This window comes from Triticum urartu, chromosome 5A (assembly GCF_056163025.1).
Source record: "Triticum urartu cultivar PI428250 chromosome 5A, HENAU_Tu73, whole genome shotgun sequence".
NCBI lineage: Eukaryota > Viridiplantae > Streptophyta > Magnoliopsida > Poales > Poaceae > Triticum > Triticum urartu.
This window is the reverse complement of record NC_141877.1, coordinates 656,025,311-656,097,399: the sequence shown is the minus strand read 5'-3', so window position 1 is coordinate 656,097,399 and position 72,089 is coordinate 656,025,311. Positions and strand designations below refer to the sequence as shown.

Sequence of the window (72,089 nt, the reverse complement as noted above, 5' to 3'; positions counted from 1 at the left end):
AAGGCCCCACGCCACCCGCGGAGGGCCTGGCTCCGTCTTTGGATTTGGCGGCGTGCAGCCCGTTACCAGGCACACGAACATCGCCGCCTCCCAAACTCCGGCTGCTGGGACGGTGTTCGTGTTCGCGAACGACGCCCCGGGTCCTTTCTGCGACCGGTCCGCTGCTCGCCCGCGTCGGGACGGGATGTCCGGCTTCTGACGGGCCAACCGCCACCGTCGTCTTCTTCTTGGGCGCCATGACGATGGAGACGCGTCAAACTAGCTGCTAAAGCCGATTCTCACAACTGCGCACCCCTACCTAGCGTGCCAAAGATGTCGGTGGGAACGACACCTATGGGATCACAAGAATTCCTACTACGGTTGCGGGGCGCGGGGTCGTGAGAAGAGCGGATCAAACAGATAGCACACGGTTCCTTTATCAAGGTTTGGGCCGCGGGGATGCGTAAAACCCTACTCCTACTTTGGTGGATTGTATATCTGTGTTCTTGAGCTAGCTATGGGGCGTGAGGAGCTCCAAAAAGCCGAATCCTCCTCCTGGTCGCCTCGGGCCTCCTTTTATAGGAAAGGGATTGCCACAGTAGCACCAGGAGGTGGAAAGGGAACAGTGACGTGAGGTTATCCCTAGCATTACATGACAAGGCGCATTTAATGCATCTTGCCCAGGTGTCCTTGCTTTATCGGGGACGGGGGAGAGCCATGTCTCGTCCGTCACCGCTCCCTCTCACGTCGAAATGCGCCCTGGCCAGCGGCGCCCGCGGTGCCATGTAGGCAGGCAGGTAGCTGAGGTGGCGCAGTGGTGGGTCTCCACGAAGATCTGCATGCCGCCACACAGGTGCCTGCCCAGCTGGTTGGGTTGGCAGTTGCATGCGAACGGCGGTGGAGGTTTGACTGGCGTGGGCCTAATGGTGGCCCAATGGGTGTTTTGGCAAGGGCCTTGCCGGGGCCCCGGCAAGGGTCCTGCCGTGGCGCCTGCTGTCATCCCCGGCAAGGCTCTTGCCGGGGGCCTTGTGGTCCTCCTTGGCTGGGATCCCGCCAAGGATCATCATCTTCTGAAGGGTTTATCTGATCTCGAATGTCTTCACAAAGATCTGCATGCCACCACGGGGATGTCTCCCGAATCCTTGCCCCATGGGGGCAGTTGACTCAAGGGTGACTCACTCCGCAGGTGTGGGGCGAGCTGCCACGGCAAGGGTCTTGCCGGGTTTGCTAAAACCGCCTCCCGGCAAGGATCTTGCCGGGGGGAGTCCGCTTCGTCCCCTTTGCTCTTTGTGGTCTTGGTCTTGGCGTCGTTCTGCTTCTCCTGAGCTTCGGCCTTACCTTGGCTCACCTCCCTTTCCTTGCTCAGTGTGGTGGTGCCCGTAGCTCAGACTGCCCGTGCATAGTTATAGGGGTACAAAAAGCGTACCCCTCTTTTTATACACCAACAACTAGCATATATGGTGGCTAACATACGCAAATGAGAGTGAGAAGAGAAGGCAAAGCACGGTCGAGAAACTATTATCAAGAAGTGATCCTAGAACAACCTATGTCAAACATAACTCCAACACCGTGTTCACTTCTCGGACACCGCCAGAAAGAGACCATCACGGCAACACACACGGTTGATGCATTTTAATTAAGGTCAACTTCAGGTTTTCTACAACCGGACATTAACAAATTCCCATCTGCCCATAACCGCGGGCACGGCTTTCGAAAGTTCAAATCCCTGCAGGGGTGTCCCAACTTAGCCCATCACAAGCTCTCACGGTCAACGTAGGATATTCCTTCTCCCAAGACATTCCGATCAGACTCGGCATCCAGGTTACAAGACATTTCGACAATGGTAAAACAAGTCCAGCAACACCGCCCGAATGTGCCGACAAATCCCGATAGGAGCTGCACATATCTCATTCTCAGGGCACACTCAGATGAGTGCTCCATACTGTTGGGGAATGTAGCAGAAATTCAAAATTTTCCTACGTGTCACCAAGATCTATCTATGGAGAAACCAGCAACGAGGGGAAGGAGAGTGCATCTACATACCCTTGTAGATCGCTAAGTGGAAGCGTTCAAGAGAACGGGGTTGAAGGAGTCGTACTCGTCGTGATCCAAATCACCGGAGATCCTAGTGCCGAACGGACGGCACCTCCGTGTTCAACACACGTACAGCCCGGTGATGTCTCCCATGCCTTGATCCAGCAAGGAGAGAGGGAGAGGTTGAGGATGACTCCATCCAGCAGCAGCACAACGGCGTGGTGGTGGTGGAGGAGCATGGTGATCCAGCAGGGCTTCGCCAAGCACCGCGAGATATAAGGAGAAAGAGAGGTAGGGCTGCGCCAACAAGAGAAGAAACTTCGTCTATGGGCTACTCCTTTGCCTCCACTATATATAGGGGGAGGGAGGGCGGCGCCCCCACCTAGGGTTCCACCCTAGGGGCGGCGGCCAGCCCAGATCCCATCTGGTGGGGCGGCCAAGGGGAGGGGGAGAGGGAGGCGCACCAGGCATGGGCCCTAAGGCCCATCTGCCCTTAGGGTTTGCCCCCTCCTCCCCTTAGGCGCCTTGGGCCCTTGTGGGGGGGGGGCGCACCAGCCCACCTGGGGCTGGTCCCCTCCCACACTTGGCCCATGCAGCCCTCCGGGGCCGGTGGCCCCACTTGGTGGACCCCCGGGACCCTCCTGGTGGTCCCGGTACGTTACCGATAAAACCCGAAACTTTTCCGGTGACCAAAACAGGACTTCCCATATATAAATCTTTACCTCCGGACCATTCCGGAACTCCTCGTGACGTCCGGGATCTCATGTGGGACTCCGAACAACACTCGGTAACCATATACAAACTTCCTTTATAACCCTAGCGTCATCGAACCTTAAGTGTGTAGACCCTACGGGTTCGGGAACCATGCAGACATGACCGAGACGTCCTCTGGTCAATAACCAATAGCGGGATCTGGATACCCATGTTGGTTCCCATATGTTCCATGATGATCTCATCGGATGAACCACGATGTCGAGGATTCGATCAATCCCGTATACAATTCCCTTTGTCTAGCGGTATTGTACTTGCCCGAGATTCGATCGTTGGTATTCCGATACCTTGTTCAATCTCGTTACCGGCAAGTCTCTTTACTCGTTCCGTAACACATCATCCCGTGATCAACTCCTTGATCACATTGTGCACATTATGATGATGTCCTACCGAGTGGGCCCAGAGATACCTCTCCGTCACACAGAGTGACAAATCCCAGTCTCGATTCGTGCCAACCCAACAGACACTTTCGGAGATACCCGTAGTGTACCTTTATAGCCACCCAGTTACGTTGTGACGTTTGGCACACCCAAAGTATTCCTACGGTATCCGGGAGTTGCACAATCTCATGGTCTAAGGAAATGATACTTGACATTAGAAAAGCTTTAGCATGTGAACTACACGATCTTGTGCTATGCTTAGGATTGGGTCTTGTCCATCAAATCATTCTTCTAATGATGCGATCCCGTTATCAATGACATCCAATGTCCATGGTCAGGAAACCGTAACCATCTATTGATCAACGAGCTAGTCAACTAGAGGCTTACTAGGGACATGGTGTTGTATATGTATCCACACATGTATCTGAGTTTCCTATCAATACAATTCTAGCATGGATAATAAATGATTATCATGAACAAGGAAATATAATAATAACTAATTTATTATTGCCTCTAGGGCATATTTCCAACAGTCTCCCACTTGCACTAGAGTCAATAATCCAGTTCACATCGCTATGTGATTAACACTCAAGGTCACATCCCCATGTGACTAACACCCAAAGAGTTTACTAGAGTCAATAATCTAGTTCACATTACCATGTGATTAACACTCGATGAGTTCTAGGTTTGATCATGTTATGCTTGTGAGAGATGTTATAGTCAACGGGTCTGAATCTTTCAGATCCGTGTGTGCTTTACAAATCTCTATGTCATCTCCCAGATGCAGCTACCACGTTCTATTTGGAGCTATTCCAAATAACTGTTCTACTATACGAATCCAATTTACTACTCAGAATAATCTGGATTAGTGTCAAAGTTTGCATCGGTGTAACCCTTTACGACGAACTCTTTTACCACCTCCATAATCGAGAAAATTCCTTAGTCCACTAGTTACTAAGGATAACTTTGACCGCTGTCCTGTGATCCATTCTTGGATCACTCTTGTACCCCTTGACTGACTCATGGCAAGGCACACTTCAGGTGCGGTACACAGCATAGCATACTGTAGAGCCTACGTCTAAAGCATAGGGGATGACCTTCATCCTTTCTCTCTATTCTGCCACGGTCAGGTTTCGAGTCTTACTCAATGTTCACACCTTATAACACAGCCAAGAACTCCTTCTTTGCCGATCCATTTTGAACTCCTTCAAAATCTTGTCACGGTATGTATTCATTTGAAAGTACTATTAAGTGTTTTGATCTATCCTTATAGATCTTAATGCTCAATACTCAAGTAGCCTAATCCAGGTTTTCCATTGAAAAACACTTTTCAAATAACTCTGCATGCTTTCCAGAAATTCTAAATCATTTCCGATCAACAATATGTTAACAACATATACTCATCGGAAATTCTATAGTGCTCCCACTCACTTCTTTGGAAATTCAAGTTTCTCATAAACTTTGTATACACCCAAAACTTTGATCATTTCATCAAAGCATACATTCCAACTCCGAGATGCTTACTCCAGTCCTTAGAAGGATTGCTGGAGCTTTGCATACTTGTTAGCATCTTTCAGGATTGACAAAACCTTCCGGTTGTATCACATACAACCTTTCCTCAAGAAAATCGTCGAGGAAACAATGGTTTTTGACATCCTATCTGCAAGATTTCATAAATAATGCAGTAATCGCTAATATAATTCCAACAGACTCTTAGCATCGCTACGAGTGAGAAAGTCTCATCGTAGTCAACTCCTTGAACTTGTCGGGAAACATCTTAACGACAAGTCGAGCTTTCTTAATGGTGACATTTACCATCATTGTCCGTCTTCCTTTTAAAATCCATCTGTACTCAACAGCCTTACGACCATCGAGCCGTTCTACCAAAGTCTACACTTTGTTTTCATACATGGATCCTCTCTCGGATTTTATGGCCTCGAGCCATTTATCGGAATCCGGGCCCACCATCGCTTCTCCATAGCTCGTAGGTTCATTGTTGTCTAGCAACATGACTTCCAAGACAGGATTACGTACCACTCTGAAGTAGTACGCGTCCTTGTCGTCCTACGAGGTTTGGTAGTGACTTGATCTGAAGTTTCATGATCACTATCATAAGCTTCCACTTCAATTGGAGTAGGTCGCACAGGCCCTATGCCCTGCCACACACTAGTTGAAGAGACGGTTCAATAACCTCATTAAGTCTCCACCATCCTCCCACTCAATTCTTTCGAGAGAAACTTTTCCTCGAGAAAGGACCCGATTTTAGAAACAATCCCTTATTGCTTTCGAATGTGAGACAGGAGGTATACCCAACTGTTTTGGGTGTCCTATGAAGATGCATTTATCCGCTTTGGGTTCGAGCTTATCAGCCTGAAACTTTTTCACATAAGCGTCGCAGCCCCAAACTTTTAAGAAATGACAGCTTAGGTTTCTCTAAACCATAGTTCATACGGTGTCATCTCATCGGAATTACATGGTGCCCTATTTAAAGTGAATGTGGTTGTCTCTAATGCCTAACCCATAAACTATCGTGGTAATTCGATAAGAGACATCATGGTATGCATCATATCCAATAGGGTGCAGTTATGATGTTCGGACACACCATCACACTATGGTGTTCCAGGCTGTATTAGTTGTGAAACAATTTCCACAATGTCTTAATTCTGTGCCAAACTCGTAATTCAGATATTCATCTCTATGATCATATCATAGATATTTTATCCTCTTGTCATGACGATCTTTCAACTTCTCCCTGAAATTACTTGAACCTTTCAATAATTCAGACTCGTGATTCATCAAGTAAATGTACTCAACATCTACTCAAATCATCTGTGAAGTAAGAACATAACGATATCCACTACACGCCTCAGCACTCATTGGTCTGCACACATCAAAATGTATTACTTCCAACAAGTTGCTTTCTAGTTCCATTTTACTGAAAACGAGGCTTTCAGTCATCTTGCCCATGTGGTATGATTTGCATGTCTCAAGTGATTCAAAATCAAGTGAGTCCAAACGGTCCATTTGCATGGAGTTTCTTCATGCATATACACCAATAGACATGGTTCGCATGTCTCAAAAATTTCAAAAAATGAGTGAGCCCAAAGATCCATCAACATGGAGCTTCTTCATGCGTTTTATACCGATATGACTTACATGGCAGTGCCACAAGTAGGTGGTACTATCATTACTATCTTATATCTTTTGGCATGAACATGTGTATCACTACGATCGAGATTCAATAAACCATTTATTTTAGGTGCAAGACCATTGAAGGTATTATTCAAATAAACAGAGTAACCATTATTCTCCTTAAATGAATAACTGTATTGCGATAGACATAATCCAATCATGTCTATGCTCAATGCAAACACCAATCTCGATGGTAGAGGGAGCGTGCGATGCTTGATCACATCAAGCTTGGGAAAAACTTCCAACACATATCGCCAGCTCACCTTTAGCTAGTCTCCGTTTACTCCGCAGCCTTTTATTTCGAGTTTACTAACACTTAGCAACCGAACCGGTATCTAATACCATGGTGCTACTAGGAGTACTAGTAAAGTACACATTAACACAATGTATATCCAATATACTTCTATCGACCTTGCCAGCCTTCTCATCTACCAAGTATCTAGGGTAATTCTGCTCCAGTGGCTGTTCCCCTTATTACAGAAGCACTTAGTCTCGGGTTTGGGTTCAACCTTGGGTTTCTTCACTAGAGCAGCAGCTGATTTTCCATTTCATGAAGTATCCCTTCTTGCCCTTGCCCTTCTTGAAACTAGTGGTTTCACCAACCATCAACAATTGATGCTCCTTCTTGATTTCTACTTTTGTGGTGTCAAACATCGCGAATATCTCAAGGATCATCATATATGTCCCTGATATATTATAGTTCATCACGAAGCTCTAGCAGCTTGGTGGTAATGAGTTCGGAGAAACATCACTATCTCATTTGGAAGATCAACTCCCACTCGATTCTATGATTGTTGTACTCACACAATCTGAGCACAAGCTCAACAATTGAGCTTTTCTCCCTTAGTTTGCAGGCTAAGAAAATCGTCGGAGGTCTTATACCTCTTGATGTGGGCACGAGCCTGAAATCCCAATTTCAGCCCTCGAAACATCTCATATGTTTCGCGACATTTCAAAACGTCTTCGGTGCCTCAACTCTAAACCGTTTAACTGAACTATCACGTAGTTATCAAAATGTGTATGTCAGATGTTCGCAACATCCACAGACGATGTTCGAGGTTCAGCACACTGAGCGGTGCATTAAGGACACAAGCCTTCTATGAAGCAATGAGGACAATCCTCAGTTTACGGACCTAGTCCGCATAATTGCTACTATCAACTTTCAACTAAATTTTCTCCAGGAACATATCTAAACAGTAGAACTTAAGCGCGAGCCACGACATAATTTGCAAAATCCTTTTGACTATGTTCAGGATAAACAAGTTCATCTTATGAACTCCTACTCAGATAGACATCCCTCTAGTCATCTAAGTTATTACATGATCCGAGTCAACTAAGCCATGTCCGATCATCACGTGAGACGGACTAGTCATCATCGGTGATCATCTTCATGTTGATCGTATCTACCATACGACTCATGCTCGACCTTTCGGTCTCTTGTGTGCCGAGCCCATGTCTGTACATGCTAGGCTCGTCAAGTTAACCTAAGTGTTTCGCATGTGTTCCGAGGCCATGTCTGTACATGCTAGGCTCGTCAACACCCGTTGTATTCGAACGTAAGGATCTATCACACCCGATCATCATGTGGTGCTTCGAAACGACGAACTTTCGCAACGGTGCACGGTTAGGGGGAACACTTTCTTGAAATTTTAATGAGGGATCATCTTATTTACTACCGTCGTTCTAAGCAAATAAGATGCAAAAACATGATACACATCACATGCAATCAAAAAGTGACATGATATGGCCAATATCATTTTGCTCCTTTTGATCTCCATCTTCAGGGCTCCATGATCATCGTTGTCACCGGCATGACACCATGATCTCCATCATCGTGTCTTCATGAAGTTGTCTCGCCAACTATTACTTCTACTACTACAGCTAACGGTTAGCAATAAAGTAAAGTAATTACATGACGTTTATATTGACAAGAGGGTCATAAATAAATTAAGACAACTCCTATGGCTCGTGCCGGTTGTCATACTCATCGACATGCAAGTCGTGATTCCTATTACAAGAACATGATCATCTCATACATCACATATATGATTCATCACATCCTTTGGCCATATCACATCACAAAACACTTGCTGCAAAAACAAGTTAGACGTCCTCTAAATTTTGTTGCAAGTTTTTTATGTGGCTGCTATGGGTTTCTAGAAAGAACGTTTCTTACCTACGCAAAAACCACAACGTGATATGCCAATTGCTATTTACCCTTCATAAGGACCCTTTTCATCGAATCCGATCCGACTAAAGTGGGAGAGACAAACACCCGCTAGCCACCTTATGCAACTAGTGCATGTCAGTCGGTGGAACCAGTCTCACGTAAGAGTACGTGTAAGGTCGGTCCGGGCCGCTTCATCCCACAATGCCGCCGAATCAAGATTGGACTAGTAACGGTAAGCATATTGAACAAAATCAATGCCCACAACTACTTTGTGTTCTACTCGTGCATAGAAACTACGCATAGACCTAGCTCATGATGCCACTGTTGGGGAACGTAGCAGAAATTCAAAATTTTCCTACGTGTCACCAAGATCTATCTATGGAGAAACCAGCAACGAGGGGAAGGAGAGTGCATCTACATAGCGTTCAAGAGAACGGGGTTGAAGGAGTCGTACTCGTCGTGATCCAAATCACCGGAGATCCTAGTGCCGAACGGACGGCACCTCCGCGTTCAACACACGTACAACCCGGTGACGTCTCCCATGCCTTGATCCAGCAAGGAGAGAGGGAGAGGTTGCGGAAGACTCCATCCAGCAGCAGCACAACGGCATGGTGGTGGTGGAGGAGCATGGTGATCCAGCAGGGCTTCACCAAGCACCGCGAGATATGAGGAGAAAGAGAGGTAGGGCTGCGCCAACAAGAGAAGAAACTTCATCTATGGGCTGATCCTTTGCCTCCACTATATATAGGGGGAGGCGGGGTTGTGCCCCCACCTAGGGTTCCACCCTAGGGGCGGCGGCTAGCCCAGATCCCATCTGGTGGGGCGGCCAAGGGGAGGGGGAGAGGGAGGCGCACCAGGCATGGGCCCTAAGGCCCATCCGCCCTTAGGGTTTGCCCCCTCCTCCCCTTAGGCGCCTTGGGCCCTTGTGGGGGGGGGCGCACCAGCCCACCTGGGGCTGGTCCCCTCCCACACTTGGCCCATGCAGCCCTCCGGGGCTGGTGGCCCCACTTGGTGGACCCTCGGGACCCTCCTGGTGGTCCCGGTACGTTACCGATAAAACCCGAAACTTTTCCGGTGACCAAAATAGGACTTCCCATATATAAATCTTTACCTCCGGACCATTCTGGAACTTCTCGTGACGTCCGGGATCTCATCCGGGACTTCGAACAACATTCGGTAACCACATACAAACTTCCTTTATAACCCTAGCGTCATCGAACCTTAAGTGTGTAGACCCTACGGGTTCGGGAACCATGCAGACATGACCAAGACGTCCTCCGATCAATAACCAACAGCGGGATCTGGATACCCATGTTGGTTTCCATATGTTCCATGATGATATCATCGGATGAACCACGATGTCGAGGATTCGATCAATCCCGTATACAATTCCCTTTGTCTAGCGGTATTGTACTTGCCCGAGATTCGATCGTCGGTATCCCGATACCTTGTTCAATCTCGTTACCGACAAGTCTCTTTACTCGTTCCGTAACACATCATCCCGTGATCAACTCCTTGATCACATTGTGCACATTATGATGATGTCCTACCGAGTGGGCCCAGAGATACCTCTCCGTCACACGGAGTGACAAATCCCAGTCTCGATTCGTGCCAACCTAACAGACACTTTCGGAGATACCCGTAGTGTACCTTTATAGCCACCCAGTTACGTTGTGACGTTTGGCACACCCAAAGTATTCCTACGGTATCCGGGAGTTGCACAATCTCATGGTCTAAGGAAATGATACTTGACATTAGAAAAGCTTTAGCATGCGAACTACACGATCTTGTGCTATTCTTAGGATTGGGTCTTGTCCATCACATCATTCTTCTAATGATGCGATCCCGTTATCAATGACATCCAATGTCCATGGTCAGGAAACCGTAACCATCTATTGATCAACGAGCTAGTCAACTAGAGGCTTACTAGGGACATGGTGTTGTCTATGTATCCACACATGTATCTGAGTTTCCTATCACTACAATTCTAGCATGGATAATAAACGATTATCATGAACAAGGAAATATAATAATAACTAATTTATTATTGCCTCTAGGGCATATTTCCAACACATACAACTAAAACCAAACCTCGAGTTTCCCCGAGGGGGCGCTGCACAGGGCTCTAGTTTGGACCAACACTCAGAGGAGGACTGGCCCGGGGAGGTAAAATAATGATGATCCTCAGGAGCGCGACTCCCAAGGGAAAAGAAAAGTCTAGGTGGCGAATGGTAAAACTAATGATGGGCATTGCTGGAGGAGTTTTATTCAAGGCGAACTATCAAGGGGTTCCCATTATGACCCAACCGCGTAAGGAACGCAAAATCCGGGAACATAACACCGCTATGACGGAAACTAGGGCGGCAGGAGTGGAACAAAACACCAGGCATAAGGCCGAGCCTTCCACCCTTTGCCAAGTATATAGATGCATTAATTAAATAATAGATATTGTGATATCCCAACAAAATATCCATGTTCCAACAAGGAACAAAACTCCAATCTTCACCTGCAACTAACAACGCTATAAGAGGGGCTGAGCAAAGCGGTAACATAGCCAAACAACGGTTTGCTAGGACAAGCTAGCTTAGAGGCTTGGTTCACAATATGGGAGGCATGATAAGCAAGTGGTAGGTATCGCAGCATAGGCATAGCAAAAGAGCGAGCAACTAGCAAGCAAAGATAGAAGTGATTTCGAGGGTATGGTCATCTTGCCTGAAATCCCGCAAGGAAGAAGAACGAGCCCACGAAGAAGACACACGGACGTAGACGAACGGGTCCTCACAAACGCGACAATACGGAACCAACCCGAAGAAGCAACACCGGAAACAAGCACACAACATAGTAAATAAACCACACATGAACATGGTATGATATGCGGGATGCGGTATGCGATGCATATGCATGATTTGCAAAGGAATGATTGGACCTGGCCTCAACTTGGAAATCCAAGAGTGCCACTGGAAATATGAGGTGATTTAGGTTGAAATCGATATAAAGATCACCGGAATCGGATGCACGGTTTGGAAATGGCAAGCAAAACAAATATGGCACCGGTCTGCGATAATCAGCAAGTAGTCATCTAAATGCATCAAGATAAATATGCTACGGCACTCAAACATGACAAACAAATACATGGCAGGGATCCACTAATGATGCTTGACAAAATATGAACACTGAGCTACGGCTAATTCATCCACTAACAGGCTCAAACAAGCATGGCAAAAGTGCAAATGATAACAGGTTTCAGACTTGGTGAAATTAACACAAGTCTGGGATTTATCATCAGGAAGCACACTTTAGAGCATGAAAACTACATGCTACTGGAACATATCATGGCAAAGTAAGGCATGGCATGAAGCTACTCAAAGCACTTAACAAAAGTCCCTTAGTGACCTTGAGCCAAAAGGGATCAGAAAATACAATTGCAAGCATGTGAACATGACAAAAACATAAACAGATTCAGACTTAGAGAAAAAACTGGAGCATGCAAAACAGTTAACGAGTAGGCATGTTTACGAGCTCGATGCACTCACTACAGAGCATGGCATGACAAACTAAGCATACACACATCAAGAATACATGGCATAGAAGCTATACATGGCAAGAACAACAACATAGCATGCACGGATCAATAGCAACATCCTCGGCAAAATCGCTAACAAGTCAACAATCTGCCAGGATTCACGAAATAGCAAAAGTAGAGCTCGATCGACTCAAGCTAGGGTGCTCCATAAGTGCAAACAAAGACATGGATGGATAAAGCACCACAATGTTAACAAAACATCCTTACTGATCATCCTCAAAAGAGGCACGGATCACTAGGAAACAACATGAACATATGGCATAACAACAAAATCAGGATAAGGACTTAGTGAAATTCTAAGTCCCTGAAATCAGCATTACCGATTACGCTACTTTGCAAGCTTGTGCTAGTCACCACACATATCACAAAAATACAAGGCAAGCACCCCTGTAAAGATGGCATGGCATCTAACGAAACACATGTAGAGCTCAGGGTCATAGCATGCACACAATAATCATGGCAAAAATGACAAAATGCCATTTCCTGAAGCAGATCTGACAAATATATCACATAGCCCTCTTCCAACAGCATTTCGGGCATCAAGATGAGCTCAAATGAAAATGATGCAATGGGATGAAATGATGTACTCGTTGAGACGAACATTTTGATATGCTACCCGCTCAAAACGGAACCACGGATGATGAGTTATGATGCGATGAAAATGCCCAAAAAATTACTGGAATCTAGGGGACTTGGTGGAATTTTACCCTGCAGGAAAAATCAACCCGGGACGAAGTGGTACGGGACAGAGGGATCCGGATCGGAGGGAGACGTTTGGATGGGGGATGGATGGATCTGATCCCACCCGGGTCCAGATCTGACCGGACCCGAACTCCGGCGAGGCGGCCGTCTCCGGCGAGGATCCAGCGAGGCGCGGGGCGGCGCTGGGCAACGGAGGAGGCGGTGGCCGGCGGCGACCCGTGACGAGGCGGTGGCCGGCTCGGGCGGCGAAGAGCGGCGGAGGCGGCGGTTCGGGCGAGGTCGGCGGCGAGGGTGGAGCTAGCGGCGCAGTGGCGCGCGGCGGCTGGCGGCGAAGGCGCGGGCGGGCGGCTCCGGCGCCCAGGCGGCGAGGGCGGATGGCGGCGAAGGCCGGGCGGCAGCGCGCAGATCCTGGCCCGGGCGGGCCTGCCTCGGGTCTGGCGGGCTGCGGGAGGAGGGGCGGTGAAGTGGCGCTGTGCTGGATGAGGTGGCGGCGTCCGATAGGAGGAGAGCGGCGGCAGCGAGACGTGGCAGCGCGTCATTGGTCGGGCGACGTGGCCGGATGGGGTGGACATGTCCGGCCGTCGGGCGGACGTGTCCGGCGGCGCAAAGGAGGACGAAGATAGGGTTAGATCTGCGCGGATTTTTTGGGGGAGGCCACATATTTATAGGTAGAGGGAGCTAGGAGAGTCCAAATGAGGTGCAGTTTTTGGCCACGCGATCGTGATCAAACGACCAAGATGATGGAGGAGGTTTAGGTGGGTTTTGGGCCACTTTGGAAGGGTGTTGGGCTGCAACACACACGAGGCCTTTTCGGTCCCTCGGTTAATAGTTGGAGTATCAAACGAAGTCCAAATGGCACGAAACTTGACAGGCGGTCTACGGGTAGTAAACCAAGGCCGCATGACAAGTCTCGGTCCAATCCGAAAACGTTTGACACCCGGACACGAAAAGAGGTAGAAAGGGGCACCGGGTGACATAGGAGCGCCGGATTGCAAAACGAACAACGGGGAAAATGCTCGGATGCATGAGACGAACATGTATGCAAATGAAATGCACATGATGACATGATATGAGATGCATGACACACAAGCAATGACAAGGCAACAACAGCGAATAACTAGAGGACACCTGGCACATCTGTCTCGGGGCGCTACACCTGGGTTGCGAGGCCCATTTTGATTTATGGAGAAGACTGTTCTGCCTCGTCCCTCGCAATCAAGGTGGATCAATTTTTGAAGTGGGAGGAGCCGAAGTGTGGCGCATTGCCGGGACCGGATACCTGTCCGGCACGCCGAAGAAAGCTCCTGAAGAGTGGCCTTCCGAATGGTTCTACATCGACGACATCGCTCTACCTGACCCTGTCCGTATAGGCCTCCCCGAGTTTTCAAATGCTCCACTGAAGAAGCGCCATAGTTGGCATCCTCGGAGCCTCGAGGAAGAGGATAGCGCGGAGATCAGCTTGCTACTGGGCCAGATTAAAACACTTGCCCAGTCCGGATTGTCAATAGTCGAGGTGATGGCGATTTCTATAACGCGGGGGTCCAGCCACTCCAATACCGAGGACTGCCCATGTGGCATTATAACGGAGAAGACGACGCCTCACGTGACAGCCGAAAGGGCCTGAAGACCCCTGCCGCCCTAGCCAAGATTCTGGCCGAGCTGTATAAAGGGGGGAAGGAGGAGTTCAACCGTCTCCAATATCAAGATGGACTTTCCATGTACAATCCTCCCAGCTGGGTAAGGTTCGGCCCCACTTATTTTATCCTGTCCTTGGATCATTCATTGACAGGTAGCATCTTATCTGCTCCTAATAGGAATGGTGAAAGGCTGTCGAGGGGATCCATGACCCTGCCCCTTAGCCAGAGAATCGCAACCGGGATCTTGACTCCGGATATGAAGAAGATCCGGACATATTCGTGGAGCTTGAGGAGGGAACATTCTATCAGATGAGCTACGACGGTACATATGTACCCATTATCGCTGATTACCCCGGCCTCCTTCCAGCTTCACACGTACGTAATCCAAAGACACCTTATCCAAAAGAGATCTCTCCTTCCTTCTCACCCACCGCACTATCCTGTGCTCAAAAGGGGAAGGGTTCGGCGCGCCGTATCACTCCAGGGGTATCTCCGAAGAGAGCGCCCCCCACACCAGGCGAGCCTTCCAAGAGGAAAGCAAACGAAGACACGGCCAGGCCTTCATCGAAGAGGTATGAATTTGCCAATGTGCACCTGGGCAGTCACGTCCAACCGTGACCTTCCCATTTTCCATGTGTTAGGAAAAAGGTGCGTCGGACTATATCCGGAGGTTCGAGCGGCCGTACTTCCCGCAGCCAGGATTCAAATCCTGCCGTGAAGACAGGGGCTGATGTAGGGGCGACGCCGGACTGTCCTCCAGCTGAGGACTCAGATGATGTATCCGTCACCAACTCGGAAGTGGAGAGTGCCATGAATCATCGGCGCCGCCGGGCCATTTTACAAGACCCTGGTTTTTCAGAAGAGTCGTTTAACGCCTTCAGCTCGGCCGATGCATACATCCGAGCTGCTCGAGATGGACTTAACAGGGCCACAAGATAGCATTTGAAAGATGTGCAGGTAAATTTGTTTTATATGACTATGATAACCATATGCCAGTAGCCCCCGAGACTTAAAGAAGTTGAAACAACTGATTTAAGGATCAATGTACAACCAGGTGCTTACGGAGAAGAACACCCTGCTAGCTCAGGAACTAGAAAAGTGTCAGCGTCGGCTGCTTGCTGCCAATGCCGAACTGGAGAAATACAAGGCATCTCCCGGTAATAGTTCCCTCTATCGAGAATTCATAATGATACACTGGTAGTGTGAATCTGGGTGCCTATCTTTGTGTTGGGTTGTTAGACCAATTACGAGAGCAGCTGGACGCCGCTCGAAGCGAAGAACACGGAGCCAAAAAGCTACTAGCAGTGGGCGAGCGTGTATTGACAAAAGTCGTTCAAGAGAAAAAGAAACTCCAGGATTCGAACACCAAACTAGGCGAAGAACTGAAAGATGTGCGAGCTCAGCTAGCAGACTCTGTGAAGGAGAACAAGAAGCTGCGAGGCGGCATATTCAGTATGTGGCCGCTTTTATCTTATAATAGTTTGGAGGTAACAGTAGCCGATATAGCTGTAATTGCAGGTGTATTGACGAACCGCCCCGAAAAGGAGGTGTCCGGATCATCAAGTGATCTTCTGCAAGGGCTGTCGCAGTTGCACGAGCAAGCTCGGCAGGCAATGCCGAGTGTAGCCAAGGCCTTATGGCCATCCGACTCCCCTCCAGGAAGTATGGAGAAGCTGGTAGAGCTGTTCAAGGGAGTGCGGCGGTGTATTCGACTGTGGAAGATATCAGCCTGCCGAGAGGGTGCGCGAGAGGCCTGGGCCATGGTGAAGACGCGATATACCAAGATGGATCCTAATCACATGGCTCGTGTCGGACCGCTAGGGCCGAATGGGGAAGAAATTCCCGTTAGTTTAGTATATGACCAAGTAGAGGTGGCCGCCAAATATTCCCAACGGGATTGTAAATTAGACCGCATTTTGGACCGTATAGAGGAGGAAGTGTTTGAGTCGTGAGTGACTATGTACTTTCCTTCTAGCTGGATAATAAAGACAATTGTCATCGCCGACCTTTTTGCTTCAACCTCTGGACCTGAAGGTGCGGAGTGTTTCTGAATACCCTAGCGGTAGAATATACCGGGTATGCATGGAAACCAGGCGTAGGGGTCATAATTTCTCGAACAAACAATGTGTATCCGGCTAGTTATGTTATATTACATTATGTAAGAAACATCTTCCAGAGAGAATAGTTCCGTTAAGGGTTCCTTTCCCTGGGTGTGCATGCATTTAATGTGCATGTCCGAACTGTGATTGAAAAAATCGTAGAGTAAGTAACATCTGGGGTTCACAATGGAGTGAATGCGGAAACACCTTTAATTCGCTGACCGAATATTCCCTTAAGAACGCTAGCTTTCAGCTTCACCCAGTCTGAGGTACACATCCGGATGACCCGGCAGTAACAATCGCAGAGGTGCTCCCTTTATGCCCTAGCCGAACTAACGGGAACGTAGGGCATAAGCACAGGAGCCAGGCAACCCGACTTGGCCAAAACTTAAGTCATATCGATGCATATAATGGCGAAGAAAAGGTACATATGAAAAAAACACATATGTGCTGAGCTTGATGCTCGAAGAATAGTCGCAAGCTTCTGTATGAGAAGCCCCCAGGTATAATGAACATACATATTTAGAGATGTACGCATCAGGTAGGGATAGTCTAGCCGTACTAAAGCCGTAGGGCTAAAGAAAAAGCAAAAAGAGGTAAAAAAACGAAAAGAGAGGAAAAACAAATGACGGTAATAACAGGAGGGAGGAAACGAACACAGAGTTTGGCGTTAGGCATAAAATCGTCATAGTCTGGCCGCATTCCCGGGGTTCGGCTCCAGGTGATTATCCGACGCATCACGTAGGCGATACGCTCCTCCGGTTAGAACTTCGTCAATGATGAAGGGACCCTCCCATTTGGGCTTGAGCTTGTCCTTTTTATTCTCCGGCAAGCGTATAACAAGTTCACCAACGTTATACGTCTTGGCCCGCACTTCTCTGCTTTGATACCTGCGAGCTTGCTGTTGATAAAATGCGGAACGGGCTTTTGCGACGTCGCGCTCCTCCTCCAAGGTATCTATGCTTTTTGGCCGATCAAGCTTGGCTTCTCTCTCTTCGTACATACGCACTCGAGGTGAATCATGAATAATATCGCAGGGTAACACTGCTTCCGCACCGTACACCATGAAGAAGGGTGTATATCTGGTAGTGCGGCTGGGCATGGTCCGCAGCCCCCAGAGTACGGTCAAGTTCCTCCACCCAGTGCTTGTCCGATTCCTTCGAAGACCGCACTAGTTTGGGTTTGATGCCACTCATAATAAGACCATTAGCCCGTTTGACTTGACCGTTTGTCTGCAGGTGATAGACAAAGGCGTAATCAAGCTTAATGCATAGATTAGCGCATCAGGTTTTCACCTCATCGGCTGTAAAATTGGAGCCATTATCAGTGATTATACTGTGCGGGACGACGTAATGGTGTACCACGCTGGATATGAAATCTATTACTGGCCCCGCTTCGGCCGTTTTGACTGGTTTGGCCTCTATCCACTTAGTGAATTTATCCACCATGACCAGCAGATACTTTCTCTTATGACTTCCTCCTTTAAGGGGTCCGACCATATCGAGCCCCCAGACCGCAAAAGGCCAAGTGATGGGGATTGTCTGTAAGGCAGTGGGGGCATATGGCTTTGGTTGGCAAAGAGTTGGCATCCGACACAACGTTGGACAAGGTCCTGTGCATCTGCTCGGGCCGTCGGCCAATAAAACCCTGTACGGAAGGCCTTGCTAACAAGGGCCCGAGCTGCGGCGTGGTGACCGCCGAGTCCGGCATGAATTTCAGCCAAGAGTTGCCGCCCCTCTTCCTCGGATATACAACGTTGGAGGACTCCGGTAGCGCTTTTCTTATAGAGCTCTCCATCATGAACCTTGTAGGCCTTTGAACGCCGGACAATGTAGCGGGCCTCATTCTGGTCCTCAGGAAGCTCCTTCCTATTATGGTAGGCCAGGAAGGGTTCGGTCCATGGGGCAATGACTGGCATGATGAGATGCGCTGATAGTGTTATTTCCGTGGATGAGCCCCCGACGACGTCGGTGTTTCCGGGATCTGGGGTTATGTTTGGATCCGGACTAGTATTGCCGTTTCCCCCGTGCCACAACACGGATGGCTTAAAAAGGCTTTCCAGGAAGATATTAGGTGGGACGGGGTCGCGCTTAGTGTCGATACGAGCAAGAACATCCGCCGCTTGATTACTTTCTCGAGCCACATGATGGAACTTGAGCCCCTCAAACCGGGCCGACATTTTTATGACTGCGTTGCGATACGCTGCCATCTTCGGATCTTTGGCGTTGAAGATATTGCCAGGTTTGAATCCCCGCGCACCTCTAGGCGATGTATGCCATGGAGACAGCCATCCGGAGACCATGTAATAAGGCCTCGTATTCGGCTGCATTATTGGAGTCTGTGTATAGTATTTGGAGGACGTATTGAACGACGTCTCCAGTAGGGGACGTTAAAACGACGCCCGCTCGTAACCCTGCCAGCATTTTGGAGCCGTCGAAATACATGACCCAATTGGAGTATGTGCCGTACTCTTTAGGGAGTTCAGCCTCTGTCCATTCGGCGACGAAGTCGGCCAGTACTTGGGATTTGATAGCTCAACGTGGTTTATATGAAATGTCAAATGGGAGGAGCTTGATGCCCATTTGGCAATCCGGCCCGTAGCATCGCGGTTGTTTACAATGTCATTGAGTGGTACTTCAGAGGCCACCGTGATCAAACACTCCTGAAAGTCGTGACGGAGCTTTCAGGATGCCATGAAGACCGCGTATGCTATCTTTTGATAATGAGGGTACCGGGATTTGCATGGTGTAAGGACAGTAGATACGTAGTATACTGGCTTCTAAAGCAGGAATTTATGCTTGTCCTGTTTTCGTTCAACGACGAGTACGGCGCTCACCACCTGATGTGTTGCCGATATGTATAATAACATCCGTTCGCCGGCGTTTGGTGCGGCCAGGATTGGATTGCTCGCAAGAAGGGCTTTTATTTCCTCCAGTCCGGCTATTGCCGCGTCCGTCCACTCGAAGTGGTCGGTTCGCTGTAGAAGGCGATAGAGTGGCAATGCCTTTTCTCCCAATCTGGAGATAAAGCGGCTTAGAGCTGCTATGCAACCAGCGAGCTTTTGAACTAGTTTAAGGTCTGTTGGCTTAGCCAATTGTGACAAAGCTTGGATTTTGGCTGGGTTTGCTTCAATTCCTCTACAGGAAATGATGAAGCCCAACAGTTTTCCAGCGAGAACGCCGAAAACGCATTTTCCGGATTGAGTTTAATGTCATACACGCGAAGGTTGTCGAATGTGAGATGTAAACCGTCTATTAGTGTTTCGACGTGCCTAGTTTTGATGACAACATCATCCACATAAGCTTCAACTGTTTTTCTGATCTGTTTCTCCAGGCATGTTTGAATCATGCATTGGTATGTGGCGCCAGCGTTCTTGAGCCCGAAGGGCATGGTGTTGAAGCAGAATGGCCCATATGGGGTCATGAATGTTGTTGCAGCTTGATCGGATTCCTTCATTTTGATTTGATGGTATCCGGAATATGCGTCAAGAAAACATAGTGAGTCGTGTCCTGCGGTGGCGTCAATGATTTGATCGATGCGGGGGAGGGGGAAGGGATCCTTGGGGCATGCCTTGTTGAGGTCTTTGAAATCAATGCACGGGCGCCAGGATTTGTCCTTCTTTGGTACCATCACCAAATTTGCTAGCCAGTCTGGATGTTTTATTTCTCTAATGAATCCGGCCTCGATTAACTTGGCTAGCTCTTCCCCCATAGCTTGGCATTTGGGTTCGGAAAAGCGCCGCAGTGTTTGCTTGACCGGCTTGTGTCCCTTCAATATATGAGGATGTGTTCGGCCAACTCGTGTGGGATTCCTGGCATATCGGAAGGGTGCCAGGTGAATATATCCCAATTCTCACACAGGAACTCTCGTAGAGCGGCGTCAACCATCGGGTCTAGTTGTGCTCCGATGGATACTATCTTCTTGGGGTCCGTTGGATGGACTTGGAATTTGACTATTTCTTCTGCCGGTTTGAATGAGGTGGATTTGGGTCGTTTGTCTAGGACCACATCATCTCTGTCCACCATGGAGCGCAGCGCGGTTAACTCTTCGGTCGCGAGGGATTCAGATAATGCCTCAAGGGCCAGGGACGTGGTTTTATTCTTGGCGCGGAGTGCTATGTATGTTTCACTAACTAGAGTGATTATACCGTTGGGCCTGGGCATCTTAAGCTTCTTGTACCCGTAATGGGGTATTGCTTGAAAGCGCGTAAATGCATCTCGCCCTAAGAGGGCGTGATATCCGCTGTTGAAGGGGGCCACCTGGAAGGTTATCTCTTCGGACCGATAGTTTTCCCGCGTGACGAATACCACGTCGAGTGTGATTTTTCCCGCACATCGTGCCTCCCAACTGGGAATGATTCTTCGGAAGGTCGTGCTGCTTTGCTCGATGCAGCTCCTGTCTATTTCCCTTTTTTGTATTGTATACTCATAGATGAGGTTCAGTCCGCTGCCGCCGTCCATGAGAACCTTGGTGAGCCGAAAGCCATCCACAATTGGGCTGAGGACCAAGGCGGCTGGTGTTCAGACTGTCCTGTGTTTTGGTTCGTCACCAGCGTTAAAGGTTATCGCTGTGTCGTTCCAAGGGTTTATTATTGCGATCTGGCAGACTTCGGCGAGTTCGCGGAGTGCCCTTTTGCGCCTATTGTTTGAAGTTAATGTCTCAAAGACTGTCAGGATTCTGGGTTTGTCGTCTTCTGGAGGGTGTTGCTCTGGGGTGTCTTTGGTGAGGATGTCCTCGCTGTTTTTGGCTACCTGCCGGAGTATCCAACATGCTCTAAGGCTATGGGTTGGTATGGTGTCCGGTGTGGTGTGTATTTTGCATGGGCCATTAAGCCATCCCTCCAGAACGGTTCCGCGCCGCGTAATGGGTTTGCATTTTTTGGCTATTGGTCTGGGCGCGTTATAGGGGTGCGCGCTTTTTGCCTGGACCAATGGTTGAGTTGGGACCGATAGCTCCCAAACTGTCTGATCTCTCCAAGCGCTCTCCATTGCGCTGTACTTTTGTATAATAGTTGCCAAGTCGGCGAAGTGTAGTATGCGGCGGTGATTAATGGCGTTGAGGAGTCCTTCGTTTGTGCAATTGTTGTGGAATGCTGATATTGCGTCCTCGTCGCGGCAATCTTTGACCTTGTCCTTGACAAGGAGGAATCTGGCCCAAAAGTGGTGGACTGTTTCCTGGGGCTGCTGTTGTATGCTTGTGAGAGCGCTTATGTTTCGGTGGGTGGGTGGTGTTGGATCTGAACCCTGACCCGATCGATGATCCGGGGTCTGAGGTTTTTCCGGACTGAACAATCCGGGCTCCGGAGTATCTTCTGATTTTTGATGCCCGCCGTCCGACTCTAAGTTCAGAGGATGAGGCGTGTCTTTCTGCCGGTAGGTGTCCGGCTTCTCGAGGTCAGAGATCCGAACGTAATTCGTCCTCAGTATAGAGGAAGGGTTATCTTGCTCCTCGACTACCGCTATCTAGGGGGTGATCGGTGGAGAATTAATCTCTCTCTGGTCGGGTTTAAGCCCAATCCAATCGTAGTCTGTAGCGACTCGCAAGGCGGTGATGCGATCTAGGAGTTCGTTCAAAGACGATAACTCCGTCGGATCCATCCGTTTGGCGTATTCAGAATCAACGCAGATACATTTTCTGATGACTCGGGAGGTCATCCTCGTCGGCTCAGAGGCCGAGCGGGCAATCATGGTAAAACCGCCCAGCCGGAGGGTTTGGCCCGAGGCCAGAGCTCCTCCTGAGGTGATATTTTCATTGATGATAAGTCGAGCCATCAACCTCTGCGACAACGGCACAATGGAACTCTCAATGAAAGCACCAATGTCGGTGTCAAAACCGGTGGATCTCGGGTAGGGGGTCCCGAACTATGCGTCTAAGGTTGATGGTAACAGGAGTCAGGGGACACGATGTTTACCCAGGTTCGGGCCCTCTCTATGGAGGTAATACCCTACTTCCTGCTTGATTGATCTTGATGAATATGAGTATTACAAGAGTTGATCTACCACGAGATTGTAATGGCTAAACCCTATAAGTCTAGCCTGTCTGACTAAGGTATTGAGTATATCCTATCCGGACTAAGTCCTCCGGTTTATATAGACACCGGGAGGATCTAGGGTTACACAAGGTCGGTTACAAAGAAGGGAATTTACATACTCCGTCGCCAAGCTTGCCTTCCACGCCAAGGAGAGTCCCATCCGGACACGGGTGTAGTCTTTGGTCTTCGTATCTTCACAACCCATCAGTCCGGCCCATAGATAACAGGCCGGACGCCCGAGGACACCTTACTCCAGGACTCCCTCAGGCACCCCATAGACACACAAGTTGATCATTGATCCCATAGCCATGTGCGGTGCCCCCCTCCACCATAATCCACCTCGGTCATATCATAGCGGTGCTTAGGCAAAGCCCTGTTCCGGTAGCATCATCATCACCGTCATCACGCCGTCGTGCTGACGAAGCTCTCCCTCGACACTCAGCTGGATCGAGAGTTCGTGGGACGTCACCGAGCTAAACATGTATAGATCGCGGAGGTGCCATACTTTTGGTACTAGGATCAGTCGAATCGTGAAGACGTACGACTACATCAACCGCGTTGTCATAACGCTTCCGTTTATGGTCTACGAGGGTACATGGACAACACTCTTCCTCTCGTTGCTATGCATCACCATGATCTTGCGTGTGCGTAGGAATTTTTTGAAATTACTGCGTTCCCCAACAATATTATTTTGAGAGTCTTTTAGAACAACATGGTAATTTGCTTTGGCTATAGAACTAGTCCTAATATGATAGGCATCCAAGATGGGTATAATAAAAACTTTCATATAAAGTGCATTGAATACTATGAGAAGTTTGATACTTGATGATTGTTTTGAGATATGAAGATGGTAATATTAGAGTCATGCTAGTTGAGTAGTTGTGAATTTGAGAGATTCTTGTGTTAAAGTTTGTGATTCCCGTAGCATGCACGTATGGTGAACCGTTATGTGATGAAGTCGGAGCATGATTTATTTATTGATTGTCTTCCTTATGAGTGGCGGTCGGGGACGAGCGATGGTTTTTTCCTACCAATCTATCCCCCTAGGAGCATGTGCGTAGTACTTTGTTTCGATAACTAATAGATTTTTTCAATAGGTATGTGAGTTCTTTATGACTAATGTTGAGTCCATGGATTATACGCACTCTCACCCTTCCACCATTGCTAGCCTCTCTAGTACCGCACAACTTTCGCTGGTGCCATAAACCCACCATATATCATACTCAAAACAGCCATCATACCTACTTATTATGGCATTTCCATAGCCATTCCGAGATATATTGCCATGCAACTTTCCACCGTTCCGTTTATTATGACACGCTTCATCATTGTCATATTGCTTAGCATGATCATGTAGTTGACATCGTATTTGTGGCAAAGCCATCATTCATAATTCTTTCATACATGTCACTCTTGATTCATCGCATATCACGGTATACCGGCAGAGGCAATCACATAGAGTCATATTTTTGTTCTAGTATCGAGTTGTAATTCTTGAGTTGTAAGTAAATAAAAGTGTGATGATCATCATTATTAGAGCATTGTCCCGATGAAGAAAGGATTATGGAGACTATGATTCCCCCACAAGCTAGGATGAGACTCCAGACGAAAAATGAAATAAAGAAAGAAAAAAAGAGGCCATAAAAAGGGGGAGAAAAGGCCCAAATAAAAAATGATGAGAGAAAAAGAGAGAAGGGGCAATGCTACTATCCTTTTACCACACTTGTGCTTCAAAGTAGCACCATGATCTTCATGACAGAGAGTCTCCTATTTTGTCACTTTCATATACTAGTGGGAATTTTTCATTATAGAACTTGGATTGTATATTCCAATGATGGGCTTCCTCAAAATGCCCTAGGTCTTCGTGAGCAAGCAAGTTGGATGCACACCCACTTAGTTTCTTTTTGAGCTTTCATACACTTATAGCTCTAGTGCATCCGTTGCATGGAAGTCCCTACTCACTCACATTGATATCTATTGATGGGCATCTCCATAGCCCGTTGATACGTCTAGTTGATGTGAGACTATCTTCTCCTTTTTTGTCTTCTCCACAACCACCATTCTATCCCACCTATAGTGCTATATCCATGGCTCACGCTCATGTATTGCGTGAAGATTGAAAAAGTTTGAGAACGTCAAAAGTATGAAACAATTGCTTGGCTTGTCATCGGGGTTGTGCATGACTTAAATATTTTGTGTGGTGAAGATAGAGCATAGCCAGACTATATGATTTTGTAAGGGTAACTTTCTTTGGCCATGTTATTTTGAGAAGACATAATTGCTTTATTAGTATGCTTGAAGTATTACTATTTTTATGTCAATATTAAACTTTTGTCTTGAATCTATCGGATCTGAACATTCATGCCACAATAAAGAAAATTATATTAAAAATTATGTTAGGTAGCATCCCACATCAAAAATTCTGTTTTTATCATTTACCTACTCGAGGACGAGCAGGAATTAAGCTTGGGGATGCTTGATACGTCTCCAATGTATCTATAATTTTTGATTGTTCCATGCTATTATATTATCTGTTTTGGATGTTTAATGGGATTTACTGTGCACTTTTATATTATTTTTGGGACTAACCTATTAACCGAAAGCCCAATGCAAATTGCTGTTTTTTTGCCTATTTTAGTGTTTCGTAGAAAAGGAATATCAAACGGAATCCAAACGGAATGAACCCTTCGCGAGAATCTTTTTTGGAACAAAAGTGATCGAGGAGACTTGGAGTGGACGTCAAGGAAGTAGCGAGGCGGCCACGAGGTAGGAGGGCGCGCCCCTACCCTCGTGGGCCCCTCGCAGCTCCACCGACCTACTTCTTTCACCTATATATACTCTCGTACCCTGAAACCTTCGGAGAGAGCAACGAAACACATTTTCCACCGCCGCAACCTTCTGTACCCGTGAGATCCCATCTTGGGGCCTTTTCCGGCAATCTGTCGGAGGGGGATTGAATCACGGAGGGCTTCTACATCAACACCATAGCCTCTCTGATGTTGTGTGAGTAGTTTACCACAGACCTTCGGGTCCATAGTTATTAGCTAGATGGCTTATTCTCTCTCTTTGGATCTCAATACAAAGTTCTCCTCGATCTTCTTGGAGATCTATTCGATGTAACTCTTTTTGCGGTGTGTCTGCCGAGATCCGATGAATTGTGGGTTTATGATTTGATTATCTATGAATATTATTTGATTCTCCTCTGAATTCTTATATGCATGATTTGATATCTTTGCAAGTCTCCTCGAATTATCTGTTTGGTTTGGCCTACTAGATTGATCTTTCTTGCAATGGGAGAAGTGCTTAGCTTTGGGTTCAATATTGTGGTGTCCATTCCCAGTGACAGCAGGGGCCGCACAGCACGTATTGTATTGTTGCCATCGAGGATAAAAAGATGGGGTTTATATCATATTGCTTGAGGTTATTCCTTTACATCATGTCATCTTGCCTAATGCGTTACTCTATTCTTATGAACTTAATACTCTAGATGCATGCTGGATAGAGGTCGATGTGTGGAGTAATAGTAGTAGTTGGAGAATTGTTTCGGTCTACTTGTCACGGACGTGATGCCTATATTCATGATCATTGCCTTAGATATCATCATAACTATGTGCTTTTCTATCAATTGCTTGGCAGTAATTTGTTCACCCACCGTAATACATGCTATCTTGAGAGAAGCCACTAGTGAAACCTATGGCCCCCGGGTCTACTTTATATTATATAAGTTTCCAATTTACAATTCTAGTTTACTATTTATTTTGCAATCTTTATTTTCCAATCTATATCACAAAAATACCAAAATATTTATCTTATTATCTCTATCAGATCTCACTCTCGTAAGTGACCGTAAGGGATTGACAACCCCTTTATCGTGTTGGTTGCGAGGTTCTTATTTGTTTATGCAGGTACTAGGGGATTTGCGTGGAGTCTCCTACTGGATTGATACCTTGGTTCTCAAAAACTGAGGGAAATACTTATGCTACTTTGCTGCATCACCCTTTCCTCTTCAAGTGAAAACCAATGCATGCTCAAGAGGTAGCAATGCGTATGTCATTAATGGCACCGTCCATTCCGAACATGACGTTCCTTCCCCCTCCAGCCGCCTCGTTGAGTGGGCTCAAGCCAGTCGGTGTTGTCTGGCAATGTGTGCGAGTGATATATCTCTCGAGGTAATAGCACCGCAGTCCTTAAACTTGTCCTCCATGTGATGGTTTGGTCCTAAAAGTTGCAAAAGCTGATTATTTGGTCCTAGAACTTGTGATGGAGGTGTAATTTCAGTCTTGGGCCAATCATAGCTCGCCAAGTGGAGCCGGGTCAGTTGGGCTGGTCAGTGCCGCACATTTTGCAATTTACCCCCTGCCTATAGCCCTTATCAACCCGCACTACACCTTGTTGGTGTCGAAGGAAATATCACTTGAATTGATTTTGTCCCCTCCCTACCTCAATCATTTGCATTCTTCCCGTCCACTTGTCCTCGTGTCTTCTTCGTTGCGGCAACCGATGGCGCTGGGTGCTGGCTGACTGACGCCAGCATCCATGGCGACGTCGCCGGACCTCATTGGCGGTCTGCAGCCGCTTCCTACCATGCACCAAGTTCGTCCACACGGTGTCTTCCCTCCCGATTATGGTGCGTCGTCCCCTCTCTGCTCCCTCCTCCTCTGGTTATGTCCTCCTTCATTGTCGTCTACAACATCGGCGAATCGTTCCGTTTGGCTAGCGTTTAAGGGGCGTACGGTGGATGGGTGCGGCTATAGTTGTTCCCGCAACCAAAAGCATGTTTTTGGGCGGTGATTTCAGTTTTGGGTTTTAGGCTGTGAAGTTGGGGAATTCGGCTAAAAGTTAGGGTTCATCTTTGGCTGGTTCTTCTGGCAAGAATGCACGCTTTTGGGCAGTGTTTTGCAAATGCGTGGTCAATTTGGCTTGGGTTCTGTTTTATGGTTCAGATTGTCTAGTAGAGCACATGTTTGTAGTTGTAAAAAACTAAACTTTGTAGTTGTAGCAGACAATGTAGGGTACAACTTCACATCAGTTTTGCAATACTACTGAGAATCATGTTTAGTAATGCGACCACAACAGTAGTTAACTGAATTTGTACAATTAACTTTGAAGATGCAGTTAATTGAAATCAATTAGGAAGATGTGTACTGTTGTACAATGAACTCTGCTTTACTGTATTTGTTCAGTTAAGTCTTATTGTGCAGTTCATTGGTCAGTATTCATTTGCCTATTGTTGTTGTTTGAGTTGTGTTCATGCTTGCTAAAAAATGATTCTTTGAAGATATAGTTAACTTAACAAATTCAGTTAACTGTTTAGTAGCTTGCAAAATGCAATTAACTAGGTCAATTCCATTATTTTGAAGATGCAGGTATCTGAATTTATTCAGTATACTGCATTATTCCAGTTAATTCAATTTGTTCACTGTACATCATTTATCTTGAAGATCCAAACTGAAATTATTCAGTTTACTTCCAAGATGCACTTAACTGAATTTTTAGTAAACTGAATTTATTCACTAAAATGAATTCACATTGTAAGATCAGTTTATTTTATTGTTGAGTTATGTACTATTGTTGTTTGAGTTTTGTTATGCTTTTGCTTACATTGTGCACTTTTTGGCTGCAGTTTGTGATTCAGCAATGGGAAAAATTGTGGACACCCATTTCTTTACACTAGAACTTGAGCATGGTGGACTTTTTTGTGGAGCAAGAAATAACATGGAATACTATAATCCTTTTGTGGAGGTGCTAGACTATGTTGATGCTGGCACATTCTCATATGCAACCATTGAAGAGCACCTGTTATGGTTGGGATATCCTGTGAATGAGCACATCCTTTATTGGTGCAGACCTGACAAAACAATTTTAGATGGTATGGTGAGAATTAGAGGTGATGAGGATGTGCATCACATGATCAGAGCTAGTAGTCTACATAAGGTGCTTGCAATAATGGTTGATCATACATATTTCATCAGTAATTTTAGGGGAGATTTGATATTGACAGTGCCAACAGTTCAGAGTTCTGTCATAATGGACAGGTCAAATGTTGTTCCATCCAGTGCAACATCTTCTCACAGCCTCATTTCAGTCATTGTTGAAGATCACATTTCAGAGGTGGCAGCAAATAACACAGAAGCAGAGAACTTGCTTGGTAATGGAACAGAAACAAAGAATTTGCTAACTGATGGTGCAACAGCAGATAACTTGTTGACAGATGGTGGAGCAGCAGAGAACTTGCTGACCGATGGTGCAGAGGATGTAGTGCTCTAAAATTCAAACTTCAGTAATAGTGATTATGACATAGATGATGGAGATGATGATTTATATGAAGACAACATTGAATTTGATGTTGATAAACAAGCTAAGCCAGTTGAGGAAGAGGTGGAGCCAGACTATGTACTTGAAGATGAAGATCTGAACCTCTCTGTTGAAGAGCAAGAGTAACTGAAATACAAGTTCAAAGTTTTGAATTCCAAGGTGGACATGAAATCCCCTGTATTTACAGTAGGGATGATATTTGCTGATGTGGTTGAGCTGAGGAAAGCTCTTACTGCATATTTATAAGGAACAGAGTGCAAATCAAGAAGTTAAAGAATGATAAGATTAGATTATATGTTGTTTGTCAGAGAGGTTGCACATGGCTGCTTAAAGCTGGCAATGACAACAGGACTGGAGGATTTGTCATCAAGTCCTACTATGGAGAGCATGTCTGCCAGAAAAAGTAAAAGTTGAAGGATTTGACAGCCAAGTTTCTGTGCAGGTTTTTCTTGGATGAGTTCAGAGATGACCAGAAGATGTCACTTGGATCATTTTCAAGGAAAATTACTAAGGAATTCAATGTTACTCCTAATAGATGGAAACTTGCTAGGGCTAGAAAGCAAGCACTTAATGATATCCATGGTGATGAGGAAGAGCAATTCAGTATGCTTTGGGACTATGGACATGAATTAAGGAGCAAAAACCCAGGGTCTACATTTCTGCTGACAACTGGACTGGCCAAGGATACAAAATTCCATTAGACTGGAATTGTTTGAAAACATTGTATTGGTCATATGATGCATGTAAGAGATGGTGGCTAAAGGGTTGCATGCCAATTATCTTCATAGATGGTTGTCACATGAAAACAAGGTTCAAAGGAGTGCTGCTGAGTGCTGTTGGTATTGATCCCAATGACTGCATACTCCCAATTGCAATGGGCTGGGTGGAAGTTGAATGCATAGGTTCATGGAGTGGTTTATGGCCACTCTCAGAGATGATTTGAACATCACTAACACTGCTCCTTTCACAATTATGAGTGACAAGCACAAAGGATTAATAAATGCAGTGCACAAAGTTTGCCCAGATTCAGAACACATGTTTTGTGTCAAGCATATTTACCAAAAATTTAATGAGAAGCACAAAGGAGAGGTTATGAAGCAAGACTTGTGGGAAATTGCAAGATCACCAAACAAAGTGAAGTGGAGTGAAAACCGTCATAAAATGGATGGTCACAGCTCAGCTGCTTTCCACTGGACTGAAAGACTAGAGTGGAAGACTTGGTGCAAAGCATTCTTCAGTGAATTTCCCAAGTGTGACATCATGCTTAAAAATAACTCTGAAGTTTTTAACAGGTAGTTTGGTGATCACTTTCCTAAGTTGCTTTGATTTTAACAATATCTTATCTTTACTGCAAATTATCATATCATACTAACTTGATTTGTTCCAATCTGCTTGCAGCTACATCCTTGAATATAGTTTCTATAAGATGATGAACATGATTGTTAGTAAACAAAGAGAAGCTATAGAAAAGTGGATAGGCCAGAGAATATGTCCCAATATCAAGAAGAAATTAGATAAGAACACAGAGTTTGCTGCAAACTGCTATGTAACAAATGTTGGCCAGCAAATCTTCAGAGTTCAATCCGGTAACAATAGCTACATTGTGGACCTTTGCTTGCACACTTGTGATTGCAGGAGATGGCAGTTATCTGGAGTACCATGTGGCCATTGCATAGCATGTTGTAGGGAGGAAACAATTGACCCAGAGACAATGGTTCATGACTGCTATACTGTTCAGACATATCTCAAAGCATACAAATACACTCTTGTCCCTCTTGTAGATACTATGTTGTGCCAAATCTACTAAAATTAGGTAAAATATTTTTCCCCCAAAATTGGTTTAGTTAACTAAATTTGAAGATGCGACAAACTAAAGATGCAGTTAACCGCATATGCAGTAAACTTAGTAGTATACTTAATTGAGATTGAACAATTTAAAAATACATAACAAATATGAGTGTTGAACACTGTGTTGTGCCACATATTCTAAAATCAGGTAAAATGTTTTTTTCAAAAATTGGTTCACCTGGGGCTCGAACCCAGGACCTGTTGTTACAATCAATGAGAACAATGCCAATAGAGTAGTAGTGGTGATTTTTTTTAAACGGTAGGAAACTACGAAGTTATTATGAGCCGTGGTTTCGTCTGCCCGTTCAGTTTCCATGTCTTTAAGACAATCCACTGTTGTACTGGCCCACTCTCCACTAGCTCCACTCCCCTGCCCAGTCCACCCATGTCGCTTCGGTCTCCCCGCTCCCCCAACTCCCACACCTCGTATTTAAACCCTCGCCGCCAAGCTCAACACCGCCGTCGACGACATGGACAACACCCCAGCGTGGCAGTGAGCGATCAAGGATCTGGCCGCCGATGACCAGGCGGCCCGCGCGGACCTCAGCGAGATCGCGTGCTTGTTCCCTAGCGTTGGCATGATGTGCCCCATGCCCGTGGCCTCATCAAGATCATGACGGACAACGAGAAGCGGTAGGCAATGCCCCCCGGGCCGGGGGTTCCGCCTCCATTGATCCTCCGCTTTGCAATGCTCGAGATGCGCTCCGATGACCCGAGGCAGCGCGCGAGGTGGTGGATGTACCGATCCGCCACCATGCCGTTGTTGCACCCGGATCCATTTCGCGCCGCGTCCAGAACACAGAGTGTGCATGATGTCGTCCTGTCCATCCCCACGCCGATGAACACCACCTACAGGGACAGATTCCAGCCCGAGCTCCTCGTCCACGACGATGTCTCCGACGCGGAGTCGTCTGACGATGATGACTCCAAGTACTGCAAGGTCGACTCCGACCACAACTCTGGCTATAGGGCGGACGCTGACACGTCTAATGAGGAGATAGAGATGGTCGTCCTGCCGGACGACGAGTTGGAGGAGGTCGAGATGGTGGCATCCGTCATTGATGCTAGGGAGGGTGACAAGGCTCTTCCAATTGACATGGAGCTGCTTCCAGATGTGCCAGACACAGTCAAGCGGGAGCTGGTGGAGGAGGCGGCAAGGGAGGAGCAGAGGACCGGCAAGAAGGCAGTGAAGAAGCCTTTTGCAGGGGAGGTGCGCTGCTCCGAGTGCCTCAAGCGCCTGAAGATGTGAAGATCTGAGGATTGAAGAAGAAGATGAAGTAGTTAGGTATGCTGACTAGCATCAAATTTCAGCATATAAGTTAGCAGTATTTTGCGTTTAGTTAAGTTAGGTGTGCTGCTGATAAGTTCAGCACATAAGTTATTTGTAATCTCAATGTTATGGTTGAACTTATGCTATGATGGCTAAACTTATGCTATGATGATGAAGTGCTGCTGTGTTATGGTTGAACTGCTGCAATGTTGCTATGTTGCTATGTTGTTTTGTTGCTTTCATTTGGTTGCAATGTTGTTGCTGTTGTGGTTGTCATTCTGCTATAGGCGTGTACTACTCTAGATAGCATGTGTTGTTCTGTCTACAAATAGCGGTGAATTCAGCACTCTAGATTCATCAGTGAACTTTATCTCTATTAAATAATTCAGTTTAACCCTGAACAATTCGGTACACTGGATAAATTCAGTTAACTGTGAGCTCCAGTTACCAGTATAGGTGAGACAAATTTAGTCCACAATTTGCCCCTCTCTTCCTTCATTTTGTCCCTTTCTTGCTTCATCTGATCCCTCTCTTTCTCTGCCTTAGCCCTCACCACCTGAGGAATGCTAGTGGTAGATTTATTAGACATCTTCTTCTTCTCAAGCTCTTGCTTTAGGTCAGAAAGAGTAGGCTGTGTGCTGCCCAATTGGGCAATTTCCTGCTCCTTGTCAGCCACCATCTTAGCAAAATCTAGCTTAAAAACCTCAGATATTTTTCCATCTTTTCCTTCTCTCCCAATATCTTAAAGTTTTCTTCAGCATTAACTACATTCTGCCTGAGCCTTAGCTTGTTCTCATCTTCATAAATGCCCCAAATCCTAGCTAGACTCATCTTCAGAGTGGCAGGCTATTCAGGGTCAACCCACTGAACATAGGTGCATTTAGGTATTTCCTACCAATTAAGAAAGAAACAATTTCAGATAAATGGAAAAATTTAGATAACTGAACAAATTGTAGTCAAAATGCAAAAAATCCAGACAACATAACTAGGGGCACTACTTAAATACATTAATTGCACTGTCAATTATTCAATATAGTTACAACACTATGGCACAACAACATAATATCAAAAATTCTGCAGAAAACAGATAAGAACAGATAGCATCCACAGTTACATGCCACATTCTAAGTTTGTACAGATCACATGTGCACTTTGATGGCACCACATAGTTAGATGACACATTCCAAATTTGCATTTAACTGTACATCTGAAAATCTACTCACCTTTTGTGCACAAGCAAGGAATCTCCTTCCACTCTCAACTGAATCAAAGGACACAAACTTCTCACAGACACATTGGTGTTCACATCTAGCTGCATGATCTGGAGCAAGGCCTCTCCATTCAGAGCAGAAAATGGTGGCAGGAGCAGGAGCCTAAAACATATTCTTTTTTTGAAACATGTGACAGTGGGAGAGGCTCCCACTGTGATGTATTACCTTTCAAATGTTACATTGTAAACTGTACATGGACTATACAGAAGACAGCCCTGGCCACTTTGTGGCCTTGGTGGTAAGACTAGGAAAGAAGTCTAGTCAGAAGGTAGGGAATCTAATAGTAGGAAAATAAAGTCCTTCATGTTATCTTTCACCCTATATTGTAGTAAACCAAAGTCTGTTTTAAATCTAACTAGCCAAGAGTTGTAAGAGGGGTTGATGTTAATGAAGAGTTTGTCATTCCTCTCCTTCCAGATACTCGAAGATGCTTGCAGAAAGGCCTCCATGAACATAGTTTTGTTCCAATTCTTCTTGGCCGTTTCCAACTAGGATAGCCGCGAAGTATGTTATTCAGGATTCATCCCAAGCTTGGACCAACAATATTTTTTGAATGTACAATTTAGGATCATGTGGTCAACATCTTCTTCTGCTTGGCGACAAAGAAGGCAGGTTAGGTCATCCCCAACGTTATAGTGTCTTCTCTTGAGCATGTCTCTTGTATTGAGGCGACCAGTGAGGAGAAGCCAACCAAAAACTTTTATCTTAATTGTAACTTTGGATTTCCACAACCAATGGTATGTTTTATGGGCTGTGACATCTCTGAAGCAGAATTTATAAAACCTTCGAGCAGTATATTCAGTGGTCCCCCAGGTGTAAGACCAAATGTCTCTTATGGTCTGTCCATTGTCTAATACAATGTGGGCCACAAGGCGCTGGATGTCTCGAACCTCTGCATGTGCCTCTATGGATAGGGGTAGGTGGAACACCTCTTCAAGGGAGGAGACACGTAGGAAATCTTGGACGGCGGCATCTTCATTTCTAGCAAAGGAAAAGGCCCTTGGGTGTGAGTCAGCTAGGGTGTCCTCAAGCCAGAGATCTTTCCACATGAGCACATTATCTCCATGGTTAACCACCACTTTGGAGATGCCACAATAGATTGGAGTTAGTTTGAGGACATGTCGCCACTAGAAGGATCCACAGGGGTCAGAAGCATGGGGTATCTTATCTGTGTAATATGTAGACCAAATGAGATCCACCCATGGGAGGTCATGTTGGTTATAGAATTTGTGTAAGTATTTGAGGAGGAGGGCGTCACTCTGAATCCTTAAGTTTGAAGGAAATATGCCCTAGAGGCAATAATAAAGTTATTATTTATTTCCTTATATCATGGTAAATGTTTATTATTCATGCTAGAATTGTATTAACCGGAAACATAATACATGTGTGAATACATAGACAAACAGTATGTCACTAGTATGCCTCTACTTGACTAGCTCGTTGAATCAAAGATGGTTAAGTTTCCTAGCCATAGACATGAGTTGTCATTTGATTAACGGGGTCACATCATTAGAGAATGATGTGATTGACTTGACCCATTCCGTTAGCATAGCACTTGATTGTTTAGTTTGTTGCTATTGCTTTCTTCATGACTTATACATGTTCCTATGACTATGAGATTATGCAACTCCCGTTTACCGGAGGAACACTTTGTGTGCTACCAAACGTCACAACGTAACTGGGTGATTATAAAGGTGCTCTACAGGTGTCTCCGAAGGTACTTGTTGGGTTGGCGTATTTCGAGATTAGGATTTGTCACCCGGATTGTCGGAGAGGTATCTCTGGGCCCACTCGGTAATGCACATCACTATAAGCATTGCAACTAATGATTTAGTTGCGGGATGATGTGTTACGGAACGAGTAAAGAGACTTGCCGGTAACGAGATTGAACTAGGTATTGAGATACCGACGATCGAATCTCGGGCAAGTAACATACCGATGACAAAGGGAACAACGTATGTTGTTATGCGGTTTGACCGATAAAGATCTTCATAGAATATGTAGGAGCCAATATGAGCATCCAGGTTCCGCTATTGGTTATTGACCGGAGACGTGTCTCGGTCATGTCTACATAGTTCTCGAACCCGTAGGGTCCGCACGCTTAAAGTTCGATGACGGTTATATTATGAGTTTATGTGTTTTGATGTACCGAAGGAGTTCGGAGTCCCGGATGAGATCGGGGACATGACGAGGAGTCTCGAAATGGTCAAGACGTAAAGATCGATATATTGGACGACTATATTCGGACATCGGAAAGGTTCCGAGTGATTCGGGTATTTTCGGGAGTACCAGGGAGTTACGGGAATCCGTATTGGGCCTTAATGGGCCATACGGGAAAGGAGAGAAAGGCCTCAAAGGGTGGCCGCACCCCTCCCCATGGGCTGGTCCGAATTGGACTAGGGAAGGGGGGCGCCCCCTTCCTTCCTTCTCCTTTTCCCTTCCCTTTCCTTCCCTCCTACTCCTACTACTTGGAAGGGCTCCTAGTTCTACTAGGAAAGGGGGAATCCTACTCCCGATGGGAGTAGGACTCCCCTAGGGCGCGCCATAGAGAGGGCCGGCCCTCCTCCTCCTCCACTCCTTTATATACGGGGGCAGGGGCACCCCAAAGAAATAACAATTGATCTCTTGATCTCTTAGCCGTGTGCGGTGCCCCCTTCCACCATAATCCACCTCGATCATATCGTAGCGGTGCTTAGGCGAAGCCCTGCGACGGTAGAACATCATCATCGTCACCACGCCGTCGTGCTGACGGAACTCTCCCATGAAGCTCTACTGGATTGGAGTTCGCGGGACGTCATCGAGCTGAACGTGTGCTGAAATCGGAGGTGTCGTGCGTTCGGTACTTGGATCGGTCGGATCGTGAAGATGTATGACTACATCAACCGCGTTGTGCTAACGCTTCCGCTTTCGGTCTATGAGGGTACGTAGACAATACTCTCCCCTCTCATTGCTATGCATCACCATGATCTTGCGTGTGCGTAGGAATATTTTTGAAATTACTACGTTCCCCAACAAAGTTGATGATCCCAAGGCCTCCACTATCTTTTGGGCGAAAAATCCTATCCCAGGCGACCAAGGAGTTGCATTTCTCCCCCTGTTCGGATTTCTTTGTCCAGAGGCATTTTCCACGAATCTTATCCAATAGCTACAAGATTTTCTGTGGAAATTTCAGTGTGCATAGGGAAAAAATGTAAGCGAGGTGATGACTGTATTTAACAAGGAGAGTTTAGCTCCATATGACATCATGGACAGAGTAGAAGTTAATCTTTGTTCAACAGAGCAGACCAACGACATTAGGTCTTGGATTGAGGGTTTATTAGTTCCCAGGGGGAGGCCAAGGTATGTGAAAGGCATGTTGCCAATCTTGCATTCGAAAATGTTGGCAAGCTCATTTGTAAGATCTTCCTCACAATTTATCGGTATAAGGGTCGACTTCTGAAAGTTTATCTTGAGTCCAATGGATGTGGCAAAGTCATTTAAGATTCCTTTCATTGTGTGTGCTTGCGCTGTACATGCTGGAATGATAATTATTGTGTCGTCAGCGTATTGGATAACTGGGTAGTCGTGTTGTCGCTGTCTATCAAAAGGTAGACGGATCTTCCCTTGTCGGAACGCATCACTAATGTCAGCTTGAAGGAGGTCGGCTGCAATGATGAAGATGAGGGGGGACAAGGGGTCTCCTTGCCGTACCCCACTTTTGCATAAAAATTGTTTGCCTGGGACGCCGTTAAGGAGCACTGAAGATTTACCAGAGGAGAAAATAGATTTGATCCAAGAAAGCCACTTGTCATTGAATCCCATATGTTTCATAATCTCAAGCATAGCACCATGTTCAATGGTATCAAAGGCTTTGGCAAAATCTAACTTGAGTAGAACAATTTTTTTGCTTAGAGACTTGGCACTGGTGGATATATTTGAAGGCCCAAGCAACACAGTCTTGTATAGTTCTTCGTTTTATGAAACCGTATTGGTTGCGATGGATAAGTGTGAGAATGATCTTTTGGAGGCGGTTAGCCAGGAGTTTGGTAATTATTTCGAGGCAGCAGTTTAGTAGTGTGATAGGCCGAAAATCATTAACTGTCTCCGGTGAAGAAACTTTAGGTATTAATGTGTTGAAGCCCTCATTGATACTTTCTAAGTTTAAAGTCCCTTCATGAAACTGGTCACAGAGTCTGTAAAAATCTTCTTTGATGATGTGCCAGCAAGATTTAATGAAATGTCCCGTGAAGCCATCCGAACCTGGAGCTCTATCAGCTGGCATTTCTTTGATGACATCGTCAATTTCTTGTTTGGAAAAGGGGGCTGTAAGATGGTCCAAATCTTCTCTTTTATTGATGATATTAGGAAGATCGAATTTCATTTGATAGTTACCAGAAGTTCCAAGCCTGTCCTTGTAGGTGTGGTAGACGAGGGCCTCTTTTCCAGCATGATCTTCCACATTTGCACCATTATCAAGCCGAAGTGTGGTTATGTTGTTTCTTCTGTATCTTTCAGAAGCTAGGGCTTTAAGAAATTTTGGATCCTCATCTCCAAATTGAACCCAGCGAATGGTGCATCTCTTCTTCTAGTACTGATTTTGATAATTTAATGACCGAAGTATGTGCTTTTTTTAAGATTATCCCGAAGTTGCATTCCGGCACTGATAAAGCCCTTCTATTTTCTCAAGCATCAAGATCTGCCAGTGTGGAGTTTGAGTTTTCTATTGCAATGGTAAGTTTTGATATCTTTTTACTCCAGTGCTTGAGTTCATATCTTAACATTTTAAGTTTTCGGCAGAGGATTGTGGCAGCATTTGGTGAATTGACTGATCTACTCCAAACTTCAGAAACAAGCTCCATAAACCCTGGATGTTGCACCCAGAAAGATTCAAACCTAAATAGATTGCTTTTTGGTATAGATGTTTCAATGGTGACCACACAAGGAATGTGGTCAGAAACTGGCTTCCCAAGGGGTTTTACCATGGTGTTTGGGTATGACAGTGTCCAATAGTGGAGGTTAGAAACCAATCTAGTTGTTCTAGCAAAAGCTCTTGCTGCATGTTACTCCAGGTATACGCTCTGCCTTTAATTGGTAATTACATGAGCCCTTGTGATCGAATAAAATCATTGAATGTAATCATGTCATTAATGTTACCACCTGGTTTATTGCGATTAGCAGGGCTTCGAATGTAATTAAAATCACCAATTAGGAGCCAATCTTCAGCAGTAGGGATGTTTAGGTGTAATAGCCAGTTTGTGTAATCCACTCTAGGGTCACCTTGACAGGGTCCATATATATTCACAAGAGTCCATTCTTCGGCCGATTGTGTGGATTTGAATTTGATTACCAGGGCGAACTCTTCTTCAATGAGTACCATGCCAGTGAAAATGGAGCTGTTCCAAATGGTTACAATACCTCCAGAGGATCCACGAGAAGGAATGTAAGAAAAATTATCAAATCTTTTAGGACAGCAAGATTTAATGAACATATTATCAATAATAGGCTTTTTGGTTTCTTGCAAGCAAATCACAGCACAACCACTAGAGGAAATAGTGTTCGATAGAGCCAAAAGTTTAGGGTCTGAGTTCAGGCCACGGACATTCCAACAAAGTACGTTCCAGTTCGAAAGCAGAACCATTAAAAGCTAAAGTAAAAAAGCAAGGGAAATTAAGCATTGGAAGGACCACCCTCCAGATCAGCAAGAAGCACATCTTTTGAAAGTTCCTCAGGAGGAATGGCGCATTGGAGGGATCCAATCTGCTGGATCTCAGTAATTGACAGTGGCGGGGGCACTTCAGCATCCTGTTCCTCAGACATGTCAGTTATAACAACTGCAGAGGCCACACTTGGGATCACCCTCGGTTTAACTTTAGAAGTCTTGGCCTTGCTGTCAGTGATAAGAGGCACCTTGAATCCATCATACTTGTTGGAGCGACTGCTGCGACGAACCTGTGAGACAATGATTGGAGCTTTGGATTTCCCCCGTCTGTTCTTATGCACACCAACAGAAGAGTCACCGAGCACAAGTTCTGAACTAGAGAGTGTCATGCCATCAGAAGGTGTCAGCAAATCGTTTGATATGTCTTCAGAAATCTAAACCTGATCCTCATTGAGCTCAGTTAAAGTAACAGTGCTGGCCTGAACAGTGGGAGATCCATTAGTGGCCTAAAACATATTCTTGTCAGCAAAATTCCTCATTTTTTCTACAAGCCTATATGCTTGAGGTATAGTGACGAACTAACCACACTTGTGACAGAGTAGCCGTCCGACGAAGAGCTAGATCCATCACTCCAAGATACCATGGCGGCGAGCTGGATGGCGGCGACGAGCAGGGGAAGGGAAGCGAGGAAGGAGAGAGGTAAGTAGAGGGGTGTGTGCTGCCGACCAGATTCCAAAAGAAATATGCTGACAGAATTAATTCAGGTGGGTATACTGTGGGTTGATAAGGGCTAAAGGCAGGGGCAAATTGCAAAATGCGTGACGCTGACCGGCCCAACCCAGCTAACTCCACTTGGCGAGTTCTGATTGGACCAAAACCAAACTTGCACATCCATGACAAGCTCTAGGACAAAAAATATCAGCTTCTGCAAGTTTTAGGACCTAACCATCACATGAATGACAAGTTCAAGGACCTGCGGTGCTATTACCTCATATCTCTCGTACTGGTTGCAAAGGTCGTCTTCGTCCATGCCCAGGGAATGTATATCCTTTGTGTCAGAACGTATTGTCAGATTGGTCCTTTGAATACACATAGACATCGCACGCCGAAAACCAACTTCCAGCTTTACTCTTATTAGCACTTTATCCTAATACGAATCGTGAAGAGGCGCGCGCCGTCGATGCCGTGCGTGCAGATGCCGCTGCGTCCAGCGCTGCACTTCTCGTCATATACTATTGCTCTAACATGTGGTCAAAGTTAGCCTCAAAAAACACATTATGCCCAATATATATGGATAGAGGGAGTATGTACCATGTATTATACACGGTATCATACACCCCCAGCCGCATACTGTTGCGTACATGGTATCGTGTATTGTAAATTTAATATATATTTTCAATTATTTGAACACAATTTGAAAACTGAACAATTTTTTAAAAATATGAGCAAAATTTGAAATCCAGATCAGTTTTTGAAAAATAAACACAAAAAATGAAATTCCGAACATAAATAGTGAACATTTTTGTAAACACGAACAAAATTTCTAACTTAGTTTCTTTTGCATTTCTGAACTTTTTTTTGTAAAAATGTGAACAAAATTCGAAATTTTGAACGTTTTCTAAAAGCATGAACAAAAAAGTGATAATAATCAAAACATTTTCTACAATTTCAAACAAAATTTGAACATTTGAACATTTTTTTAATAATTAATAAAGTTCTAAATTGTGTTCATATTTTATAAACAAAGATAAAAAAATTGAAATTACACACTACTTTTGGTAAAAAAAAGTAAGCACCTTTTGCAGTTTTTGAACAAATTATTAAGATTTTAATATTTTTTAGGGAATGGTTTTTTCAACATTTTTGAAATATGAATAAATTTGAAATATCAATTTAAAAAAATAAATAGTTTTTGTAATTTTCAAACAATTTTTGAAGATATGATCTTGTTTGAAAATTTGAATTCATGAAAAAACAGAAACTATATAGGCAGTAAAAGAAACAAAAATATAATTCAGGAACCTTCTAGAAGGTTTACAAAATAGGTAAATATTGGCTAGGAGTTTCCAAAACTAGAAGGAGAAAGCTATGCATATTGGTAAAATAAATTGGACCGTCCCAATTACTCGATAGGGTCGACCGTGTCTTTGTGAATCAATGACAATTTGAACACAATACAAAGATAGGCGCTCATAATCTCATATGAACATACGGTCATCCCTATGAACGCACGCACGCACATTCTCTCCTATATGAGTATCTTTTAAGAGACTGGGCTGGCAAATCATCTTGAGATCACACCTTTGTAGTTGACAAAGACGTCCCCTTACACTGAACACACATCACCGAAAGGTCTGAACTAAATTCAGAAAAATGCAAGCACCGGTGTATAGGACTCAAACCCTGCTGGGTTAGTGAGAATGGGGCTTTCTATTTTATTTTATGTTTGAGAGAAAGAATGTTGTTTTTATAAACAATATCAAAAATTTGAAATTTCACACTACTTTTGGTAAAAAGCAAGCATCCTTTGTAGTTTTCAAACAAATTATTAAGATTTGAACATTTTTCATGAAATGGATTTTTTAAGAAATTGATTTTTTTTACATATGAATAAATTTGAAATACCGAACATTTTTAAAAACAAATACTTTTTTGTAATTTTGGAACAATATTTTAAGATCTGATCTTTTTTGAAACTTTTGAATTTATGAAAAACAATAAAACAGAAACCAAAATGGCCAGTAAAAGAAACAAAAGTACCGGTTCAAGAACCTTCTAAAATGTTTACAAAATACGTAAAAATTGGCTGAGACTTCCGAAAACCGGAAGGAGAAAGCTACGCGTACTGCAGCCCAATTGCTCGATAGGGTCGACTGTGTCTGTGCGAATCGGTGACACTTTGAACACAGTACAGACACGGGCGCTCATACAAACAAACGCTCATCCCTATGAAAACACATGCACGCACACACATCTCTTCTATATTAGCATCTTTAAAAGACTGAGCCGGTACATCATCTTGAGATTACGCCTTCGTAGTCGACGATGACGTCCCCTTACACTAAACACATATCACCGAAAGGCCTGAACTAAATTCAGAAAAATGCGAGCACCGGTGTGTATAGTACTTGAATCCTGATGGTTTAGTGAGAATAGGGTTTTCTATTTTATTTCATTTTTGAGAGAAAGAATAGGGTTTTGTAGAATGTGAATCTCTGCCGCATTGGTTCACAAGAGGTCGCTGACCGGTTCGTCAGGCTTGGCTACCGACCACTATTCTGACAGTTAGGCCCATTTCCAAATTTTGGCTCAGCTTTCCTATCCTCCTCAGTTTCGTCTTTTTTTTTACTGATGAAAAAAGGTTTCGTCGTTTTGCTTAGAAAAAGTAAATCGATTCTCCTGAAACACGTACGCGTGCACACTCCGGGGAGAGGTCGAAACGTCGGCAATAGAAAGCCGTATCGATCTGAAGCCCTTCACATTTCCCACTCGCAGAGTGAGACGGGACAGGAAACGAGGGGCTGCGTTCCTCTGCGCGCCCGACACGTTTCGTCGCCGACCATGAAAGTGCAGAGGGAGCTGGCAACCAGACGCAAAATCCAAACGTTGCTTCGCCCCACGCAACACCTCCGTCGCGCGCCCAAGAGGCAGCCGGCTCCTGCTCCTTCGCCTGCGTGCCACCATAAATATCCTTTCGCCCACCTCCGCCACCCTTCTTCTCCGGAGGATCGATGGCGGACGCTCCGTTCCTCATCAAGACATCGGCACAGCACAGCCAGAGCCCGGGGAAACATCAACAACAAGAACTAATTCATGTATGTACTCTCGAGGTTTCCGCTGCACGGGGTTTATATTATATCTATACGCCGTCCGCATCCATTGCCTGCTGCTGCTGCTGCTTGCAACTCCATTGCCAGCTTATTCTGGGCATTTTTCTCAAGCGTTGTCAGCCTGCCTGAATCTCAGGAGCGGCCGGTGCCGGGCAATCCAAGAAATAGATCCGTCTCCACATCCACCACGTCCTGGCTCTGCTCCGCCAAGGTCGCTGGAGCAGGGGGCGCCGCCAAGGTCGCCGGAGCAGGGGGCGCCGCCAACGCAAGGTGCTGTTCCTTCTGGCACTGCACAGGTTAACCAGGGTAGCAGATCAGAGACGCATCATTTATAGGACGGGTGATCTCTGCTGGGATGCACATAGGATATCACATGAGTCATGAGGAACGCGTTCAGGGTAATGGTAAGTTTGGCCGTTTCATTCCACCAGGCAGTAATTTCAGTGCCCATCCATCTTTACCTGGCTATATAGTTCTTCATTGTCCTGCCGCAACTTTGTCTCCTGCTCCATGTCCATGTGACAAATCAACAACGCCATGTAAGGAACACAACACATGCTCTCTCTTGTTTCAGGTTTGCTGGGGTAGCGACGTTACCTTCTGCCTCAACGTAGAGAGCTGCTCTTCAAACCGCCGAGTCTGCCATGAAAGACAATTAAGCACCATTACATGGTTGTGTAATCTTATGCGCACAGATAGTATATTTTTACTACTCTTTCATACTGTGCTAACCTTCACTGCCCTGATGCCTAGAAGGCTTTTTTCAATTTTGAGCTCCAAGCTTTGCAGTTCTTCAATAGAGCATTCTTCCAAATTTTGACCCAAAAGTTTGCTGCATCTCAGTGATACCAGATGGTGACAACTCAGTTTTGGCTAGTTACATGGATAGCAGTCTCTTGGAAAGCCCAAGTGGTTACCTTTTGCAGGCTTCAAGAGCATCAAGCTTCTTTGACAAGCCCTCAGCATCAGCTTTTATTTTCTGCAGTTGAGGTCAAAAGGATAATACCTGAACTAAGTTAGTACTATGTATTATCAAACATGAAATAACTGCTAGAACGTACTATCGTATCATCTGCTTTTAAATGTCAGCTATACTAATTGAACTGTGCTGCTTTAATCCATGATGGTTTTCACATTTCAGTAGCACCATCATCAGCTGGGAAATGGTTGCAAACCAAATCAAGCATTGCAAACGTAGGCTTCTCAGTGCTGCGTTGCTGACTAGTTTAATCTCTCAGTTAATACACCATATCTCACCATTTAGCTACATAAGTATCTCCAAATTGAAATTATGTAACCAAATGTGAAGTAAGCACATCAAGCAGAACTATGTACCTCTATATCTTGCTGTACCGTCTGTCTGCTGATATTATCCTTTGTGACTGTCTTATAACGTTCAATTGTGTTCTTCATGCTGAATTGGAATTTAAAATGTAAAATGTAAAATGTAAAATATATAGAGAGAAGTGCATATTACACCCTCAACTCTAGCCCTAGTCTAATATACAACCTCCAACTCCAAAACCGTCTAATCTGCAACCTCCAACTCTTAAAACCGGCCAAAATTCAACCCTCCTCTCCCCTTGACCGGTTTTGACCGGGTCTGACCCGTTGACTGATGAACAGTAAATTTGAAAAAATGGAAAATTCAGAAAAATAAAAATAAAAAACTTGTAAATTCAAAAAATAGTTGGGAACAAAATTTTAAAAATAATTTCGACTTTTCCACCGTGTGAACAGTAATTCAAAAAAAGTTCGAACTTTTGGAACGAAAATTTTCCCTCGGTCACTGTTCACGCAGTGAAAAAATGATTTTTCCTGATATTTTTTTTACTTTTTTGAATACTGTTCACGCTGTTTACAGTAATTCAAAAAACAAATCCCGGCGAATTTTGTTTCAATTTATTACCTCCGGGTACATGTAAAAAAACTGAATTTTTAATACTGTTCACCGGTGAAAAGTCGAATTTATTTTTAAAAAAAATTGTTCCCAATTTTTTTTGAAATACTGTTCATCCAGAGGCAAAAAATGCTTTCTAAAATTTTATTTTTCTGAATTTTCATTTTTTTTCCGAACTTACTGTTTATCAGTCAATGGGTCAAAACCGGTCAAGGGGAGGGGAGGGTTAAATTTTGGCCGGTTTTAAGAGTTGGAGGTTGCAGATTAGACGGTTTTGGAGTTGGGGGTTGTATATTAGACTAGGGCTAGAGTTGAGGGGTGTAATATGCACTTCTCTCAAATATATATGATATAGTAACAACAGTTAATTTAGACAAGCACAAGGCATTAAATATGTAATACTGACATAAAAAATGATGTGTGTTTCCCTTCATTGGTGTCATAAATATAGATAAAGTAAAGGGCGCGCGAAACCGTTCTACACCTCATGAGGGGTTTTCACCTTATCTATCTTGCTGTGATGATCTTGATAGAAATACAATACAGTACTTATGAAAAACAGAGTTGAACATCAACTATTTATCTACCTACGATTATCTTTTGGATATATGCAATAAGTTGGTACCCCTATATAATACCTAGTAGCCTAGAACTTGTGTAGAATTAAGTGTATGTCTTGACAAAAACACAACGACTGTGTTATATCTTAATTCAAACCTCATGGGCTTATGATTCACTAAACTTATTTGTGGACCTTCTCTTTGAGTGAGTATTCAAAATAATGTTAGTCTGTTTGATTTGCATTCTTCAGCAAACATTGTGTACCTGTCCAACTGCCGGTAAGCCAGTCCAGTCGTTGGACAAATGAGAAAAGGTAGTGCAATTGTACAACACGACGGCCTTGATTGCAAAGGTATACTTTAGGGCTAGTCAGTTGTCAATTCCAGAATAATTTACCACCCGCAAAAAAAAATCCAGAATAATTTACTTATCCCACTATACATAGTAGAGTCGTTCCTGTAGGACCAATACTTCTATCGAGTAGTGTGATGCACCCTTAGCCCAGCCTCAACACTATGGTTTTGGTCGTCCCTGGTAAAATATTCCAGTGTAAATTTCTGAAAACAATAATGTTCTACAGAATTCAGTTTGAATTGCAGAAAATTCACCACATTTTAAGGCCTCATGTTCTTTCAAAATAACAAATCTGCCACACAATTATGTCCTTGCAGGAAATACGAAAATATTTTACATAGTTGTGGTTTGGTCATAATTCTTACAATAAAACCTATATGGTTTGGAAAATCAAAATTAAACTTTAATCCTACAAAAAAAGGAAAATTTTACCATAGTAGCAAGAAACTAAAAAAATATACAACATAGCTGTGATTTGATCATAGTGCTCACAATAAAACTGTAGGTCAAAGTCAAAATTAAAATTTAGTCTTGCAAAAAAGAAAAAAATTGACATAGTATGAGCATTGGTTTTGCCACAATTTTAAGCTTGAATCTTTAGGTTTGTTTCCAATGCGTAGTTGTAGTAGAAGAAATTGCACTTAAACACTCTAAACTGTCACCGCTTTCTCACTTAGCCCCTTAACTTATTTTATCTCATCTAACCGTTCATGACTTGTCTCCATAGTCACATTGCTCAAGTGTGCAACATCATGGTGTGGTGAAACCAGTAGGAGTATCAAGTTCTATTACTCAAAGTCATCGCCAATGATGATCATTTCATCGACATCGAGAAGAGCCCAACCATGGGAGGAAAGGCGGAAAAAGAGCGGAAGTTCATGATTGCTCTTTGAAAAACTAGTAGCAGTGATCGCTAAGGAGAAGAGGTCAACTCGGGCACGAGGAACTTGCTTAAGGCCATATTTAGGGCGACGAAGACAACGCATCACGGCATTAGGAAATATCGTAGGTGGTGGATGCATGTAGACCTACTCATGCAACTCAACGTTAAGAAAGACATTATTGGCATCATGTTGAGGGGCAGACTAGTGGCAAACGTAAGCCACAACGAGAAGGGTACAAAAATAGTGTTCATGTGAATCGCGTGAGCAAATGTCTCATTTTAGTCATGACCATGCACCTACTGCACCTACTGAAAGTCATGAACCATAAAATGAGCCTTGTATAGCTCAAGAGAACCGCTAGAGTGAATCTTAATCTTGTAGACCCACTCACTAGTGTTGGGCAGAACATGAGGAAGGGAAACAAGATCCCCACATGCCAGTGTTTTCAAGCAGGAATCTCCTCTACCAACATATGAGGCCATTCGGGAGGAACAACATCACCATAAGAAAACTTGGCTTGAGATGAGCGATGACAGAAAAACTGTAGCAATCAACTGTTAGGAAATATGCAACTTGTATTCCCATGAGGCCATAGGCCGATATATATACATGTACAGGTGTGGAACATATGCAGGAAACCCCTTATACAACGGGATAAATACAAAGGGGTACATGACTTATATTATAACTCTAACACCCCCCCTCAAACTCATGGTGGATGAACAACACTGAGTTTGGAGAGATAAAAGCCATGTTGTGCTCTAGTCTGGGCCTTCGTCAAGAAATCCGCCAACTGTAACTCAGAAGGCACATACTGAAGAGCAATAACCTGATCCTGCACACCAGCGCGCACATAGAAAGCATCAACACCAATATGCTTGGTGAGCTCATGCTTCACAGGATCGCGCGCAATGCTAATAGCACCTGTACTGTCAGATAAGAGCAGAGTCGGTGTAGTGACAGAAACACCAAAATCCTGAAGTAACCACCGTAACCAAGTCACCTCTGCCGTCAAAACAGCCATTGCTCGCAACTCAGCCTCGGCACTCGAACGGGAAACTGCAATCTGTTTCTTCGTCTTCCAGGCAATGAGAGAACCACCAAGAAAAACACAGTAAGCAGAAAGTGAACGGCGATCTGAGGGATCACTAGCCCACGTAGCATCCGAATAGGCCTGAAGCTGTAAAGAACTGGAGCGAGGAAAGAATAGACGGTGAGAGATCGTGCCCTGAAGATATCGAAGAACACGAAGGAGATGACTATAGTGAACCGATGTGGGAGCAGAGACGAACTGACTCATAATATGAACCGGATAAGAGATGTCCGGACGAGTGACAGCTAGAAAGACAAGACTGCCAACAAGATGACGATAACGCGTCGGGTCAGGGAGAGGATCACCATCAGTAGCACGGAGGTGAAGATTGAGCTCCATAGGAGTCTCAACAATGCGCTCGTCAGTAAGAGCAGCACGAGCAAGAAGATCCTGGATATACTTTTCCTGGGATATAAAAAAGCCATCAGAGGTAGAAGACTTCAATCCCAAGAAAGTAGCGAAGAGGTCCAAGATCAGACATAAGAAACTGCTCACTAAGACGAGCCTTTACAAAGGCAATATACTCAGGGTCGTCGCCAGTGATGATCATGTCATCAACATAGAGAAGAAGAAGAGTCCGACCACGAGTGGAAATGTGGACAAACAACGCTGGATCATGATCACTCGCTGAAAAACCAGCGGCAGTCACCACAGAGGCAAAACGCTCAAACCAGGCGCGAGGGGCTTGCTTAAGGCCATAGAGAGAGTGACGAAGACGACAGACCATGCCATCAGGAACAGAATACCCAGGTGGGGGCTGCATGTATACCTCCTCACGCAGCTCACCATTAAGAAAGGCATTCTTAACATCAAGCTGAGAAACAGACCAATGACGAATAGAGGCCACAGCGAGAAGTGTGCGGATAGTGGTCATATGGGCCACAGGAGCAAATGTCTCATCGTAATCACGACCATGCTCCTGCTGAAAACCACAAGCCACAAGACGAGCTTTGTAACGCTCAAGAGAACCATCAGAGCGAGTCTTAACCTTGTAGACCCACTTACAAGTGATGGGACGAACACCGGGAGGAAGAGAAACAAGATCCCACGTGCCGGTACGCTCAAGAGCAGCAAGCTCCTCTGCCATCGCAAACTGCCATTCAGGATGAACAAGAGCATCGCGATAAGACGTAGGCTCGAGTATAGCCGAAAGAGCATATCGACTAGGAGAATAGCGGTCAGGGGGAGGGCGAGGCCAAGCCCGAAGACCATAAGGCGGCTGGGATGAGGAGGACGACGCACCAGAAGTAGATGGCACGTCAGTGGATTTATCTAGAACACGTGGACGACGAGTATAATGAAAAGGAAAGGAGGGAAGAGGTGGAATCACTGGAGGTGGAGACGGGGAATGTAGCGAGGACGAAGGTGGAGAAGGGGAAGGTATCGGTGATGAAGGTGGAGATGAGAAATGTGGCGGTGATGAAGGTGGAGAAGAATCTGTAGGAGAGGATGGCGTCGGATCTGCAACAGCAGGACGAGGAATAGGAATACTGGGCACAGAGGGAGGTGTGTCAGGAAAAGTGAGGAAAGAGATATCCTCCACTGAAAAGGTTGAGGAAGATGGACGCGGGTAGAAAGGACGAGACTCATCAAAAGTTACATCCCGAGAAATACGCATCCGACGACCGATAGGATCCCAACAACGATAGCCCTTATGCTCATCACTATAGCCTAAGAAGACACACTCAACAGACTGAGCGGACAGTTTGGTGCGTTCACGAGGGGCTAGAAGAACATAGCAAACAGAACCAAACAAACGAAGCACCGAGTAATCAGGAGAACGATCAAAGAGACGCTCGAAAGGAACGCCACCCTGCAAAGCAGTGGAAGGCTGAAGGTTGATGAGATAGGTGGAAGTGGAAACAGCCTCGGCCCAAAAATGAGGTGGAAGAGAGGCGGCGATCATCAACGCACGAGCCGTCTCAAGAAGGTCTTGCGCTCAGCCACGCCATTCTGAGCATGAGCACCAGGACAAGAGAACTGAGCAAGAGTACCTTGCTCGGTAAGAACTCCACGCAACATCTTGGAGATATACTCTCCAGCAGAGTCAGCACGGAACACACGAATAGGCGTAGAGAACTGAGTGTGGACCATGGCAGCAAAATGCTTATAGATAGATAAGACCTCACTACGAGAAGACATAAAATATATCCATGTGTGCCGAGAGAAATCATCTATGAAGATAATATAGTAGCGATGACCTCCCTTTGAGGCAAAGGGAGCTGGACCCCAGACATCAGAGTGAACAAGGTCAAAAGGACGCTGAGACACAGTGTCGCTGTGAGGGTAAGGTAACTGGACCTGTTTACCAAGCCGACAGCCCTGACAGTCTAAAGACACACCGCCAGAGACGGATCCAAGAAGACCACGTCGAACTAAGGATGAGAGACGAGAGCCACATAGGTGACCAAGGCGATGATGCCACTGCTGAAAAGAGCTGGTAGACAAGGCAACAGAGGAGGAGAGACTGGCGGCAGCAGCAGCGGACGGAAGATGAAGCCAGTCAAGCTCCCAGAGACCCTGAGAGTCACGACGTCGAGGACCGGCACCAAGGAGAGTACCAGTATGGCGGTCCAGAACGGAACAAGAGTCAAAGTCGAGAATGACACGACAACCAGAGTCAACAATTTGTCCACCAGAAATGAGCTGCATGGTAAGTCGGGGAACATGAGCAACATCAGGAACATGAAAAGAAGAAGTGCTAAGAATGCCTCGGCCAATAACCGGGAGAGAGGTACCATGAACATGAACAGGAGAATCGAGAGGTCGAGTAGAGGACAGAGTGGATGAATCATGAGTCATATGAAAAGATGCTCCAGTATCAAGAATCCACGGAGATGTACCTGCTTGTGTAGAAGGTGGTCTCACAATGCCAGAAGAGTCAGCAGCAGAACCAGCAGAACCTGTCGATGGAGAACCAGAGGATGGAGCTAGCAGGCATCGAACTCGCACAATCTCCTGCTCGGTCAGGGGCGCAACTGAAGAGGTCGACGTAGATGCGCCCGACAATAGAGAGTCTGAGGCAACCAGCAGGGCGCGAAGTCGCGCAATCTCCTCCTCGGTGAAGTACACAGCTGAAGTAGTCGACGCAGTAGCACCGGGAGCACCGGGAGAGAAGCGGCCACCACCACCTGTGGAAGCCGCTAGATGTGGCGGTGTAGCATGACCAGTAGTATCCACACAGGCCGGTGGAGGAGACGAGGCCGTATGTAGACAAGCGCCAAGCGTCAATGGAAGACGCCTGTGCGAGGCGGAGTCGACGGAACCATATGCACCAGCACTACCAGTGAAAGTCGCGAGAGGAGTCGACGTAGAGCGACGGTCACCATGTGCAGAGGTCGGGAGAAGAGTCGCGGAGGAGTGACCAACACAACAGGCGGAAGATGCCGTAGCGGACGACGTCACAGGCTGACGAGCACCAAGCACCGAGGAAAAGCGCATATGCGAGACAGGATCAGTGTAGGGTACGCTTTCCAAAATCAGCGGACAGTGTGGAGAGGAAATTGTACCCGACGACATGATGCTTCCTTTTTTTTTCTTTTTTTTTCTTTTTTTTATCGGAAGGCAACCAGTCAAACAACCAACACAGCGGCCGAGCAAATCAGATCGGAATCAGTAGGCGGCGGCGGAGCAGAATCAAGTGGGGGAGGCTAGTGCACCACGTCACGGACCTTCACGGGAGGAAGATGGTGCAGTAGCCGCATGTGAACAAGCACACATTGGGATGAGACTTGTACATGCACACGTCAGGTTCAGGCGGGCCATCACGGGCCAACAGCGAGCGGCCGGATTAGTCTGCCCGACCTTGCAGACCACGTGGCGGCTGTGGCGTCCAAAAGAAGAAGCAGCCCCAGCGCGTGCTGAGGAGGCCGGCGGGCGTGGATGCTTCAGGCCGGGGCGGCGGATCAGGACCTGGCGTGGATGGATGGGTAAGATTCCACCGGAGCAGAATGGGAGAGGAAGCAGCAGCGGCCGTCCGGAGAGAAGGAAACGAAAACGGCCGTGCACGACGGGATCGAGCACGAGTTGCGGGGTGCGAAAAAAACCCTAGGGCTCTAATACCATGTTAGGAAATATGCAACTTGTATTCCCATGAGGCCATAGGCCGATATATATACATGTACAGGTGTGGAACATATGCAGGAAACCCCTTATACAACGGGATAAATACAAAGGGGTACATGACTTATATTATAACTCTAACATCAACGACCAAAAGCGGGCGTGAGGGCATGGAAACCATGGGTAGGAGGCGGCGGTGCATCACCGGCAGAGGATGATGAAGCAGTCAAGGAAGATAGCTCATCAGCAGAAGATGGCTTATCTGAGAAGGCGATATGTCAGAGAGGAGAGGAAGGCGTGTCAGGAGAAAATTGAGGCAACAAGCAAACAACGGTCCTAGTGAAGAATAGGAGGGGGACCACCAGGGAAGAGTCAAGAGACATATGAGCTAGGGAAGCCTTAAGTGACAAACAAAATGGGGATGTCGGTGGGTCAACCGAAGTACGTGCATACACAATGGGGTGGATGGATCAAGGCAATACAGTAGCTACAGGTGTGTCAAGAAAAGCCAAGAAAGAAATATCATCATAGAGGAGGCCGAAGGAGAAGGGGACACTGGTAGAAAGTGTTGAAGTGTATATGTGGATTGCCTAGCCTTTTTGTCAGTTTAGACTTTTGGTTCCGTTGGCTAGTGCATGAAGCTTAACATGGTATCAGAGCCCAAGGCCTTTGAGTTCAAGTCCCGACTTTTAGAATGTATCCAAAAATTGTTCTTCCCTCCTTTGTGTCCACGTATTGGTCTCTTGAGCCATATACTTCTGAGCCTATCCACGTCTTGACTTTCCGCGTCACAAGTGAAAGGGGGTGTTTAAGTGTGTATGTGAATTGCCTAGCCCTGTCCACCAGTTCAAACTTTTGGTTGCATTGCATAGTCCATGAAGCTCAACAAAAAGAACACTCATCAGAAGCCACTCACCAAAAAACCAGTAGCGAGCCTACAGGGGCAGAAGCGCTCGAACCAGGCATGAGGGGCTGTCCATATAGTTAGCGACAACAATGGTGGACCATGCCATTAGTAATAGAATACCATGGTGGTGGCTGCATGTAGATTTCTTGACGCAACTTAGAACTAGGAAAGGCATTGTTGACATAAGGTTAGATGCAAACCAGTGGCAGACAAAAGCCATAGCGAGAAGGGTGCAAATAGTGGCCATGTGGTCAATTTGGAGGAAATGTCCCATCGTAATCACGACCATACTCATGCAGAAAGCCATATGCCACAAAATCTCCTAATATCTATTTGACAAACTTAACACAATTGACCCGAAGGGTCATTATCGACTTGTGCGGCCATAGTAGGATTAAGGTCACAAGGAGCGGAACAAGGCATTATGTTTATAGATAGCCATTACTCACATGAAATGTGCTTCACTCAAGATATCTAGTGTCTCACACATTGAGGCCTATCAATTCACACCTAGTTCTATCTACTCTATGTGCAGCAAGGGGGTTAGATGTTTCCAAGCAAATCGATGGATTGGACACCTCCAATCCCAAAATTTCATAACATATATCAACCTCAACCTAGAACCAACAATTACTTAGATATTAATTGCATTACAAGGGTCTCAAGCTTACAACCCATCATAGAGGCCATGATGATGTCGGTGGCATGCGATGAAGGTGGTGGCGCTGACCATATGGTCATGCCCGATGTTTATGACAACCTCCTCTCTTAGTTTTTTCTCCTTGTTCCTCCTTCAAGGACGTAAATGGATGTTGGAGATGGATGGTGAGACACAACCCCGAAATTCCTTTGGATGTGATTCAGAGGGGGATAATGAGTTGCTCCTTGGATTAGGATTAGTTATCACTTGGAGACGGTCTAAAGAACAAGTCAATCCACTTCATAGTTGATCCTCCTCCCCTCTTTTGATCGAAAGGTTGGAAGGTGAATAGAACTCTCCCAATTTCTTCATTAACTTGTCAATAATCGAAGAAAACAAACCATGCCCAAATAGGTGCTAAAATGGAAAAGTTATGGCAAATTCCATGACTTCAATGTGTGTAACACGATCGTGGATATGACCTTGGTCGTACCATAGGTTGGCTTCATAGTGTGGGGTTTAGTATTTCATGGCCAATTGCAAATGCATTCTGATGAAGGTGATCTTGGACTCCTTGGATTGATATGACGAGCCTCATAATTTCCATGTGGTAGATATCTAGTATTGCATTTGGTGATCATAAGTTCAATAGAAATTATCTCAATTTGGTGTCACTTGTTGTGACAAGTCCATGGGAGATAAAGTCCACCAAACTACCAAACATGAAGGAAACATACTAAAAAAACAATAGGTTCGTAATTTGGTTGTTTGAACCTTAGTAACAAGAAAGAAAGCAGGTACAATGCCATTGTTGCAAGGCTATGTCGCCACCACTTGCTGCCCAGTTATTTTGTATGGTATACTAACTAGATCGAGTTTGCTGCCTTTATATGCATGCATATGTGTGTCCTTTGTCTCTAGAGCGCACTTTCGAACGAAATTCTCTGTTCGCCTCACCCTACCTCTTGTGGCTTCTACTCCACTGACGCCTTGGGCATTTGCCGAGATGCTTCCCAGGTTGACAGAGATGGTGCCAAGGCTATTGTTGATGTTGTTATTGCCCTTCCGATATACCGTGAGATGGCAGCCTACACTCAAGTGGTTTGAAGATGATGCTTGTGTTGCTTTTGTTCTTAATTAGTTCTAGTGTTCTACCTCAATTTATCTTGAGTTTATGGATCTCAATACTGTTTTTCAAGATATGGACCCATCTTTAATAGCGCTACCAGCCCTCTAGTGATGTTGTATACCTGTCTGTGGTCTGACATGAGCATGCTCTTCAGCAGGGTGACTTCATTGTTGATGACTTTTACGCACATAGTTTTGCTACCTGGCACCACCTCAGTTCTCTTTGCACTACTCCTTGTTTTCTTGCCAGTGTTGGCAGGTTGTGCGGTCAGACTAGTTTCAGCGTGTCTACGAGTTATTGTCTCGACTCTGCAAGGAGTTTGAGCTGCAGTGTGCACATCTTTTAGCTTGTGGTCGTGTTTGTCTTATGGAGGCGCTTTCTTAGATACATGTCGAGGGACTAGGATTCATGGTGTTGGTTTACTTGAGGTTCTATCTCTGCTTGCTGCTCAATCCCCTGCTACGCCATTTGTTGCACTGAATCTTTCTCGCTCCAGTGCTCCGTCGTGCCTCTGCACTCCTCCTGGTGGTGAGGGTTGCTTTGATCCTCACTATGGCTACTGCAAGGATGGTCATCCCGTGTCATTACTTCTAAGCAGCATATGTGTAACAAGGGGCGCACATCTTCTTCTGGGAATCGTGCTTTTACTTCGACATCCTTAGCCACCACTTTGACTGAGCAATTTATTGTGAGGCTTAAGTGTCTGCTTGCCGCTTTAGGTTCTTCAACGGGTGTTGCGGGTTCTATGACTGATGCTTCTAGCATTAAGCGACCACCGCCTACACAGTCAGGTACATCCGTGTGGGTTCTAGACTCTAGAGCATCCTTTCACATGTCTTCTAATTCTTCCACCTTGTCCTCTCTAAGATCTCTCAATTTTCATGTTCATGTTCTCACAGCTGATGGTACTGCTCTTTATGTCTCTAGTCGAGGCACTCTTACTAGTTCTTCTTTTTCTGTGCCCGATGTAGCTCATTTTCCTCGACTTACCATGAACCTGTTTTCCGCTGGTCAACTTACTGACTCTGGTTATCACTTCATTCTTGACATTGATTCTTGTTATGTTCAGGATCATCACATGCACACCCTGGTTGGGAATGGATCTCGTTGCTATGCCCTCAGGGTCTTAGGGAGTTAGACTGGCTTCACGTTCCTTCTATTGCCACCACTATCGCCAGTTACTACATCTGTCACACCAGCCATCGACTCTTTCCAGCAGTGGTACCATTGACTTGGACATCTGTATGGTCCTCTTTTGTCATCTTTAGTTCGTAGAAGTCTTCTGGGTCTATCTCAGGAGATGTCTCTTTAGAGTGTCAGGGTTGTAGGCTTGGCAAACGGATTCAGTTACCTTGTCATACTAGTGAGTCAATGCCTCGGTGCCCTTTTGAATTGGTTAATTTAGATGTATGTGGTCTAGCTCCATTCACTTCGAAAGAGGGCCATCAATACTATATTATTTTTATAGATAATTTCTCTCGCTACACTTGGTTTTATTTTAGGTATTCTCGCAGTGAGGTTCTCTCTCTATATATAAGTGTTTTGTTGCCATGGACCACACTATCTATGCTTATTTGCGTGTTTAGTGTTGACTTTATTGGACAGTATATCTCTTGGAGTTGTGTGGTGTCCTCGCTAAGCATGGTACACTTGCCTAGTTCTCTTGTCTTGGTACTCGCACTCAGAATGGTGTGGATGAGCGCAAGCATCACCTATTCTTGAGAAGGATTGTGTGTGATGATAGCGCCTCTCTTCCACTTCCTTTTGGGTTGAGGCGTTCCCGCTTCCACCAATCTCATCAACATTCAGCCCTCAGTTGCTCTGCAGAGTGGCATTCCTTTCAAGTGCCTTTTTTATTGTTTTTTTGATTATTCGGTGCTTCGTTTGTTTGGTTATGTTTGCTATGCCTTGTTGCCCCCATGAACACACCGAATTGACTACTCAGTCTGTCGAATGTGTCTTCTTAGGACACAATTATGACCATAAGGGCTACCGTTGTTGGGACCTGGTCAATCATAGGATGCGTATTTCTCAAGATGTGAATTTCAATGATTTTCTTCTCTTTTACCCAAACCCATGTTCCTCGACCTTCTCGGTGGAGGATATCTCTTCCACTTCCTTTTGGGTTCAGGCCATTCCCGCTTCCACCAATCTCATCAACATTCAGCCCTCAGTTGCTCTACAGGGTGGCATTCCTTTCAAGTGCCTTTTTATTGTTTTTCTGATTATTCGATGCTTCGTTTGCTTGGTTATGTTTGCTATGCCTTCTTGCCCCCATGAACAGACCGAATTGACTGCTCAGTCTGTCGAATGTGTCTTCTTAGGACACAATTATGACCATAAGGGCTACCGTTGTTGGGACCCGGTCAATCATAGGATGCGTATTTTTCAAGATGTGAATTTTGATGATTTTCTTCTCTTTTACCCAAACCCATGTTCCTCGACCTTTTCGGTGGAGGATATCTCTTTCCTCACTTTGCCCCACCATCCTACTCCTACTCATTTCACTATTGCAGATCCGACACCGCCATCTCCTAGGGTTTCCTCTTCTTCCTTGTCGCATGATTCTGCACCTTCATCTCCGGTGGATTCTCCGTCTCCATCACCCGAGTCTACTCTGGTGGCCCCTCCACAATTTTTTCCCTCTTTTCCTCACTATTATAGTTGTCATCTACGTGTAGTGGATCAGTCTACTGGTGTGCCATCTACATCTTCTCAGCCGACTTATGGTCTTTGTGATTGGTCTCGCCCTACCATTGGCTCCTATGGTTTTTCTGCTGTAGTTGTTCTTGAGCCAACTTCTTATCATGATGATGTTCATCCTGAATGGCAGCTTGCGATGGCAGAGGAGATTGTTGTCTTGAGCACACTAACACGTGGAATCTTGTTTCTCTTTCTCCCCATGTGTGCCCTATCACTTGTAAGTGGGTTTACAAGGTTAAGACTAACTCTGATAATTCTCTTGAGCGCTACAAAGTCCGTCTTGTGGCTTGTGGCTTTTAGCACGAGCATAGTCGTGATTAAGATGAGACTTTTGCTCATGTGGCCCATATGACAACTGTCCAGACACTTCTTGTTGTGGCCTCTGTTTGCCATTTGTTTGTAGCTTAGCGTGATGTTAAGAACAAATTTCTTAATGGTGAGTTGTGTGAGGATGTTTACATACAATCACCGCATGGGTATTATGTTCCTGATGGCATGGTATCCAATCTTCCTCGCTCTCAATGTGGCCTTAAGCAAGCCCCTTGTGCTTGGTTTGAATTTCGCCTCGATGGTGACTACAACTACTCTGTTGACGACTGCTCATGATCCTATAATGTTTGTCCACTTTTCTGCTCATGGTCGGACTCTTCTATATATTGATGACATGATCATCACTAGTGATGACCGTGAGTACATTACCTTTGTGAAGACACGTCTTAGACTACCCATAGTGGAAATAACATAGGTATTAACATCACATATATCTAGATAAAATAGATGATGTGGCAAGCAATAAATGAAGAAAGAGAGACAGGTGGTAACATAGCTAGTTACTACTAGTATGAGTAACATCACACATATCAAGGCAAGATGAGTCTATAGACTAATAAATGAAGTGTTGCATGTTACCACACATATGTTACTCCCCACTATAGAGGTAGTAACATAGAGTAGTAACATCGGCATGTTACTACTCTATGTTACTACCCATTGTGGCTAGTCTTAGGGAGCACTTTATTATGTTCGATCCCTCTTCACTACTTTCTTGGGATTGAGTTTTGCTCTACCTGTCCCATGAAAAGTATATTCAGGATCTTCTCACTCTTGATTCTCTTACAGATGAGTGTATTGTTGAGAATCCCATGGAGCTCAATGTTCACCTCTGCTTCTAATGGTGACCCTTGTCTAATCCAACATGTTATCGTCATTTTGTTGGGAGACTTGTCTATCTAGCTGTCACTCATCCGGATATCTCCTATCATATCCATATTTTGAGTCGGTTCTTTACTCCCATTATTCGCATTCTACTATATCTTTGTGGCAGCAATTATCACCATCTTTTCTTCCCCGCTCAAGTTTGTTACAACTTCAGGCCTACTTATCGTGTTTTTCTCAATGGTTATATTATGTTTTTTCTGTTACTACACCTGCCCCCCTGTTGTCAGACAATACATGTGATTTCAGTATTACACACGACCCTGTGAAGCATGAGCTCATCGAGCATATTGGTGTTGATGCTTTTCTTCGTGCAGTGTGGTGTGTAGGATTTGGTAATTGCTCTTCAGTATGTGCCTTCCATGTTACATTGGGCGAATGTCTTTACGAAGGCCCAGACTAGAACAACACAGTTTTTATCTCTCGAAACTACTGGTGTGGATCCACCCTGAGTTTGAGGGGGCAGGGTGTTCATTGTGTCTATTTGTCGTGTAATATCACCATTGCATAAGTGCTTTCCTGCTTATTTACCACACATGTACATGTATGTATATTGTCCCATGGACACTTGGAAATACGAGTAGCATATTTCCTAACATGATCCAGTTTAAGGAACAACCTCTCTATTTCCAATGCGCAAAAGCAAAAGTTTTTTTTTTGTTATTGCATGCAATCAGCACCGGCAGAAAATTTGTATATTTCTACACTTACAAAATTCAGAACATGCCCAAATAGGGAGATCATATTGTGCTTCAAATGAAAAGAATAAATCTACTATCTAGATTAGCCCATAATTGGTTCTTTTGTGACCTACGGCTGGGGACTGCAAAATCTACCCCATGACTAATTTAGTTTTCAGTTGTCACCCTACGACCATGATCTGCCTTATCTGAATAATAGTGGACGCCCTACAATCATAGTGATTGTTTGCCTTGATTTTGGTATGGCTGTTACCTACGGACAAAACCATAAAATATCTGCTAATAAAAAAATTGTGAGTTAATTTATCTAAGAAAGCTGCATAATTTAATTAGAAACCATATTGTGGAAGCCTGGCAAGTTTAGTCTTGACTCGGCTTATGACAGGAAGCTATTGTTTCCTGCATACGACACTAACACCTTATATGTCAAAGAAGCACATTTTTCTCGCAAAAAAAGCACATATTCACGACAAGTTCACTGCCCCAAAACTTTAATTAATTTGTATTTGTTGCACCAAAATCCAAACAACATTTTCAGTCCCTTTAAGCTGTTGTGCCATTTTTTGCGGTGTTCTTCTACTTTAATACAAAATGACACGTTTGGGGGAGGAAAAAAACTGAATCTGCTCACAACTCCAATTCTTAGTAAATTAAAGGCTGATTTTTGTTTTGTTTAATTTTTAAAACAAAACCAGTCAATTTATTAAAAGGAAACCACCAGACACACGCACTGCAGAGCCTAGGGCTAAAACGTGGGTGGCAGGCTGGGCGGCCGTGCGCCACTGGGTAACTGGTTGATGTCGAGTTTCATTTTTAGTTTTATTTTGGGGGCAAATGTTCTGTTTAACTTCTGCTCCATGGTGTAAACTGTTTAAACTAGAGTGAACAACGGAAAAATAAATGCTGGTGCGCCAGTTCCACAGCAAACTGAGTAACTGACCATGAGTAGAAAAAAGTACTCGCCATACGGTTCAAGTACACCATATCGCATGCACCGGTTTCGTTTCTGAACAGAAAATTAGCTCTAGCAGCAACAGAAACAGTCTTAAGGTTGGCCCCAAAACCGATGTCTAGACAAAGCATGTATAGCGTCCGGTAATTTTAGCCTGGCCCATAGTAGTACTACTCCCTTTCATCCCAAATTCTTCTATTGGTTAGTACGTCCATATTGATAAAAAATTAGGCCAATAGGCAATAGGGCATTGAGTGGGCTACATGTACTAATCGTCCTTCCATCCTGAAGGCACTTTAAAGTTTAGCCCAATTCGCAGCGATAGCAGGACGTACGGAACAGGAATTTATCAGTTTAAAATCGCGCTCGCTGCAACCGAGGCAAGATTCTCGCAGCGATATGCACGAGGAGTGGGGAAACTTGGAGCCATGGGCCAAGTGGATGGATGGGAACGGCGCATCACGGGCGGAGGAGACTACTGGAGCAGAGGGGCTTCCGCCCCCCATTGGGCAGTGGCCGGCGAGCTGCGTGCGCCTGCGCCGCTACAGGAGTTGGCGCAGGGGGGCACGCGAAGATCCGTCGGATTTCTCGCAGCGAGAGAGTAAACTAGTGGGATTCCCACGCGCATTCCGGCCCCAACCAGGAAACAAGCAGCAATTATAGTAAACAAAGACAAGGCGAATTAACTAGTCGCGTAATCGGGAGGGGGAGCGGGAGCGGGTTACCTGGAGCTGGCGAATTCGTAGAGCCTGCCGCGGGGGGAGAAGACGACGAGGGCGACCTCGGCGTCGCAGAGGACGGAGAGCTCGAAGGCCTTCTTCAGCAGGCCGCCGCGGCGCTTGGAGAAGGTCACCTGCCGGCTCGTCGGGTTCTCTATCCGCTTCATCTGCGTCTTCCCCCGCACCATTTTCGCTCCTCTTCTCTTCTCTCCTCTCCTCCCACCACAAATCCGATCGAAAACCGAACCAAACCAGAAAATTCTCCCTCCTCCGATCAGCCGGCCTGCGGAACGAACACAAGAGGAGGAGAGGGGGAGATGATTAAATTAAAAGGTGGGTACTATTATCCCAATTGGGGCGGCGAGGAGAGGGCGAAAAGTGGAAAACCCCAGCCCACCCACGCGAGGAGGAAGGGGATCTGGCCAGGACGGCAAGGGAGACTGACCAAAAATGGCAAGCGCGGTGAGGTCGCTGCTGTGTAGGGTTCGGCCGTAGCTGGCTGCTGCTCCCTCCTCGCCCACCCACCCACCCTCGCCCTCCTTCCCCTCCTCCTCCACTTTCGCTTTCCTTTTCGGTCCCTGGCTGGCTGACGGCGTTGCCGCGACGCCGTCACCACTCACCAGTGGCCGGTGGGGAGGCACCGGGGCAAGGCAACAAGAGGAAAAAGGAAAGGAAATTTTGTGTGCTGATAGTGGCCTAGTGGGGTGGGGCGGGGCGCTCGGGTCGGTGGAGGAGCTGCCGTTTTATGGAGATCCGGGGCTGGGCAACAAACGGCAAAAATTTCCGTTGGGGGAAAAAGAGGATTTATCCCCGGCCCGGCGTCCATTGGCTGACCCTTTCCTGGACGGGAAAATAAAGGCGGTCAGGCGGGCGCTTATTGTTTTTGCGGTGAACCACCCTGGCCTGGTGCACGCACTATTGTAGGAGTATTTGGGCGCTGCGGTGGGTGGTGAATCAATTCCCTGCAGGGCGGACTACAAATTCGACAGCCATTCAATGTACCTGGGATTAGGGTTACGGTTCGTACAGTTTCATTTTAAGAATCCACCCGAAAAGAACATTTGCTTAATTAGGGGTGCACATCACACGATCTATGACGATGTTTAAGGCGTAATTGTACGTTGTGGTCCTATGATCTGGACCTAGGATCTGATCCGCCCCCAATGACCTCGCCTGCGATGCGCCAAGTGGGTAGTATCATAAGTTAGTAATCCTAGCATGGGAAAATACAAAGAAGAACCTGGGTACCGGCGCAGGCTATATTGTCATCATAAACTTCTCTTTTTTGTGCTGAAGTCAAAATGAATCATTTCTTATCCAAACTTTTTATACGAGTAGAATACGTAATCATGTTTGATTCCAAAAAAGATTTATAATTTTTTGAACCTTTTTTGAATTATTAAATTTTTTGGCGCATATAGGGTGCGCTAGAACCCGAGAGCACCAAGTTTCCGTCCTCCTAGCATCATATTATTTTCATAGTGCATAGTATCATAAGTTAGTACAGTACTATCTTAGATGACATCATTTATTATTTTAGATGACTCATATTAATACATTACAAACTAATTGCACATGCGTTGCGACGGGACATTGCATATTCTATTGGGTCAATGCCAATCGAGGCTGACATAAATCTTACGCCCACCATCTTGTAGATTTTGATAAAATTTGATTGGAGTATGGGTAGGGAAAGACAATAAAAGTTTTGATTTATGTGAGGTTTGGTAAGATTTGATTTGATTTGGGTATGGATAGAGAAAGACATGTTTTTTTAGCTGAGGTTTTGATTAGACTAGATTTAATTTGATTGAGTTGATGCATGACATGAAGGGGGGCATGGGGAGGGGCGGAGGGGAAGACAAATGTAGAATGACCAGCATTTCTTTTAAACACAGTATGAACGCATACGCTTATACACTCGCCCTTATAAACACACACACGCGCATATCCTACCCCTGTGAGCACCTTGGAGAGACTGACTCAGCACATCATCTTGAGATTGAGGCGCCTTGGTAGTCGATAAAAACGTCTCCTACCACTAAACGCATATCACCGGGAGACCTGGAATAAATACAGGGAAATGCGATCACCAATGTCAAGTCCGAGACTTGAACCCTGGTGGGTTGGGAATATCACTGTCCTCGTAACCATCAAACCACATGTTGGTTCGCAACAACCATCAATCCTCTGATAGTAGAGAATTAATATGATACATCATCATGCGGTGATACAAGTACTTCCTCTTTCCTCACTTAATACCATGACAAGTGGCAATATTGAAGGAAATATGCCCTAGAGGCAATAATAAAGTTATTATTTATTTCCTTATATCATGATAAATGTTTATTATTCATGCTAGAATTGTATTAACCGGAAACATAATACATGTGTGAATACATAGACAAACAGAGTGTCACTAGTATGCCTCTACTTGACTAGCTCGTTAATCAAAGATGGTTATGTTTCCTAACCATAGACAAAGAGTTGTTATTTGATTAACGAGGTCACATCATTAGTTGAATGATCTGATTGACATGACCCATTCCATTAGCTTAGCACCCGATCGTTTAGTATGTTGCTATTGCTTTCTTCATGACTTATACATGTTCCTATAACTATGAGATTATGCAACTCCCGTTTACCGGAGGAACACTTTGGGTACTACCAAACGTCACAACGTAACTGGGTGATTATAAAGGAGTACTATAGGTGTCTCCAATGGTACATGTTGGGTTGGCGTATTTCGAGATTAGGTTTTGTCACTCCGATTGTCGGAGAGGTATCTCTGGGCCCTCTCGGTAATACACATCACATAAGCCTTGCAAGCATTACAACTAATATGTTAGTTGTGAAATGATGTATTACAGAACGAGTAAAGAGACTTGCCGGTAACGAGATTGAACTAGGTATTGGATACCGACGATCGAATCTCAGGCAAGTAATATACCGATGACAAAGGGAACAACGTATGTTGTTATGCGGTCTGACCGATAAAGATCTTCGTAGAATATGTAGGAGCCAATATGGGCATCCAGGTCCCGCTATTGGTTATTGACCGGAGATGTGTCTCGGTCATGTCTGCATTGTTCTCGAACCGTAGGGTCCGCACGCTTAACGTTACGATGACAGTTATTATGAGTTTATGCATTTTGATGTACCGAAGGTTGTTCGGAGTCCCGGATGTGATCACGGACATTACGAGGAGTCTCGGAATGGTCGAGACATAAAGATTGATATATTGGAAGCCTATGTTTGGTCATCGGAAGTGTTCCGGGTGAAATCAGGATTTTACCGGATTACCGGGAGGTTACCGGACCCCCCCGGGAGTCATATGGGCCTTAGTGGGCCTTAGTGGAAAGGTGAAAGGGCTGCCCATAAGGGTTGCGCGCCTCCCCCCCTCCCCTAGTCCTATTAGGACCAGGAGAGGTGGCCGGCCACCCCTCTCCCTCTTTCCCCCTTGGGAGTCCTAGTTGGAATAGGATTGGGGGGGAGTCCTACTCCCGGTAGGAGTAGGACTCCTGCGCCTCCATAGGGCTGGCCGCACCCCTCCCCCTTGGCTCCTTTATATACGGAGGCAGGGGGCACCTCTAGACACAAGTTGATCTTCGTGATCGTTCCTTAGCCGTGTGCGGTGCCCCCCTCCACCATATTCCACCTCGGTCATATCGTAGCGGTGCTTAGGCGAAGCCCTGCGACGGTAGAACATCAAGATCGTCACCACGCCGTCGTGCTGACGGAACTCCTCCCCGACGCTTTGCTGGATCGGAGCCCGGGGATCGTCATCGAGCTGAACGTGTGCCAAGAACTCGGAGGTGCCGGAGTAACGGTGCTTGGATCGGGAAGACGTACGACTACTTCCTCTACGTTGCGTCAACGCTTCCGCTTCGGTCTACGAGGGTACGTAGACAACACTCTCCCCTCTCGTTGCTATGCATCACCATGATCTTGCGTGTGCGTAGGAAATTTTTGAAATTACTGCGTTCTCCAACAGTGGTATCAGAGACTAGGTTTTATGGTTTGATATTATATGCACGAGTAGAACACAAGTGAGTTGTGGGCGATATAAGTCATACTTCCTACCAGCATGTCATACTTTGGTTTGGCGGTATTGTTGGATGAAGCGGCCCGGACCGACATTACGCGTACGCTTACGCGAGACCGGTTCTCCCGACGTGCTTTGCACAAAGGTGGCTAGCGGGTGACAGTTTCTCCAACTTTAGTTGAACCGAGTGTGGCTACGCCCGGTCCTTGCGAAGGTTAAAACGGAGTCTATTTGACAAACTATCGTTGTGGTTTTGATGCGTAGGTAAGATTGGTTCTTGCTTAAGCCCGTAGCAGCCACGTAAAACTTGCAACAACAAAGTAGAGGACGTCTAACTTGTTTTCGCAGGGCATGTTGTGATGTGATATGGTCAAAACGTGATGAGATATAAGTTGTTGTATGAGATGATCATGTTTTGTTGAAGTTATCGGCAACTGGCAAAAGCCTTATGGTTGTCTCTTTATTGCATAAGATGCAAGCGCCAAATAATTGCTTTACTTTATCGCTATGCGATAGCAATAGTTGCAAGAGCAATAGTTGGCGAGACGACCACGTGACGACACATTGATATAGATCAAGATGATGGAGATCATGGTGTCATGCCGGTGACGATAGAGATCATGACAGTACTTCGGAGATGGAGATCACAAGCACAAGATGATGATGGCCATATCATATCACTTATATTGATTGCATGTGATGTTTATCTTTTATGCATCTTATCTTGCTTTGATTGACGGTAGCATTATAAGATGATCTCTCACTAAATTATCAAGAAGTGTTCTCCCTGAGTATGCACCGTTGCCAAAGTTCGTCGTGCCCAGACACCACGTGATGATCGGGTGTGATAAGCTCTACGTCTATCTACAACGGGTGCAAGCCAGTTTTTGCACACGCAGAATACTCAGGTTAAACTTGACGAGCCTAGCATATGCAGATATGGCCTCGGAACACGGAGACCGAAAGGTCGAGCGTGAATCATATAGTAGATATGATCAACATAACGATGTTCACCATTGAAAACTACTCCATCTCACGTGATGATCGGTTATGGTTTAGTTGATTTGGATCACGTGATCACTTAGAGGATTAGAGGGATGTCTATCTAAGTGGGAGTTCTTAAGTAATAAGATTAAATTGAACTTAAATTTATCATGAACTTAGTCCTGGTAGTATTTTGCAAATCATGTTGTAGATCAATAGCTCGCGTTGTTGCTTCCCTGTGTTTATTTTTGATATGTTCCTAGAGAAAATTGTGTTGAAAGATGTTAGTAGCAAAGATGCGGATTGGATCAGTGATCTGAGGTTTATCCTCATTGCTGCACAGAAGAATTATGTCCTTGATGCACCGCTAGGTGACAGACCTACTGCAGGAGCAGATGCAGACGTTATGAACGTTTGGCTAGCTCAATATGATGACTACTTGATAGTTTAGTGCACCATGCTTAACGGCTTAGAATCGGGACTTCAAAGACGTTTTGAACGTCATGGACCATATGAGATGTTCCAGGAATTGAAGTTAATATTTCAAGCAAATACCCGAGTTGAGAGATATGAAGTCTCCAACAAGTTCTATAGCTAAAAGATTGAGGAGAATCGCTCAACTAGTGAGCATGTGCCCAGATTGTCTGAGTACAACAATCGCTTGAATCAAGTGGGAGTTAATCTTCCAGATAAGATAGTGATTGACAGAATTCTCTAGTCACCATCGCCAAGTTAGTAGAACTTCGTGATGAACTATGATATGCAAGGGATAACGGAAACGATTCCCAAGCTCTTCGCAATGCGGAAATTGACGAAGGTAGAAATCGAGAAAAACATCAAGTGTTGATGGTAGACAAGACCACTAGTTTCAAGAAAAGGGCAGAGGGAAGAAGGGGAACTTCAAGAAGAACAGCAAGCAAGTTGCTGCTCAAGTGAAGAAGCCCAAGTCTGGTCCTAAGCCTGAGACTAAGTGTTTCTACTGCAAAGGGACTGGTCACTGGAAGCGGAACTACCCCAAGTGATTGGCAGATAAGAAGGATGGCAAAGTGAACATAAGTATATTTGATATACATGTTATTGATGTGTACTTTACTAGTGTTTATAGCAACCCCTCAGTATTTGATACTAGTTCAGTTGCTAAGATTAGTAACTCGAAACGGGAGTTGCAGAATAAACAGAGACTAGTTAAGGGTGAAGTGACGATGTGTGTTGGAAGTGGTTCCAAGATTGATATCATCGCACACTCCCTATACTTTCGGGATTAGTGTTGAACCTGAATAAGTGTTATTTGGTGTTTGCGTTAAGTATGAATATGATTTGATCATGTTTATTGCAATACGGTTATTCATTAAAGTTAGAGAATAATTGTTGTTCTGTTTACATGAATAAAACCTTCAATGGTCATACACCCAATGAAACAAGTTCATTGGATCTCGATCGTAGTGATTCACATATTCATAATATTGAAACCAAAAGATGCGAAGTTAATAATGATAGTGCAACTTATTTGTAGCACTGCCGTTTAGGTCATATTGGTATAAAGTGCATGAAGAAACTCCATGCTGATGGGATTTTGGAATCACTTGATTATGAATCACTTGATGCTTGCGAACCATGCCTCATGGGCAAGATGACTAAGACTCCGTTCTCCGGAGCGAGCAACTGACTTATTTGAAATAATACATACTGATGTATGCGGTCCGATGAGTGTTAAGGCTCACGGCAAGTATCGTTATTTTCTGAACTTCACAGATGATTTGAGCAGATATGGGTATATCTACTTGATGAAACATAAGTCTGAAACATTTGAAAAGTTCAAAGAATTTCAGAGTGAAGTGGAAAATCATCGTGACAAGAAAAATAAAGTTTCTACGATATGATCGCGGAGACAAATATTTGAGTTACGAGTTTGGTCTTCAATTAAAACAATGTGGAATAGTTTCATAAACTCATGCCACATGGAACACCACAGCATAATGGTGTGTCCGAACGTCATAACCGTACTTTATTGGATATAGTGCAATCTATGATGTCTCTTACCGATCTACCACTATCGTTTTGGGGTTATGCATTAGAGACAGCTGCATTCACGTTAAATAGGGCACCATCTAAATCCGTTGAGACGACACAATCTGAACTGTGGTTTGGCAAGAAACCAAAGTTGTCGTTTCTTAAAGTTTGGGGTTGTGATGCTTATGTGAAAAAGTTTCATCCTGATAAGTTCAAACCCAAATCGGAAAAGTGTGTCTTCATAGGATACCCAAAAAGTTACTGTTGGGTACACCTTCTATCACAGATCCAAAGGCAAGACATTCGTTGCTAAGAATGGATCCTTTCTAGAGAAGGAGGTTCTCTCGAAAGAAGTGAGTGGGAGGAAAGTAGAACTTGATAAGGTAATTGTACCTTCTCCCTTATTGGAAAGTAGTTCATCACAGAAATCTGTTCCTGTGACTACTACACAAATTAGTGAGGAAGCTAATGATGATGATCATGTAACTTCAGATCAAGTTACTACCGAATCTCGTAGGTAAACTAGAGTGAGATCCGCACCAGAGTGGTACGGTAATCCTGTTCTGGAGGTCATGCTACTTGACCATGACGAACCTACGAACTATGAAGAAGCGATGGTGAGCCCAGATTCCGCAAAATGGCTTGAGGCCATGAAATCTGAGATAGGATCCATGTATGAGAACAAAGTGTGGACTTTGGTGGACTTGCCCGATGATCGGCAAGCCATTGATAATAAATGGATCTTCAAGAGGAAGACGGACACTGATAGTAGTGTTACTATCTACAAAGCTAGAATTGTCGCAAAAGTTTTCAACAAGTTCAAGGTGTTGACTACGATGAGAGTTTCTCACTCGTATCTATGCTTAAGTCTGTCCGAATCATGTTAGCAATTGCCGCATTTTATGAAATCTGGCAAATGGATAACAAAAACTGCAATCCTTAATGGATTTCTTAAAGAAGAGTTATATATGATGCAACCAGAAGTTTTTGTCAATCCTAAAGGTGTTAACAAAATATGCAAACTCCAGCGATCCATTTATGGACTGGTGCAAGCCTCTCGGAGTTGGAATATACGCTTTGATAAGTTGATCAAAGCATATAGTTTTATACAGACTTGCGGTGAAGCCTGTATTTACAAGAAAGTGAGTGGGAGCACTACAACATTTCTGATAAGTATATGTGAATGACATATTGTTGATCGGAAATAATGTAGAATTATTCTGTAAAGCATAAAGGAGTGTTTAAAAGGAGTTTTTCAAAGAAAGACTTCGGTGAAGCTGCTTACATATTGAGTATCAAAGATCTATAGAGATAGATCAAGACACTTGATAAGTTTTTTCAATGAGTACATACCTTGACAAGATTTTGAAGTAGTTCAAAATGGAACAGTCAAAGAAAAGGTTTCTTGCCTGTGTTACAAGGTGTGAAGTTGAGTAAGACTCAAAGCTCGACCACGGCAGAAGATAGAAAGAGAATGAAAATCATTCCCTATGCCTCAGTCATAGGTTCTATAAAGTATGCCATGCTGTATACCAGATCTATTGTATGCCCTACCACTGAGTTTGGCAAGGGAGTACGATAGTGATCTAGGAGTAGATCACTGGACAGCGGTCAAAATTGTCCTTAGTGGAATAAGGATATGTTTCTCGATTATGGAAGTGAAAACAAAAGGTTCGTCGTAAAGGGTTACGCCGATGCAAGTTTTGACACTAATCTAGATGACTCTAAGTCCAGGTCTAGATACATATTGAAAGTAGGGAGCAATTAGCTAGAGTAGCTCCATGCAGAGCATTGTTGACATAGAAATTTGCAAAATACATGCGGATCTGAATGTGGCAGACCCGTTTACTAAGATTCTCTCACAAGCAAAACATGATCACACCTTAGTACTCCTCGGGTGTTAATCACATAGCGATGTGAACTAGATTACTGAATCTAGTAAACCCTTTGGGTGTTGGTCACATGGCGATGTGAACTATGGGTGTTAATCACATGATGATGTGAACTATCAATGTTAATCACATGGTGATGTGATCTAGATTATTGACTCTAGTGCAAGTGGGAGACTGAAGGAAATATGCCCTAGAGGCAATAATAAAGTTATTATTTATTTCCTTATATCATGATAAATGTTTATTATTCATGCTAGAATTGTATTAACCGGAAACATAATACATGTGTGAATACATAGACAAACAGAGTGTCACTAGTATGCCTCTACTTGACTAGCTCGTTAATCAAAGATGGTTATGTTTCCTAACCATAGACAAAGAGTTGTTATTTTATTAACGAGGTCACATCATTAGTTGAATGATCTGATTGACATGACCCATTCCATTAGCTTAGCACCCGATCGTTTAGTATGTTGCTATTGCTTTCTTCATGACTTATACATGTTCCTATAACTATGAGATTATGCAACTCCCGTTTACCGGAGGAACACTTTGGGTACTACCAAACGTCACAACGTAACTGGGTGATTATAAAGGAGTACTACAGGTGTCTCCAATGGTACATGTTGGGTTGGCGTATTTCGAGATTAGGTTTTGTCACTCCGATTGTCGGAGAGGTATCTTTGGGCCCTCTCGGTAATACACATCACATAAGCCTTGCAAGCATTACAACTAATATGTTAGTTGTGAAACGATGTATTACACAACGAGTAAAGAGACCTGCCGGTAACGAGATTGAACTAGGTATTGGATATCGACGATCGAATCTCGGGCAAGTAACATACCGATGACAAAGGGAACAACGTATGTTGTTATGCGGTCTGACCGATAAAGATCTTCGTAGAATATGTAGGAGCCAATATGGGCATCTAGGTCCCGCTATTGGTTATTGACCGGAGACGTGTCTCGGTCATGTCTGCATTGTTCTCGAACCGTAGGGTCCGCACGCTTAACGTTACGATGACAGTTATTATGAGTTTATGCATTTTGATGTACCGAAGGTTGTTCGGAGTCCCGGATGTGATCACGGACATTACGAGGAGTCTCGGAATGGTCGAGACATAAAGATTGATATATTGGAAGCCTATGTTTGGTCATCGGAAGTGTTCCGGGTGAAATCAGGATTTTACCGGATTACCGGGAGGTTACCGGAACCCCCCGGGAGTCATATGGGCCTTAGTGGGCCTTAGTGGAAAGGTGAAAGGGCTGCCCATAAGGGCTGCGTGCCTCCCCCCTCCCCTAGTCCTATTAAGACTAGGAGAGGTGGCCGGCCACCCCTCTCCCTCTTTCCCCCTTGGGAGTCCTAGTTGGAATAGGATTGGGGGGGAGTCCTACTCCCGGTAGGAGTAGGACTCCTCCTGCGCCTCCATAGGGCTGGCCGCACCCCTCCCCCTTGGCTCCTTTATATACGGAGGCAGGGGGCACCTCTAGACACAAGTTGATCTTTGTGATCGTTTCTTAGCCGTGTGCGGTGCCCCCCTCCACCATATTCCACCTCGGTCATATCGTAGCGGTGCTTAGGCGAAGCCCTGCGACGGTAGAACATCAAGATCGTCACCACGCCGTCGTGCTGACGGAACTCCTCTCCGACGCTTTGCTGGATCAGAGCCCGGGGATCGTCATCGAGCTGAACGTGTGCCAAGAACTCGGAGGTGCCGGAGTAACGGTGCTTGGATCGGTCGGATCGGGAAGACGTACGACTACTTCCTCTACGTTGCGTCAACGCTTCCGCTTCGGTCTACGAGGGTACGTAGACAACACTCTCCCCTCTCGTTGCTATGCATCACCATGATCTTGCGTGTGCGTAGGAAATTTTTGAAATTACTGCGTTCTCCAACAAATATGACTAGTTGGCATTGCATGGGTTGGAGAGCCTGATAGGTTGCATGATACTTGTCATTATATTTTCACTATGGGAGGTCTTAACCTCACGCTTAGCACTGAAATTTAACAACAAACCTGGGTATTTGGCGTAAGAATAGAAAATGGATTTTTTTGACTATACAAGTGAAAGATATAGGTTGTAGTATACTTTTTGCCTTGGTTCCTCTTGCATAAGGGGACCGCCGCTAGCCCTGGTGAGCCTTGACGATGTGGAAAATGGGTGCATGAATTTTTGTAGTATACATATGTAGGTTGGAAAAAAAATATTATAGTATAATCGTAGGTTCATTGTTTTGCATTTCGTCGCGGTGCCTCTCACCTGAGAGGACCGACCATGCCTAAGGTGAGCCTTGACAATGTGGAAAATGGTTGGGCCGCTCGAAACATTCATATTCAATGAACAACATTTGACTAGGTTGAACGGCGGTGTATGTTTGGTTTATTGCGTTTGATTCACATTTTTCTAAGGAAAGAGTTATTCGAGATGTGTCGCAAAGAGTATTGATTTGGAGGACTACAAAGAGGAAGGCAGGCAAGCACTCAGTGAAGTGCCAAACATATTAGCAAGGATGGATTCGAAGGACGCGCCCACGCTGTAAAGAAGCGACATCAGAGGAACCATGTGCCCTCGCTCCAGAGCAGAA

General features: G+C 45.1%; 1 protein-coding gene across 3 annotated transcripts; it reads right to left on the bottom strand.

The window, feature by feature from the left end:
* Positions 1–42,707: 42,707 nt before the first annotated feature.
* On the bottom strand, positions 42,708–61,268 carry LOC125529144 (MADS-box transcription factor 50). 3 transcript variants are annotated; one of them, XM_087522259.1, is made up of 8 exons: positions 61,016–61,268; positions 60,577–60,853; positions 44,086–44,164; positions 43,668–43,729; positions 43,483–43,582; positions 43,348–43,389; positions 43,212–43,253; positions 42,708–43,038 (listed from the first exon to the last, which is right to left on the bottom strand). In XM_087522259.1, the coding sequence occupies exons 2-8, from the start codon at positions 60,756–60,758 to the stop codon at positions 42,883–42,885; spliced, it is 663 nt and encodes a 220-aa protein (XP_087378385.1). In that variant the 5' UTR covers positions 60,759–60,853; positions 61,016–61,268; the 3' UTR covers positions 42,708–42,882. The 3 variants fall into 3 exon arrangements, with proteins under 3 accessions (XP_087378385.1, XP_087378386.1, XP_087378384.1); XM_087522260.1 differs by having other exon boundaries at positions 60,972–61,032; XM_087522258.1 differs by lacking the exon at positions 61,016–61,268 and having other exon boundaries at positions 60,577–60,965.
* Positions 61,269–72,089: the final 10,821 nt, after the last annotated feature.

Bases quoted from the DNA above. Each gene is read 5' to 3' on its own strand.
- LOC125529144 (XM_087522259.1), bottom strand. From the start codon at position 60,758: ATGGTGCGGGGGAAGACGCAGATGAAGCGGATAGAGAACCCGACGAGC. The intron at 43,730-44,085 runs GTACATAGTTCT...CCTCAACTGCAG, and splicing joins CGGTACAGCAAGATATAGAG to AAAATAAAAGCTGATGCTGA. The intron at 43,390-43,482 runs GTTAGCACAGTA...CTTTCATGGCAG, and splicing joins TAGGCATCAGGGCAGTGAAG to ACTCGGCGGTTTGAAGAGCA.